Source organism: Pseudophryne corroboree, chromosome 4 (assembly GCF_028390025.1).
Source record: "Pseudophryne corroboree isolate aPseCor3 chromosome 4, aPseCor3.hap2, whole genome shotgun sequence".
In the NCBI taxonomy this organism is placed as follows: domain Eukaryota; kingdom Metazoa; phylum Chordata; class Amphibia; order Anura; family Myobatrachidae; genus Pseudophryne; species Pseudophryne corroboree.
Window position 1 is genome coordinate 391578080 of NC_086447.1, and position 72089 is coordinate 391650168.

Here is a 72089-nt window from a genome sequence, read left to right on the forward strand (position 1 = left end):
GCCTCAGAAGACACCTGAAAGGCAAAAAATAATGTCCAGAAGTCCGTATCGTGACTGCACCCCCCCCCCCCTTCAGGAGTGGCCCCAGGATACTTCTTTGGCTTCTGAGGGAACTTAGAATGGAAATTCCGAACCAATGTAGGAGCATGGACATCTGAAGCATTGGTCCAAGAGCGTTCCTCACGTCCATAGCCCTTCCAGTCGATCAGGTATTGAAGTTGACCATAACAGAAGCGTGAATTCAGAATCTTGGCAACTTCATACTCAACATCACGTTGAGTCTGGACTTTGGGAGCCGAAGGAAGTGCTGAATGGACCGATTCAGGATCAGCGGTTTCAGAAGGGAGACATGAAACGTCCTGGGAATTTTTAAGAATGGAGTAAGCTGAAGTTTGAAAGCTACTGGGTTGATGACTTGTTCAATTCGAAAAGGGCCGCTATATCGAGGAGCAAATTTCATGCTTGGAATTCTTAACCACAAATTCTTTGTAGATAGCCAAACACGATCACCCACTTTAAGGGCTGGAATTGCCCTACGTTTCCTATCTGCAAACTTCTTATATCTAAAAAATGCCTTGATTAGAGCCGCTCGAACGTTATTCCAGTTATTTGAAAACTGACGTAGTGATATCAGCTGCTGGCACTGAAGTTGTTGGAAGCTGTTGAAATTCTGGAATTTTAGGGTAAAATCCATAGTTAGTGAAGAATGGCGTAGAAGAGGATGACGAGTGGTATTGGTTGTGTAAATGTTGATTTATTTACAGGACTAAAAGCAACACTTTAAAATACATTCAATACACTTTAAAATGGAGCCGCTGCGGCCGCTGTAATCAATCCTTAGCCTACGTACTTTTTACACAGTTTGCGCACAAAGCCCTGTATAACACTAGCAGGGAAAGAGAGACACAAAACCAATTGTATTTAGGAAGTTGGGATCCGACCCGCCAACATATAATTAATAAAAGGGGTTACAACAAAGATATAATTACAATAACAGAAAAGAGGCTACAATACAATGGTACATACGTTTGGTTTCGCCAGCGCCACGCGGTCCCGGTGCTCAGGTCTATCAGGCAAGATGACCCTTCGGAGAGAGAGATTACCGACCGGCTAGGCAGCTGGCTTTTTATACAGTTGATCAAAACATAATATAATAGACACTGTGTTCTCTTCTTCCATTGGTTCGGGGGTGGGACAAATCCTGTGCACCGGGGATCATTGGTCAGCTCAAAAGGTGGGCGATGGCTAAGACTTGAGATGTGATTTCTGTTGTTTGCTTCTGAGTTCCCGCCCCATGACCAGTTAAACCCCTCACATTAATCATACATAAATCTGGTATTATTAATAACTTATTGTTGCAATATGTGACAATATCCTTATTCCCACCAGAATAATGTTTACGTGACTCTGAACAATATGATCCCACACATGATATGATTATCTATTTCCATCCTCAAGATATCCATATATATATATATATATATATATACACACACACACACACACACATATACACACATACATACATACATACACATTCCTGTTATTACAATTTGTTAGGGAACATATATATATATATATATATATAAACACACACATTACCAAGAGTTCAGACCGTGAATTACCTTAGCTATCTAAATGTCTGGTTTGTAATTTGTCAGTTATTGTAAATTGAGTTTCTCTTCAAACTGGGTTCCTGGATATTGTCTTTTTGTTTGTCCTGTCTTCAGATAAGACAATGACAATCCAGTATTTATTGTCTTCGACAGATACTGGACAACTCTAGAACAATGGGAGTAACCAAAGGTATTTGCATTCTTCATAGGATTTCAAAGCTTTGCGTAAAAAAGGCCGTCTGGTACATTGTATTAGAGTTTCTGGGAGGATAATTTATGTGTGAACCATCTTCATGCTATTAGATGGATGAGCAGACAGTGGGTGATTTATGCATTATATGGATTAAATATATAATATGTCTTTGTGGTTTTTTCATGCAAGTACAAATGCCCCTGTAATTAATCATACCACACGCTAATACACACGACCGCGTGAGCGATCATACGCAATTTGCGAATATGTGCATGCACGGCAGAATAAGTATGCGCACGGAGGCCATCTGTGTGATGTTTGTATGTGATATGTGTACTGTAATATTTTCCGACTTCGACAGTTGTTATGACAGGGAACTTGGCCCAGGGAAGAAGTTGAACCCAGTCATCTTGGGATGAGGATACATAAATTCGGTGGAAGGCCTCCAAGTCCTGATTCACCCTCTCAGTTTGACCGTTAGTTTGGGGGTGATATGCTGTAGAGAATTTTAATTTGGCTTGGAGGGCCAAACATAAACTTTGCCAAAACTTGGCTACGAACTGTACTCCTCTGTCAGAAATCTCCTCGGGGAGGCCATGTAGTCTGAAGATCTCTTGGATGAATACTTGAGCCAACCTGGAAGCTGACGGAAGACCGGTGAGGGGAATGAAATGAGCCATCTTGGTGAACCAGTCAACTACCACCCAGATGGTATTAAACTTGTTGCACATAGGAAGGTCCATAATAAAGTCCATTGACAAATGGGTCCACGGACAATGAGGAACAGCTAGAGGAACTAGTTTCCCAGCAGGTGACTGGCGAGGTACTTTGTGTTGGGCACATTTTGGACAGGAAGCAATAAACTCCGTGACATCTTTTTTTCAGGGTCGGCCACCAGTATGATCTGGAGATGAATTCAAGGGTTTTCTGGATGCCCGCATGTCTGGTAAAACGGGAAGCATGTGCCCACTGCATGAGCTTCTTCCTTAGAGCCGGTTTTACACAAATTTTCCCTGATGGAGGCATAGAGTCCATCCTTACCGAGGAGAATGCCACTGGATTGATAATAGGATGCTTGTCCGTAGACTCAGACTCATTTTCTTGCTCCCAAGAGCGGGAAAGGGCAACAGCCTTGCGATTCTGTGACCCTGGACAGAACTGGAGTTTAAAGTCGAACCTAGAAAAAAAAGTGCCCATCTGGTTTGACGGGGGTTGAGACAACGGCGAGTTGGTATCTGGCTGTTTCAACACCGGAGCTGAGGTACATCTTTGCTTTAACAGATGGAAGGCTTGCACGGCTTCTTTGGACCACTTGGTGGGATTAGCACCCTTCCTGGTAAAGGCAATGATAGGTGCCGCAATGGTGGAAAAGTCTCGAATACATTTTCTGTAATAGTTGGCGAATCCTAAAAATCTCTGAACACCCTTGAGGGTTGTAGGTATTGGCCAATCCTGGATAGCTTGTAATTTCTCAGGATCCATCGCTAGTCCGGAACCGGACACAATGTAGCCTAGAAACGGAATGGATTTGACTTCAAAGACGCATTTTTCCAACTTGCAATAAAGATGATTGGCACGAAGATGGGACAGGACTTCCTTCACCCAAAAACGATGTTCCTCCAGATCGTTGGCAAAGATAAGGATGTCATCAAGGTATACCACGACATGACGATAGAGGATATCTCTAAAGATCTTGTTCACGAAGTGTTGGAAAACAGCTGGAGCGTTACTAAATCCGAAAGGCATGACGAGGTACTCATAATGTCCATCACAGGTGTTAAATGCGGTCTTCCACTCGTCACCCTTCCGGATCCGAATGAGGTTATAGGCCCTCCTCAAATCTAATTTTGTGAAGATAGTTGCTCTGCTAACCCGGTCAAAGAGTTTGGTAATCAGAGGCAGAGGATACTGTTTTTTTACTGTGAAGTCGTTTAAACCTCTATAGTCGATGCATGGCCGCAGGCCACCGTCTTTCTTCTTAATGAAGAAGAAACCTGCACAAGCAGGAGAAGAAGAAGGTCGGATAAAACCCTTTGCCAAATTTTCTTTAATGTACTCCTCCATGGAATGAGTCTCTGGTACAGACAATGGATACGCTCGGCCTCGAAGTGGAACCTTCCCTGGGATGAGGTCGATAGGACAATCCCACTCCCTTTGTGGGGGTAGGACATCAGCAGAGGCTTTACTGAACACATCTGTATAGTCTTGATACTGAAGAGGTGGATCGTCAGAAGTCCTGGAGGATGAAGAACATACAGGAAGTACTTTGGAAAGACAGGTCTCAGAACAGAGAAACTTTTTTTTAAACCGCACTGGGTGCTAGTGATTGAGTAGTTATATTATCTTATACCAACATATAGGGGTAAATTTACTAAGGTGGGAGATTTTTAGAACTGGTGATGTTGTCCATGGCAACCAATCAGATTCTACTTACCATTTATCTAGCTGCTTCTAGCAGATAATAGATAAAATCTGATTGGTTGCCATGGGCAACATCACCAGTTATAAAAATCTCCCACCTTAGTAAATTTACCCCATAGGCTGTTACTGAATACATTTATTTTGCAGCACTTGGTTGGCGGTGCTCCCAGACAAATAGTCATCAAAGACTGATATGTACGAAGAGGTTTTTTTTTACAGAGACATAAAAAAGGAAAGGGACTATAATTGCCTTTTCTGGAGCACTCTTTGTATAATGTCTAATATTAAAAAATAATTTTTATTCCTATAGTTTAAAATATATGACTAGTTGCGACGTAAGCATATATAAACTGTAACCTAACAAATGACTATAAATTTTTATATATAGCGAAAATATAGCCAAAAACGGTTAACCAAAATTGTTACCACCGTTGGGTCTATCAATAGGCCCACAAGTATATCCAGGTACGGTTAACCGAATAATATTCCCACAATTGCATCTAATAATGAATCCACAATTGAGTCTAACAATGGACTATTTGGGGAATTATGGACGCTCTGTCCACCACCTAATATCATAAAATTCTAAGAATCAAGAGGATGATAGTGCTGCCACAGAGGAAATGCAAGGGAAAACCCGTGAAAATAGAAAAAAATCTCTCCACTCTTGCTTATAATGTAGGAGTTTGTATGTACTCCCTTTATTGTTACTTGCTTTGTAGCATAACAAATTCATGTGACACACCACCATTCAGACGTGTGGATGACACAAATAACCCTTTAAAGAGTGAATTCAAACAATACTCCAAAATTGACCCAATACTATATGTTGTCTGTTTAAATTGGCAAAATACTCAAATTGAATTCAACAAATTTGGTTATGCATCAATTGTCTAACCGAAAAATATATGACAGAAAAAATGCATATCTATGTCACATGAGTCACCATGTCACTCCACCAATCAGACGTGTGGGTGGCATAGACTGACCCATTTGGAAGCAATTTAGGCAGATATCGTTAGACTCCAACAGGATTAAATCTCTAATAAATGCTGTAATTAAAGTGTCCATTTAATATGACCTCAATCACGTCTATGTATAACAAAGGTAACCCCCTCAGGGACAAGCTCAGTCAATAATCCAGGTTTAAAGCAAAAACAAAATGAAGGATTCTGCTGTGAACCTTCTTTCTTTCAAGAGGACAATTCCTGCATATCAGTTGTACATTAACAGATAACTGAGGAGAACACCTGAATGCAAATGTGCCCACTTAATTTGAGCACATCAGCTCCATAAGTGTGGTGCCCTAGATCAGTGCATATAGCAAAATACTAAACACATATAAATGCAATTGTGCCCGTGTGGTAGCTCGTGTGTCTCTCTCATCCTGTATTCGATGTGAATACAGATACAGGACAGCAGAAGACCACCTGCTCCCATTAACTATGGTTCTTACAATTTCTCTATTTCAGTTTCTCTTATGAATACTGTGTATATAAGGAGCAATAGATGTCACTGAAGAGCACAGCATTAATGGACATAATATCTTTGTGTTTAGTATTTTGCTATATGCACTGATCAAGGGCACCACACTTATGTCATATATTTTTGCGGTTAGACAATTGATGCATTACCAAATTTGTTGAATTAAATTTGGGTATTTTGCCAATTTAAACAGACAACATATAGTATTGGGTCAATTTTGGAGTATTGTTTGAATTCACTCTTTAAAGGGTTATTTGTGTCATCCACACGTCTGAATGGTGGTGTGTCACATGAATTTGTTATGCTACAAAGCAAGTAACAATAAAGAGAATACATACAAACTCCTACAAAATAAGCAAGAGTGGAGAGATTTTTTTCTATTTTCACGGGTTTTCCCATGCATTTCCTCTGTGGCAGCACTATCATCCTCTTGATTCTTAGAATTTTATGATATTAGGTGGTGGACAGAGCGTCCATAATTCCCAAAATAGTCCATTGTTAGACTCAATTGTGGATTCATTATTAGATGCAATTGTGGGAATATTATTCGGTTAACCGTACCTGGATATACTTGTGGGCCTATTGATAGACCCAACGGTGGTGACAATTTTGGTTAACCGTTTTTGGCTATATTTTCGCTATATATAAAAATTTATAGTCATTTGTTAGGTTACAGTTTATATATGCTTACGTCGCAACTAGTCATATATTTTAAACTATAGGAATAAAAGTACATTTTTAATATCAAACACTATACAAATAGTGCCCCAGAAAAGGCAATTATAGTCCCTTTCCTTTTTTTTATGTCTCTGTAAAAAAAACCTCTTCGTACATATAGGTCTCAGAACAGGACGGACCCCACGCCAAGATATGGCTCGTCCTCCAGTCAATCAGGGGATTATGCAAATGAAGCCATGGAAGGCCCAGAACCACTGGATGGGTGGCCTTTGGAATCACCAAAAAGGAAATTAATTGTGAATGAAGAACTCCTACTTTCAGACGAACTGGTAGAGTCTTGGAAGAAATGACTGCATCAGAAATCTTGCTGCCATCCACGGCAGTCAAAGATATGGAAGACGAAAGTCTCTCGGTGGGTAGGGACCACCGTTTGACGTATCCCTCAGTCATAAAATTCCCAGCTGCCCCTGAGTCTAAAAGAGCAATAATGTTCCTAGTACGCTGAGCCACTTGGAGCAAAACTGGGAGATTACAATCACTTGAAGATGGAGAGGAATGCATTGCTTCTAGCCGACCCTCTCCTTGGTGGGCTAGGATTTGAAGTTTCCCGGACGCTTGGGACAGGCATTAATAACGTGAGATGGTGCAGCACAGTAGAGACAGAGATGCTCAGAGAGACGTCTTCTACACTCTGCCGGAGATAGCCGAGAATGACCTATCTGCATCGGTTCGTCCTTGGGCGGAGATGGCTGACGGGGATTAGCTTTGGGAAATGATGATCTTCCTCGCTCGATTGCCCTTACTCGAAACCGTAGATCAACTTTGGTACACAAAGATATAAGTTCATCCAACTTTGAGGGCAAATCCCTGGTAGCCAATTCTTCCTTGATACGCTCAGATAGGCCATGCCAGAAGGCTGCACATAAAGCATCATCGTTCCATGCCAATTCTGATGCTAAGATCTGGAACTGTATTAGATACTGTCCAATAGTTCGTGTCCCCTGGCGGATACGGAGAATCTCAGAAGAAGCTGAAGTTACACGGCCTGGCTCGTCGAAGGTACACCTGAATGTTGCCACAAAGTCCGTATATGAAGACAGCAAAGTATAAAATCCCTCCCATAACAGTGATGCCCAATTTAGCGTGGAGCCACTGAGGAGGGATATAATGTAGGCAACCTTTGTGCGATCAGTTGGAAAACTGCCTGGCTGTAACTCAAAATTAATTTCGCACTGGTTGAGGCATCCCCTGCAGGCTTTTGGGGACCCATCACATTTTTCTGGAGTCGGTAAATCAAGACATGGAGCAGAAGTGGGTATGGTGGGTGAGGTTACCACTGTAGGAACTGCCATCGGTACACCAGATGCCCCCAAACCACGGAGGGTCATTTGGATTCCATCCAGCTGAGAGGAGAGATCCTGAAGACAGCGGATAACATGACCTTATGCTGCCTCCTGATGTTCAAGTCGAGCTTCCAGTTCTTGCATTGATCTAGCCGCTTGGTCTTGGTCTCTGGCCGGATTCATTAGGTCAGTGCTTACTGTCACAACTGAGGGCTGGTGTTGGTCTGGGACAGCCTCAGTTGTAAGGGTTGGTGTAAAGGTAAATCTAGGTGGCAGAATAGGACTCCTAGACATGGATGACTTCTACCACCAATGCCCGAAGATGTGACCACGACAACAAAGATAAAATTAATGTTAGTTTATTGAACACAGTTCTGGTGGTGCACCGGCAGTAGCAGTTATGATATGAAGAATGATTAAAAACAGTACATAGTTCCACAAGAAATAGCAGTTGTAATATACCCTTAGGTGTGGTATCCGCACAAGGCTAGCTTGGGAGGTTAGGAGATGGAAAGTCCTTTTACCAACACCTAGGTGCTGTAGAGTAGATGAAAGCTGGAACTGGTTAGCAGATGTAGTACAGAGGCTGATCGTACTGCAGAGAGAGTGATACTTGTAGACTGCCGGTTTTGCCGGATAGAACGGATAATGAAGAACTGTGAATGAAGTACGGATGGACCAGTGTTAGCAGTGGGGTTGAATGACACTGGTGATGCTAGAGATCGATGAATTAGGAAAACAGATGACTGGAATACTGTAGATAGCAGGAACACCGATGGCGGAGCACCGATGACAATAGATAGCTGAACACCACTGGAAGCCCAATGCTGGAAGCTGGTGTTTTTGGAGCACTGCCAATAGCAGAAGGCAATGAGGATACTATGGAGTCAGGCAGGCACCGCAGGGTGGTGATTGGTGCAGGTCTCTGCAGAACTGGAGACTTCAGGAGCTGGAATAACTGGAACACAGTTAGAATACAGAGAGCAGAGACAGGATACACTGGTAATGACAACCAAAGCACTGACAACTTCCTGGTCTAGGGTCAGTCCCTTTATACCCTCAGCAGTGCAGGGATTGGATCAGCAATTAGGCAGAGCTCAGCGAGACTGTAGATTGGTGGAATTATCATCATGTGATCAGAACCAACATGGCTGCGCCCATACTGGTTCTTGGAGGGAAACCTGGTTTGTAATTCCATGTGGAGCTTTCACAGTAATGGCGGCAGCAGGACACAGTGAATGTTAAACTGCACAGGAACCTCCCAGACCAGACGGTGGAAGCTACAGCGGGTGTGAGACGCTGCACAGACCTGTAGTGCTTTACTGTAGTAATCGCGGCAAAGGCCGCAGCTGACAGTAGACGCCACACAGATCCGTCCAAGCGCTGAAAGCGCAGCAATGGCGGTGGAGGCTGCAACTGACAGGAGACGCTATGCAGAGCAGTCCAAGTGCTGAGAGTACAGTAATGGCGGCGGAGGCCACGATGAGCTGGAAACGCCATTTCCATTTAAGAGTTCCATGTAACAGCACCTGCAGACTGGCAGAGAGGAAATATGAAGTAAGAACATTTAACAACATGATTGAGACCCGGACCTAGAATGCTGAGCCAGCCTCAGAAGACACCTGAAAGGTAAAAAATAATGTCCAGTAGTCCGGATCGTGGAGAGCCCTTAAACACATTTTTCCCCACAGGAGAGCCCTTATACATGTTAAGCCACACAGCAGAGCCCTTATAGGAGTGTATGGAGTCCACACTGCAGTGCTAACTTGCTTGGTCAATAGTCCACAGATACAACGCCGGTGGTACTTCAAATGTGGTGCCAATCACCAGCCAATGGGATGCTAGCTCATGGACAGACAGCCAATCAGGAGTAGCTGCTCCTGATTGTTTGCTGGTCTGTGAGCTCTAATTGTCTGGTGGCTGATGCCATATTTGAAGTGCCACTGGCGATGTCTTTGTCTCCATGGTTGCCCGCCATATAAGCGGCAGCACCATACACATTGCTGCTACCCACCCCCACATCACCTCCACGTTAATCCAACCCTGAAATGGCCATCATTAGGGTGTGCCTGTGTCGCAGGTGCAGCCAATTGGGGTTTTGTGGCTGTTAGGGGAGAGAAGACAGGAGAGGGTAGCCTGTGGGGGGGAGGGGGTGTCACGGGTTTCCTGAATGGGATGAGAGGGGGATTGGGGCTTTGAAGGGGAGGGGGGTTGTGGGTGCTGCAAATTGGCAGTGGATGGAGCTGTGACAGGAGAGAAGACAGAAGAGGTCATCTTGTGGTCACGGGTGCCACAATTGGGGGGTTGGAACTGTGGGGAGAGAGAATATGAGAAGGTAACCTGTGGGGAGAAGGGGGAGGGGAGGATGCAGGTGCTGTGGATGAGGAGAGGGTTTGGAGCTGTGAGGGGAACCTGTGGTAGGAGGTTTCGCAGAGCGTTTGTTGCTGTGGGAGGGAGGAAAGAGCAGGAAATGAAAATGGGACTGGAGTGACAGGAAGCAGAGAGGGCAGCCCAAAGAAAGAAGCCACTCACTGCATGGCCATGTGTCACTCTCTGTCCTGCGCTCTATGCGCTGTTCTGTCTGGGCGGGTACTGGCTGGGGACTGGAGGAGCTGTCTTGCGAGAAGATGTCTATTCTCCCGGCTGCAGAAGCACAGAACTAATCCCAGCTGCGGCCTCTTACAGGTCCCAACCGGCTGCCTATACTTGTCAGGAATTATGGTGTCACAAGCTACTGGGGGCAGGGCCACATGCTGTATTCAGCCCCGGTGTCCAGCTGGTCTCCCAGAGAATATATATATATATATATATATATATATATATATATATAACCTGACTTTAAAGGAGAGGTATACAGGGAGTCTAAACCCAGCATTCCCAAAGACCCACATAGCTTCTGTAATGGCTCCCCAGCATCTCTGTGAGGAAGGAGGGTGAAGGAGCAGCAGCCCAGGGAAGGAAGACCTCAGTGGAATGGCGCCCTAGGCTGAGAGAGGGGCCACTGAGAAAGTGCTGCCTCCCTTTGCTGACATCCACCATCAGTTCCTTGGCCTGTATTAAAGCTCTCTCAGTGCCGGCAATGTAAGCTCCTGGTCAACGTCATCACCGCCAGTCCATCTACCGGGACTGGCGGTATAGGACTGCCGCGATCACAGGTCCCTGCCTCACCTGTCCCCCATGAGTCCAGTTTCCAGTATGGTGTGTCCTGTGTGCCCCTGCTAGTAGAAAGCTGCCGGGTTCCACTGAATCCCCTAGCCATGGTGACGTTGTGGCACCGGTGGGGGAGATGGAATAGCAGTGCTGGCATCCAAGGGACTGCCTAGCGCTGCTTGCTCATTGTAAAAGTGCTTGCTCATTGTAAAAGTTAAAAAGTTTACATAATGTTAATAACTTAAAAGCTTGAGCTGCAGCATGCAGCCCCACTCTTAAACGGTGACCAGGTCCTGCTGGCACTAAACAAATACTAAAGAGCCTGAGCTCTGAGCTGTGGGCGTGGTGTGAGGGGAGAGGGAGCGAGTGCATCTAGGGAGCTTTTATTGCCTGAATCCTAGGCTCCACCAAGCATACCCCATGGTTAACCCTGTGGTAACTATGGACCCTGAAGAAGAAATAGACTATGGGGTATATGCAATTGCGGTCTAATTGCGGCGTGATTGACCGTTTTTGGATTTGACACTATTCGACAGTCGGAACCCTCTACCCGGGACCATGAATTCGACATATTCAATTCATAACGGATTTGACACTCCCCTTGTCGAAAAACGGACCAATCGTCGAATAGTGGGCATCCTGGATTCGACTTCCCGCTGTTTGGAGTCCTATATAGGGCTTGTTTGCTGCGTGCTCAGCAGCCATTTTGTGAACCTGCAGAGAGGTGTGTGGAGGTGCAGAGCTAGCAAATTGGTTGTTTTTTGCTGTGGTATCGTTTGGACACCCAGCAGACTTTAATCCAGGAAGGGCAGAAGACCTGTTACCCCGGAGGAGAGTCGTTTTTGGAGCGATTTCTACATTTGTAGGTAAGTACCACATGTGGTCTGGCGTTGCATGTAGGTGTTTGTGTAGTGTATGGGTGTTGTTCTGAGTGCTTGGCTACTGTTTTGTATGAGGTATGAGTGCAGTATGTAATGTTTGGGTGGTGGGGGGGTGCCATGAGGTGTACATGTGGCGTTGCTTTGGGGTGTTTGGGATATGTATATGTGTACAGGTATGTGTATATAGGTCCTGTGTGGATTGCTGCTGGTCCTACTTGTATTGCTGCATGTATTTTTTGGGAGTTTTGTGTTTGGGGTAGATTTTCATGTTTTTTTTTGCATAAAATGTTTTTTGGGTCATGCTTTAGCACTGGTGTACCTCCAGCATGTGCAGGGATGCTTTTACTGGCTTTTTGGCTTGTTTTGGGTGACTTTTGGCATGTCGGTATGTGCCATGTGGTCGACATGTGCTCTCCTTTGTTTGCAAAACATGTTTTTAGGCTCCTTCTTTAGCACCGGTGAACCTCCAGCATGTGCAGGGATGCTTTTACTGGCTTTTTGGCTTGTTTTGGGTGACTTTTGGCATGTCGGTATGTGCCATGTGGTCGACATGTGCTCTCCTTTGTTTGCAAAACATGTTTTTTGGCTCCTTCTTTAGCACTGGTGAACCTCCAGCATGTGCAGGGATGCTTTTACTGGCTTTTTGGCTTGTTTTGGGTGACTTTTGGCATGTCGGTATGTGCCATGTGGTCGACATGTGCTCTCCTTTGTTTGCAAAACATGTTTTTTGGCTCCTTCTTTAGCACTGGTGTACTTCTAGCATGTGCAGGGATGCTTTTACTGGCTTTTTGGCTTGTTTTGGGTGACTTTTGGCATGTCAGTATGTGCCATGTGGTCGACATGTGCTCTCCTTTGTTTGCAAAACATTTTTGGCTCCTTCTTTAGCACTGGTGAACCTCCAGCATGTGCAGGGATGCTTTTACTGGCTTTTTGGCTTGTTTTGGGTGACTTTTGGCATGTCTGTATGTGCCATGTGGTCGACATGTGCTCTCCTTTGTTTGCAAAACATGTTTTTTGGCTCCTTCTTTAGCACTGGTGTACTTCCAGCATGTGCAGGGATGCTTTTACTGGCTTTTTGGCTTGTTTGGCTGAGTTTTTAAAAATTTTTTTTTTTTTTTTAATGTGTGTCTGGTCCTGCTTGAGCACTGGGTTCCCAGCAGCATGACATGTGTGGTTGCATGTAATTATGTGATGTGTGTTAAATTTGTAAAAATATATATTTTTTTACAACAGAGATGTCCAGGGACAAGCGGCCCCGATCATCCCCTTCCCCCCACCCCTCAGAAGAATTTTCCCTGCAAAGCAATGAGGAGTGGGAGCCGACCCAGGAGAAGGATGCGACCGAACAGGCATCCAGTGACCAGCCTCGGTTGTCAAGGGAGCAAACGGAAAAGCGAAAGAAAAAGAAAAGGCCTAGAAAGGTAAATACTGACAACACCTGCAGACACAATAGCATCCAACTCGACACACCCTAGTTTGCGCACTGCCAGGCACACCTACAGGTATCTTTGCACTCTGCCAGGGATACTGACACACTCATAGGTACATACCAATCATTAATTGCATGTTTTTTTTTCCCTAAAGGCAAGAAGCCAGCCAGAGGATCAGTCGGAGGAGGAAGCCTCTGGTAAAGAAACAGGACGGAAGAATCCGCGTGGACCCAGATACACCAAGGCGGAAAACTGTGCCCTTGTGGATGGCGTCGACAGGTCCTACGACGTTCTGTATGGACCAAGGGCACAGACCACAGCAGCTAAGACAAAGCGAAACATCTGGGATGCCATCGCGACACAAGTCACTGCAGTATCTGGAAACCGCCGGAGCACCAGAAACTGCATGAAGCGGTACAGTGATTGCCGCAGACAGACCAAGAAAAAGATGGGGATTCAGCGCCGACATGAGACAGCTACGGGAGGTGGTACGGCTCTCAATTTGAAGTGGCTACCCTGGGAAGAAGTTATAAAAAGGCGCATGAACCCTGTCATGGTCCAAGGAGTTCGCGGAGGTGTGGACTCCAGCCGTCCTGCTGGCTTTCCCGAGGAGGAAGAACCACCCAGAAGACGGAAGACGGCGGGAGACAAGCAGTCCAAAAGGAGGTGTGATGGTAAGAATACATTCAGATGAGCTGTACTAGACTTTTTTTTTTGCTAATGTGTTTGTTCTTTCCCCCAGACACGCCTGCCCAGAGGACATCACCTGCGCGCAGGACATCGCCAGCGCGCGGACCATCACCTGCGCAGCAGGCATCGGCAGCAGCGCGTGGACCATCACCTGAGCAGCAAGCATCAGCAGCGCGCAGACCATCACCTGTGCGCCAGACATTGTCAGCGTGCAGAAAGTCACCTGCGCGCCAGACGTCATCAGCGTGCAGAAAGTCACCTGCGCGCCAGACATAGTCAGCGTGCAGACCATCACCTGTGCACCAGACATCAGCACGCAGAACGTCACCTGCGCGCCAGACACTGTCGGCGACCACACCACCAGCTGAGCGCCAAACTACTTCTCCAGCGCGCAGACCATCACCATCTCGTGATCTCTCCAGGAGCTCTGGGACTGTGACACAAGAGCCTCAACAAGACACTACCCTTGTGGACCCATCACCCGAACTGTTTGAGTCAACAGGGTTAACGGACGAGACTTTACTAGGGTTTGATGACAGCCGTGCAGACATATCCAGCCATACCCTTGAAAAGTCTCCAGAATTGAGGACAAGGGAAGCTCCTGGAGCAGCGGCACCACAGGATGGAGAAGGTTTTTTGGTTTTTTTGGATGTGGGGGGGGGGGGGGGGGGGTTCAGGGGGGTAACCCCCCCACATTGTATAGTTTATTAACTTTATTGTTTTTTTTTTTCTTCTTCTTTTGCAAACAGAGGTGCCACAGACCAGCAGCGGATTTGCATCAGGGATTGGTCCCCACTTCAGGCCAGATCTCTTACAGGATGAGTCGGACGACGAGGTGGAAGTGCAGCAGCCCGCTGTTTCTACATCCCTGTGTGAGTAATTATCTATCAAATTGTGAACCTTCAAACATATGAATGAATGTGTATTCTAATTTCTAATTTTCTTTTCAGCTTCACAAATGCAATTGGTGGCAGACATACAGGAAGGGCAGGATACCTCAAATGTACAGAGGGTACACACCCTGGCAGCAGAGATGACTGCCTGCCAGGATAATTACACGCTTGTCGTTGAAACCAGACTGGACGCCATTGAGAAGACAATGGATAAGATGGCAAACGGTTTGGTTGAAATGCAAATGGCTCTTGCCGACAGCACGGCAGAAACGCAAAAGACCAGACAAGAAGATCACAGGGAGACTATGGACATCCTTCACGTTCTGGCCACATCCATGAACTGGCTGGTGGATAACGCAGCATGCCTGGCACACAGCGATGAGAACATGTCGGAGAGCCAACAACATTCGGCAGCCAGCCACCAGATCATCGCAACAACACTACAGATGATCTATGATAAGCTCCCAGAGCCAGCTCATCAACACACTGGTCAACCACCACATCTGCCACCACAAGCCACACTGAAGCCTCCTGCCCTTGCTCCACCACAATCCTGGTATGGACGGTCACAGCTGTACCAATGATATACAGGGATGTACCCCACCTACCAGATGCCTCCACCACCAACAACGGCCGCATCATCTACACCAGCACGGCCACCGAGGCCAACTCAACGCACTCCACAGCTGCCCAGGACATCGTCGCCACATCAGGAGGAAGAAGAGGATCCGGACACCCAACAACCACCATAAGCGCGGTCGTATTGTTTTATTATTTACTATGTTTTTCATGTTTCCCTTTCTCCCCCTCCCATTAGTTTTTTTTTCTTACTTTGTTTTAAATTTGTGTTGGCCTCACCCACCCCAGACCGGGTACTACCAAGGAGCTATATGTCTAGACATACATGCGCGGGCATGTATGCGTGTGGTAACTGATGAAAGCTCCTTGCGGTTACATATATGATGGGCCAAAGAGCTATTCTGATACCACTTTTTTTTCTCCAAAAAAACTCAATTTTGAATTGATGTAAATTAGGCTTTCACTGTTGTGTGAATTTACTATTCACTAGTGTTTGTTTTTTGCTTCTTCATAGGATTGTTTGAAAAATTTAAGTGGATGGCGTAGATGTGTTGTGCGTACCAAGGTGAGTAAAGCCATGTTTCATGTATATATTCCAGAAACTTTGTCCCACCTGCCCTTGGGGAACAAAACAGTCCAGCAATGGGTCATGCTGGACTGTGTGGTTCCACAAGTGCAGGCGTGTCAAAGTGCTGAACACTGACACCACTCTGCCACTTTGGACCGCCTGCCCTTGGAGAACAACACAGTCCAGCAATGGGTCAGGCTGGACTGTGTGGTTCCACAAGTGCAGGCGTGTCAAAGTGCTGAACACTGACACCACTCTGCCACTTTGGACCGCCTGCCCTTGGAGAACAACACAGCCAGCAATGGGTCATGCTGGACTGTGTGGTTCCACAAATGTTCTTGGGAAAGGAATGTGAACATGACATCATTACAGTGTCTTTACTTAATATGGAATTTCTTTTTTTTTCCCACAGATATCTACACAAGAAAAAGGAATGTAAAGATGAACAAACACTTCTTTTTTTGTTTTATTACATTTTATTTTTTAATACAAAATAAAATTCAAGTATAATTCTTCAATAAATTGTTAAAATTAGAAGTTTTGTGTGTTTTCTTTAAATTATTAGTAAATGAAATGTAAAATAGGGCATTTCAGAGATGCAGTGGTATTGAAGGTATTGTGGTAGGTTGCCCATGGTACAGCAGGGGAACTGTCCTGTCACTTTACATCCACGCTGGTTCCTGCACCTTGGGAAGGATACTCCGCAAGACCTGTGGAAGAGAATAGTATGAGGTTCCAGGTATTTGGAATAGTGTCATCCTTCTTGGAAAAGACAAGGTACAAGCAACATTTGCAAACAAGCAGGTTACATCGGCCTTTGTCCCAAATGCAACCCTCCGGCACTTGAGAAACTACACATCCCAGCATGCCCTGACACAGCGTAAGCATTGCTGTGTCAGGGCAAGATTTGATTTGTAGTTTTGCAAATGCCGGAGGGCTGCAGTTTGGACATGCCTGGGTTACTTGGACAAGAGGGATTTTTGGGCAATACATCTCACCTGAGGGGGGGTGTCTGCTACATAGCGGAGGTTCAGGTCCACATCACAAGTAGGTCGCCCATGGTACAGCAGGGGAACTGTCGTGTCCCTTCACATCCACGCTGGTTCCTGCAAATTGGGAAGGATACTCCGCAAGACCTGTGGTAGAGAATAGTATGAGGTTCCAGGTATTTGGAATAGTGTCATCCTTCTTGGAAAAGACAAGGTACAAGCAACATTTGCAAACAAACAGGTTACATCGGCCTTTGTCCCAAATGCAATCCTCCGGCACTTGAGAAACTACACATCCCAGCATGCCCTGACACAGCTTAAGCATTGCTGTGTCAGGGTATGATTGGATATGCAGTTTTGCAAATGCCGGAGGGCCGCACTTTGAACATGCCTGGGTTACTTGGACAAGAGGGAGTTTTGGGCAATACATCTCACCTGAGGGGGGGTGTCTGCTACATGGCGGAGGTTCAGGTCCATATCACAAGTAGGACGTCCATGGTAGAGTGGGGTAAACTGGTCCAATACTTGCGGCAACCCAACAGCAGGAAAAAACAGGGGGTAACAGGTCATCAACAGGACGATAACATTCCTGGGAAGGGCCGTCAACAAGACGTAAAACTCTGAAATATATAAATAAACATTTTTTGTTTAAGAATATGACAATCTCAGTTTACAGGATAATACAAATATTACAAGTATACTCACAGGCAGTGGAAAAAAAACTTTGGATCAGTGTCCATCGAGAATCATCTCCTTCGTCCATACCCACTGGATGGAGCAGAAGAACGGTTCCCACGTCGGAAAGCCCTGCAACGAAGAGTCACCGGCAAATGGTTTGCGACACATATGTTGTGTAAAATACAACATGCATTTACCATGCCGTAAACCTTCGCCGGTGAGTTCAAAAGAGCACCACCGGAAGTGTCTAAACATCTAAACCGGCTTTTAAGTACACCAAAGGCACGCTCAATTACTCCCCTCGATGCTTTGTGTGTCTCTTGGTAACGTTCTTCAGCTTCACCAACAGGATTAGACAATGGGGTCAAGAGCCAAGATTTGTTGGGATAACCCGCATCGCCTATGGGAAAAAGAAAAATGGTGGGTAATATAAAAAAAAAAAATAATAATAAAAAATAAATAAAAATACCGAACAGCCAGCAAATCGGCATTTTTCCTGTCTCGAAATTGTCAAACAGCGATGACTGGCTTAGGATGAAGGAGTAGTGAGATGATCCAGGAAATCCCACAAAAATATTGGTAAATTTCATGTTGACATCACAGACCGCCTGTATATTCATGGAATGGAAGCGTTTTCGGTTCCGAAAACATTCTTCTGAATTCCGTGGCGGCCTGATCTGCACATGGGTACAGTCAATCGCGCCCAGAACATTGGGAAATTTGTGTTCGGTGAAAAAGCCTAATTGGATCTCACGCCATCCGCTAACTGTATCTGGAAATCTGATGAACTTGATTGTCAGTTTGCGGAAAGCCCTAATGACCTGGTTATACAGCGCGACCGTGTCGACTGTGAAAACCTGCATGTTTTAGACAAAGTAGGCTGACGCCAAAAAATGTAACGTAGCCAGCAGTTTCTGGAAACCTCTGAATGCACGATTGGTCCGTGCCCGAAGTTCCAGGTTGGCCTCCAACAGATCGTACAGCGAATATATGTCGCGAGTCGATAAGCGATAATTTTGAATCACCTCGAACTCGCTGAGATCCCCCAGTTCACGCCTAGTGCGATACTGGCGTGGACGTGGAAATTAAACACGCACTACTGACTCACCCAATGCAGACATTTGCTGACTTTGATCCTGATGTTCAGCAGCCCTTTCTTCCTCCATGCTTGCAGCCAGCATGAACATCATAATCTGGTCAGAAAAAGGCTCCATTATTGTAGTCAGTACAAAAATAGGATATAAATGTGGTAAAACGCAGGGGATTGTCCTAAAAAAACGATTCCACAAGAGAGCTGACTGTAATCACTCTTCTCCCTGAAGTCTCAAAAACGGGAGTGAGGAGAGAGGAGTGGCTTTGCAGAAGTGTATCCTGGGTAAAACTGTGGAATCATGGGTACATTTCCCTCAGCAGAGTGAAGAAAAAAATATTCTTTTAAAAAATCGATTAAATAATACTTGTGGGTCATAAATAGACAAACCAAGTAGATAATCCCTTCAAATATAAATAGATATGCTATTAGCAATCCAAAAAGCACAAAAAAATACATGTTTTAAAATTTTTTAATCAGCTCACGCCAGCAAAGTGAGGCGGAATGAAATTGAAGAAATGACTGTCGAAAAGCACTGTTGTCGAATCGACATTCTTCAATTGAATATACTTTTGTCGAAAAGACACATTTTTACCATTGCAGACATGTCGAATTGAAAAAATGTCGAATTGCAAAAAGTCGAATATGAAATGGAAGGTTTTTTGTCGAAAAGCATTGTATTGCATTGTCGAATACTATTCGACAGGTTTTTTTTGTCGAAATGCCCCGTTTTTCGACATTTTCATGAATTCGACCGCAATTGCATATGGCCCTATGAAGTGAGTCACATACTAGTATAGAACAAGTGAATCGGCAAGTACTAATCAGCTGCTGCAGACAAATTTAATTTAATCTTAGACAGCTCAGTTAACTCATGTCCAACCCTGGCCTCGCTGTGTTTATGTGTCCACACTGCAGCATAACACACGCCGACACATGGCATGAGGTAAATCTCTATCTTATATACAAGTCCTATATTTATGTATTAGGGCCCCAGCCCTCCCCTTTCCTCCCTCCTCCCCTCATCTCTCCCTGGCTCTTCCTTCATCTCTGCCAGACTGCCTCCTCTCTTGCTGCCAGTGGTGGGGATCCGACATCATGATCTTGTTCCATGGTGTGAAAATCGAAGGAGGAGCCATCCTCCCAATGCTGAAGTTCTATTGTGATAGGTGGTACTGTAAGTAAATTGAGATATATTTATCACCCACTGCCTACCACACTGGCTGTCCCCATCACCTTCCTTTTCTCCCCCCATAATCCACAGCCTGTACCTTTTACCTACTGTCCATCACCCTCTGCCTCTACTCGTCACCCTCTCGCCATCACCATTCCCTCTTCCTGTCATCTTTTGCCTCTCCCTTTCACCCTCTCCTTATTACCCTTTGCCTCTCCCCATCACTCTCTAATTTACCCTGTAATCCTCTCCCTGTCTCCCTGTCACCCACAGCTTCTCCCTATTACCCACTCTCTATCACCCTTTGCCTTTGGCATCCAAATAGCACTAAACCCGACACTAATGGGTGCGTATAGCGCGATAGGGGGCATCAATTGTATGTCTCCCCCTGCGATCTCCTGTCACTTTAGATGAGAGATCGGGGGTGATAACATTTGAATTACCCCCCATAGTGTCTAATCATCTACATTCTTTATTATGCTCACCTCATATTTCTCTACCTATACCCATTAAGGACTATTAATTTTCCTGACTTTCACTAACCCCCTCCTTTTTTGTGGATACAGTCAAGTGACCTTCTAATCACTGTTTTCCAGAACTCTGGAACTTCTCTTTTTATGTCTACTATACTGTATGTGTGCATTCTTTTTGAATCATGTATTACTGTTTTAATTGCATAAATATACAGCATGTTATATTTGAGCTTATGTTGTATGCCCCAACCCAGAGAGTACTCTTTTTTCCCTCTTTCTGTTAAATGCTGTGGATATCTGGTTCATTGAATTTTAGATTAACCCTCACAAGATTAATTCTGGGACTTCAGGATTGCTAATTGTCTCACATGGGTCAATCCTATTGAAACCACTGTCTGACGTCATTCTCTGCTCATAGTAACCATTTGTATTCCATAGCTGTGTCTGTGCTCCCCATGTATTTTCTGGAATTGAAGCCTTGCTGATCTCCTAGCCTGGTCATTTTATCTTGTCTCCCTGAATTCATAGTTTGGTCATTTGCTGGACTCTTCTACCGTGTAAAGTATTAATTCCCTGTCTGCATCATTGAATGCACCGCCTGTTTCTGCCTTACCTGCTCAGTCCTGTGAATCCAATGTCACTATGTTAACATGTCAGCATTTGTGACAGTTCATGGCTTCATAATTCATTTATTTCCATTAAGTCCTGTATGCAGTTTTCTATAAATCACGTTGCCACTGTTTGGATTGCTGTGAAAAAATAACACTGGTGTATTACTTTTGGCTCAGTTCACTGTCAATCCATAATTTTAAATAGATAGACTATGTAGGATATGCTTAAGTAAAAAAATATAAATGGATACAACAGTAGTTGGAAAATGTAGGATAAATGTATAGAACTGATTATAATTTGTATAAAACCTTGATGTACAGTAGAGTAATCTTTTGATTTAAATAGGAGAGAACTAGAAGACTGCATTCTGCATGCTAGAAGCATGGTCACTAAGGATCCAGATGCCTGACAGTAATTCTTGTGCCTCCTTTATGGGTTGTGGGCTAAAATAAGCAAGCCAGTTACATAGCGATGCATAGCCCATGAGGTTCCAATGGAATCTCGTGGCTAATATAATTCCATCTTATTGGGCAACATGTAATAACGCCAGAGTTCGGCGGCTGTGTGGGATGCCTGCAGAACACTGACTTTTTTTAAAGGGGCAATCACTTAGAAGGCACAGTTTTGCATTGTAAGTGATTGCCCCTCTAAATAAATATCCGAGTTCGACGGGCATCCTGCACGGTCGCCGAACTCAGACATCATTACATCCAGCCCATGCAGTTCATTTTTCTACTTAAAATGATTCACTCTATATAAAATGTATAACCATGAGTGTTAGGTTATCACTTGCAATGCAACGCAACATAACTGCCTCTCCCCATCACCTTCTCCCTGTCATCCACTGCCTTTCCATGTCACCCTTTCCTGTCACCCACTGCCTCTTCATCTCCCACTATCTCTCTCCTGTCACCCACTGCCTTTTCATGTCATCCACTACGTTACCCACCTCATCCCCCTACCATCACGCACTGCCTTCTCCTTACACCTATCTGTCCCTGGTCAGCACCCATTAGTACATGGCTAATACAATTAAAGATTTAGACAAATTTAATATAATAAATATTTTACTTTGACAACAGATATTTCCAGTCTTATTTCTATTTCACCTTAAAGTTGTCACCAAACAGTGCCTGATTTATAGTTGGGAGCTACACCTATATCAAGATGTCCAGATGTAGCCACACTCATCCAGCCTGCGGTATGGCCGTATGGGCACACGTGCCATGAAGAGGAGTGGGTGTGCTGTAATATGCCGAGCTGCGGCCTAGTATGGAGCACATGCATTCCTATGGCATGCACAATTGTCACACATCCTAGTTGTGGGCACACTTGTCATGCTGGCTTGCCACGAATACAGCAAGCTGCAGGCTAGATGAGCATGCCTACATCTGTCATTTTAAATCTGGCATATAATGGAACATTGAGAGTGAGTACTGTCCATGATGTTGTGAAGAATGGCAAAATCTGGGATATGTTGCCACACCCCCTCTACAAAATAATTAATCAAATTATTTTGCTCAGCATGTGGTGGGTGGGGGGCTGGGATGGGAGTTTAGAGGATTGAAGCAATTAATATGATCACTCCCCCCAAAAATCATGCGATTGAGCAGCAGTCTTCTCTCTCAAGTGTTATGGTGGACCTTATGCAATCTAACCTGCCTCTTCCCCCTTCTTAGCTCAACTGGGCATATAGATAGCTCAAGGAGGCAAAGATGTGGACAACATCATCATTAATTTGGAAGCTTGGATTGGGCCTACGGTATGTGATACGCAAATATTTTTTATGACATTCATAGTAGACTTACATCTTCACTTCCATACTATGCTGATTTACAATCTAACACATCTGATCTGCCTTTCAAGTGCAAGTGGGAACAAATTAGAGATGAGCAGGTTTGGATCTATGAATGTAATCATCCTGCTGCCATTTTCACTCTGGACTTGATGAGTGAGGGAGACAGACCTCTGTCTCTCTGTGGGTGGTGGCAATGGGTGCTGTCTTGTGCACTGTTAGGGGTGCTGTCATGTCACTGTGGTGTCCTGTGCTGTTAGGGGTGCTGTCCTATTACTGTGGTGTCCTGTGCTGTTAGGGGTGCTACAGCTGTATATGGGTGTTTCTGTCCTGTCACTGTGCTGTACAGGTGCGCTGTCCTCTATGCTTTAAAAATACAGGGGTGCTGTCAAAATACAGAGGGGCTGGTTCTGTCCTGTATGCTGTAAAAAATACAGGGGTGTTGTAAAAGTACACTGGCCCAGTCTTGTATGCTGTAAAATTACAGGGGTGCTGTGAAAATAAATGTAGACTGGCTCTGTCATGTACACTGTAAAATACAGGGGTGCTGTGAAAATAAAGGTACACTGGCTCTGTCTTGTATGCTGTAAAAATACAGGGGTGATGTGAAAATGCAGGGGTGCTGGCCCTGTCCTGTATGCTGAAAAATTACAGGGGTGCTGTTGTTAAAATAAAGGTAAACTGGCCCTGTCTTGTATGCTGTAAAATTACAGGGTGTTGTTAAAATAGATGGGTGCTGCCCCTGTCCTTAATGCTGTAAAAATACAGGGGTAATGTGAAAATACAGGGGTGCTGGTTCTGTCCTGTATGCTGTAAAAAATATAGGGGTGTTGTAAAGGTACGCTGGCCTTGTCTTTTATGCTGCAAAATTACAGTGGTGCTGTGAAAATAAATGTACACTGGCCATATCTTGTATTGTGTAAAAATATAGGGGTGCTGTGAAAATACAGTGGTGCTGGCCCTGTCCTGTATGCTGTAAAAATACAGGGGTACTGTTGTTAATATAAAGGTACACTGGCCCTGTCTTGTATGCTGTATAAAGACAGGGGTGCTGTGAAAAAAGGTACACTGGCTCTGTCCTGTATGCTGTAAAAATAGAGGGGTGCTGTGAAAATAAATGTACACTGGCCCTGTCCTGTATGCTGTAAAAATACAAGGGTGCTGTGAAAATAAAGGTACACTGGCCTTGTTCTGTATGCTGTAAAAATACAGGGGCGCTGTTGTTAAAATAACGGTACACTGACTCTGTCTTGAGTGCTGTAAAATTACAGGGGTGCTGTGAAAATAAATGTACACTGGCCCTGTCTTGTATGCTGTAAAAATACAGGGATGCTGTTGTTAAAATAATGGTACACTGGTTCTGTCTTGTATGCTGTAAAAATACAGGGGTACTGTGAAAATACAGGTGTGCTGGCCCTGTCCTGTATGCTGTAAAAATACAGGGGTGCTGTTGTTAAAATAAAGGAACACTGACCCTGTCTTGTATGCTGTAAAATTACAGGGGTGCTGTGAAAATAAAGGTACATTTGCCCTGTCCTGTATGCTAAAAAAATACAATGGTGCTGTTGTTAAAATAAAGGTACACTGGCACTGTCTTGTATGCTGCAAAATTACAAGGGTGCTGGGAAAATAAAGGTACATTGGCCCTGTTCTGTATGCTGTAAAAATACTGGGATGCTGTTTTTAAAATAAAGGAACACTGACCCTGTCTTGTATGGTGCAAAAATACAGGGGAGCTGTTGTTAAAATAAAGGAACACTGGTTCTGTCTTTTATGCTGTAAAAATACAGGGGTGCTGTGAAAATAAATGTAATCTGGCCCTGTCCTGTATGCTGTAAAAATTCAGGGGTGCGGTTATTAAAATAAATGTACACTTGCCCTTTCTTGTATGCTGTAAAAATACAGGGGAGCTGTGAAAATAAAGGTGCACTGTCACTTTCCTGTATGCAAGGGGTGGGAAACCTTTGGCCCTCCAGCTGTTGTTGAATTACATATACCAGCATGCCTTGCTACAGTTTTGCTACTTTGCTATGCTAAAACTGTTGCAGAGCTTGCTGGGATGTGTAGTTCAACAACAGCTGGAGGGCCGAAGGTTCCCCATGCCTGCTGTATGCTGTATAAATACAGTGGTGCTGTGAAAATAAAGGTGCACTGGCCCTGTCCTGTATGCTGTAAAATTACAGGGGTGCTGTGAAAATAAAGGCACACTGTTCTGTGTGCTGTAATAATAAAGGGGTGCTGTTCTGTGAAATTGAGAACAAAAATTTGGAGGAAAAAATAGTGAAAGATCGGGAACCACATCCAGTTCCTAGTACTAGTGCTGAAGCTGCTGCTGCCACCAGTCATGACATTGACGATGCAATTCCATCAACGTCATCTGCTAAGGCCAATGCCTAATGTCATAGAGGGCATGTAAAATCCAAGAAGCAAAAATTAATAGCCAGAAAAAAAAGAAATTATCTGGATGAGAAACAAAATTGCAATATGACATTCATGACACGAAGTGGCAAGGAAAGGCTAAGGCCTTGGCCTATGTTCATGACTGGTGGTTCAGCTTCTCATTAAGATGGAAGTCCTCCTCCCTTTCAATAAATGTAAAAAAAATAAGCTTGTTAAAGCACTGGAGAAAACACCTGTGTATTCAGAGATATCGCAAATCCCCAAAGAGAATCCAAGTGTGTCCATGGTTGTCTAGGCCTGACATTCCCAAGACTGTATGGGGAAGAGGAGACTCCTACCACTTTTTTCATGCCCTCTGCAAGTGGTGGGAGGAGCACCACCAGTCCAGTTGATGATATTGAGATTGAGAATGTCACTGTAGAAGTACACCAGAATGAGGAGGATATTGGTGTAGCTGGCACTGAGGAGGAAGTTGAAGATGAGGATTCTGATGGTGATGTTGTTTGTTTGAATAAGACACACGTGGAGACAGTTGTTGGCCATGGGATGAAAAAGCCCATTGTCATGCCTGGGCAAAATACAAAATAAGCCACCTCTTCGGTGTGGAATTATTTTTCCACAAATCCGGACAGCAGGTGCCAAGCCATGTGCTGCCGTTGTCAATCCATAATAAGTAGGGGTAAGGACGTTAATCACCTAGGAACATCATCCCTTTTACGTCACCTGCAGCGCATTCAGCATAAGTCATTATCAAGTTCAGAAACTTTGGGTAATAGCGTAAGCAATCCACTGACACCTAAATCCCTGCTTCCTGTTGTATCCAGGCTCCTGCAATCCACACCACCAACTCCCTCAACGTCAATTTCCTCCTCAGTCATGAACGGAAGTAGTCCTGCAGGCCATGTCACTGGCATGACTGATGAGTCCTCTTCTATCTGGGATTCCTCTGGAGGATCCTTGAGTGGTACGCCTACTGCTGCTGCTGCTATTGTTGCTGCTGGGAGTCGATCGTCATCCCAGAGAGGAAGTCGGAAGACCGCCACTTATACTACTTTAACTAAGCAACTGACTGTCTAACAGACCTTTGCGAGGAAGATGAAATATGACAGCAGTAGCCCTGTTGCAAAGCGGATTACTGAGGCCATAACAACTATGCTGGTGTTAGACGTTCGTCCGGTATCCGCATTAGTGCAGTGGGATTTAGACAGTTGAAGGACATACCGTTTCTCCGGTACCAAATCCCATCTAGATTCCACTTCACTAGGCAAGCAATTCCAGGACTGTACAGGGACATTAAGAAAAGTGTCCTCAGTGTCCTCAAAAATGCAGTTTTATCCACTGTCCACTTAACCACAGACATGTGGACAAGTGGAGAAGGGAAAACTAAGGACTACATGACTGTGACAGCCCACTGGGTAGATGTATTGCATTCCGCAGCATCAACAGCAGCGGCACCAGCAGCAACATCTCACAAACACCAACTTGTTCCTAGGCAGGCTAGGCTATGTATCACCGGTTTCTGTGAAGAGGCACACCGCTAACAACCTCTTCTAGAAACTGAGTAATATCATTGCACAATAGCTTATCCCACTTAGACTCTCCTGGGGATTTGTGATATCTGACAATGTCACCAATATTGTACGTGCATTACATCTAGGCAAATTCCAGCACGTCCCATGTTTTGCACATACAATTAATTTGGTTGTGCAGATTTTTTTTTAAATGACAGGGGTGTGCAGGATATACTGTTGGTGGCCCAAAAATTGCGGGCCACTTTCGACATTCAGCAACTGCATCCGAAGACTGGAGTGCAAGCAAACACTCTTGAACCTGCCCTGCCATCACCTGAAGCAAGAGGTGGTAGCATGCTGGAATACAACCCTCTATATGCTTCAGAGGATGAAGTAGCAGCAAAAGACCAATCAAGCCTATACATCCATCTATGATATAAGCAAAGGAGAGGGAATGCACCTAACTTAAGTGCAGTGGAGAATGATTTACGTGTTGTGTAAGGTCCTCCATCCCTTTGAACTTGCCACACATAAAGTCAGTTCAGACACTGCCAGCTTGAGTCAGATCATTCCCTTCATCAGGCTTTGGCAGAAGCAGCTGAAAAAATTGAAGAAGCAGCTTAGACAAAGCAATTCAGCTAAGTACAGTATGTGGGATTTGTGGATGGAGCCCTTTATTTGCTTTGCTATGATTCAAGGGTGGTCAATCTATTGAAATCAGAACACTACATTTTGGGCACCATTCTCGATCCTAGGTTTAAAGCCTACATTGCATCTCTCTTTCCAGCAGACACACCTGGTGAGAAAATTGTCAGATCAAGGGGAACGTGACCCGTCATCAGCTTCTCCTTCATTTTCTCCTGCAATTGGGACTACGAGGAAAAGAATAATATTTCCAAGCCCACCTGCTGGCGGTGATGCAGGGCAGTCAGAAGCAAGGGTTGGCATCTGGTCTGGACTGAAGGAGCTGCCAACGATTACTGACATGTCTACTGTCACTGCATATGATGCTGTCTCCATTGAAAGAATGGTGGAGGATAATATTGGTGACAGTATCCAAGTAGGCATGTCAGACAGTCCGTATGTATACTGGCAGGAAAAAGAGGCAATTTGGAGGCCCTTGCTCAAACTGGATTTATTTTACCTAAGTTGCCCCCCCCTCTATTGTGTACTCCAAAAGAGTGTTTAGTGCAGCTGGTAACCTTGTCAGCGATCGGTGTAGGAGGTTACTTCCACAAAATGTGGAGAAGATTAAAAATTAATAAAAAATTCCTACAGGAAGACCTTTACCAGCAATTGCCTCCAGAAAGTACTCAGGGATCTGGGATGGTGGATTCCTGTGGGTACGAATTAAAACTGTGAGGATGAGGATGTAAACACTGAAAGGGGTGAGGAATCGAAGGATGAGGACGACATCTTGCCTCTGTAGAGCCACTTTGTGCAAGGAGAGATTAATTGCTTCTTTTTTTGTGGGGGCCGAAACAAACCAATCATTTCAACCATAGTCATGTGGCAGACTCCGTCGCTGAAATAATTGGTTTGTTAAAGTGGGCATGTCCTGGTTATACAACATAAAGGTGGATGGGAGGGCCCAAGGACAATTACATCTTGCACGTCTTTTTTTTCTTTGCATTATGTGTTCTTTGGGGCCTACTTTTTAAAACTGCCATCCTGTCTGCCACTGCAGTGCCACTCCTAGATGGGCCACATGTTTGTGGTGCTCACATTTGTCACTTAGCTTAGTCATCCAGCTACCTCGGTGCAACATTTTGGCCTAAAAACAATATTGTGAGGTTTGAGGTGTTCAGAATAGACAGGAAATGAATGTTATTGAGGTTAATAATACCGTAGGAACAAAAAAACAAACCCAAATTCTGTGATTTTAGCTGTTTTTATTTTTTTTCAAAAGAATCCAGATCCAAAACCAAAACACAAAACCCGAAAAGTGTTTGGCGCACATGTCTAGCGCAAATACATGATATATTTAACTCAAAATCTGGGCATATGTGAGGTACGGCAAATCACATTATTTAAATTAACTCGTGATGAAATCACATTAGGTCCATATTCACTAATACAGCATTGAAGCCCCTGTAAAACAGCAAATGTTTCCATTAGCTTTTTTACTTCTTTTTTTCTCTGTCTTCTTTCTGGTAGTTTAATTAAACTTATGTCCAGTTGAATTTAATTAATCACCCAGAAGTGCTCATATTGACAATTCAACTTCCCAGGACTTTTATTTGAATTGCTTTAAGTAGCTATATTCAATTATCTTAATTACTTATATATCGCTGAAGTCTAGATGCAAGTCAATGAAGACAGCAACTGCTTTGGAGAGCCAGGACAAGCTGTAATATCTTGGCATATGCTCGCAAGCCTATCTGAAGACTTTTCCATTGTTTTTGACACACTGTCTCAGCTATGGACTGACTAACTCTAAATCCCAATAGACAAGTCACTTTGGCAGTTAATGATTTCTTTATTTAATTCTTGTTTTCCTGTACAGTATGTGAATTTCTTGCACTTATTATTACAGATAAGTCCTCTTCACCCCCATCAGTGTTTTGGTTTTAGCTGTTATGTGTTTTGGTATTAGTTTTGAATTTAATTGAAAATGGTACATTAGGATGAGTATCATTAGTGTTCATTTACACTCATTTACGGTCAATTTTATAAATTAACACACTCAAAACTTTAATCTTCATCAGTGTTGACATGGACAATTTCATCCTCATTATCATACTGTAGGCATTATTCTTCTCATTGCTAATGTCAAGAAGATCATAATCTTCTTTCCCCAGTATTAATTTATCCCCACTTGCATACCCATTTTTTCGAAGGATGACTGTTGTTAATCATACTATTTGTAGTTCATTTTGATGAACACCAATTTCTCTACATTTTTGGTTAACAACCATCTATGTCGATCATTTACTACTGTATGTCCCTTGCTGTGTTAAACACTCTTTGAGAGTACACACAGGAGGGTGGACATCTTACGTATTCCATAGCTAGTGCGTACAAACTGCAACAAATTTCCATCTTTCCCTCCCAAAAACCCAATGGACACTCTGATGCTTATTTGTGTATTCACATTAAAGTAACCCATCATTCTACAAATGGACACTGCTGTTATGATTCCCGTACTCCTGACCAGAGGAGATCGTATGGCTGAGGTCAGAGTACTGGGAAGATATGCTGGTTGTGGGAGCAGGAAAGCCTAGTAACCCCTGGCGCCCTAACTCCGTTGTCTCGCCCGTGTTATCAGAAATCCCCTGCGAGACTATGGTTGCTTGAGCCCATGGCAGCCGCGTTCGAAGGGCGGATTATGTCTGCCCAACCCCGATGCCCCCTCAGGTCTTAATGGGAGACAAAGGGAAATCCGAGACAGGGTGATAACAAGGGGCCCTCTGACTAAGCAACCAGGCCAGGGGTTACAAGTTAACTAACTAAATCAAAAGGTATGTGCGGACTAGCCGCCAGGGAAAAGGACAACCAAAGATCCACTGATCCGTTACTCCTATCCAGCACCGCTGGATACCAGAGTGGATCAGGGAGAGCGGAATCCTCCGCAAAAGCTCCAGGACACAAATATACTAAATAATAAACAGTAAGCGGACAAGCCGCAACACACGGCTGCGCCGTGACTCACGAACACCACAGGATGTTAAAGGTGCTCAGTCAGACTCCAGGAAAAGATGACAAATCTCTGAGTACAGGACCACTGAGGACAGGAACAACCGGCTTGAGCAGGACTGGATACTTTCTGCAACTGACATAGGCAAACAGGAAGCTGCCGACACCGACTTTCAGAACTGGAGGACAGGCAGAATCCACTGGAACTCAGGGTAGGACCCGGGATCAGACACAGGGACTGACACAGGAATCCACACAGGGACTGACACAGGAATCCACACAGGGACTGACAAGAACCAGCTCAAACTTAAAGCAGACTGCAAACCAAGGAATATCATCAGCATCTGCTAACTGCAGTGAGCCAGCATATATCAGAGAGGCCTAATTAATTATCTCTTGCAGCTGGCCTGCTGCACGACTAAGCTGACAAGATGCAATCAGCAGCCAGATGAGGCTGAATACATGGGAACAAGCTGCAATTGCACAGACTCACCAGCGGCAGCAGACAAGAGTAATCCAAAACAGAGCAATGGGAAATCCTGGCATGCAAAACAACTAAATAAACATAAAATAGGAATGAACCACTACCTGTGGTTCATAACAACTGCATCACAATGAGACGTGGTAGACTTGTCACTGCCAAATATGGACATTTCATTTACGCCTTCACAGATGTTATAACAACAATCATGATGATGAGTCGATTCATCATTTGCGAATCTCTGGCAAAAAGTTTTTGTTCTTGATTTTCTTTTTAGATGATAATCTACAACTACTAATAGCAGCACTAGTGGATGCTGAAGCAGATGATATGGTGGATTCACTATGTTTTACCGGTAGACGGGATGCCGGCTGTCAATATCCCGACAGAGATATCCTGCCCGCCAGAATGCATGGAGAGTGCTAAGAGTCCCCTTGTGGGCTTGGTGGCTCACCACAGGATCTATTCCCACTCTATGGGTGTCGTGGAAAACCATGAGTGGGAATAGCCCTGTTGCCACAGGATTCCGGCTGGTGGCATTGTCGGCTGTCAGGATTCTGCTGTCGGATTGCTAACCACCAGGATCCCGACAGCTGGCAAATGAAACGCATCCCAATATGGGCCCTCATTCCGAGTTGTTCGCTCGGTATTTTTCATCGCATCGCAGTGAAAATCCGCTTAGTACGCATGCGCAATGTTCGCACTGCGACTGCGCCAAGTAACTTTACTATGATGAAAGTATTTTTACTCACGGCTTTTTCTTCGCTCCGGCGATCGTAATGTGATTGACAGGAAATGGGTGTTACTGGGCGGAAACACGGCGTTTCAGGGGCGTGTGGCTGAAAACGCTACCGTTTCCGGAAAAAACGCAGGAGTGGCCGGAGAAACGGTGGGAGTGCCTGGGCGAACGCTGGGTGTGTTTGTGACGTCAACCAGGAACGACAAGCACTGAAATGATCGCACAGGCAGAGTAAGTCTGGAGCTACTCTGAAACTGCTAACTCGTTTGTAATCGCAATATTGCGCGTACGTCGGTCGCAATTTTAAGAAGCTAAGATTCACTCCCAGTAGGCGGCGGCTTAGCGTGTGTAACTCTGCTACATTCGCCTTGCGAGCGAACAACTCGGAATGAGGGCCATGGTCCATCAACTTTCTCACAAGGATCTCTTTACCTGTCTTAAGATCTGGGTCATATGCAAAACAAAGACATGACATAGGATTTAAGCTACAGTAGGGTTGAGTATGCATACTCTCCAACATGACCCGCCCCACTAGGTACAAAATGCTCTGTTTCTGACCTTCCCTCTTAATTTATGATTGCCATCACCTGTGAAGAAACAGCTTTCTTATAATTTAACTAGTTCAACACAGGCGATGGAAATCATAAATTAAGAGGGAAGTCCAGAAACAGAGCATTTTGTACCTAGTGGGGCGGGTCATGTTGGAGGGTCTGAGTATGGTTAATATAAAGTAGTCACAATTTTTTGCACATTCTTGCATACCCTTGGGTCATTACAAAGGAAATGACGACATTGATCTAATAAGCCAACATTCTTTGCAGAATTGCTTGCTTTCACTATATCCTCCTTAAGCATCTCAAAATGCTTTTTGAGCAGTTTAATTATGGATGTCACATGACTCAGGCTTATGGTGACAGAACTCACATTATTTTTTACACTTTCAAATGGCTTTAGTAGCTTGCATAAAACTGAAAGTATCTTCCAACATGCTGCAGTAAGGTAAGATGGTCTCCCTCTCCATGCATAATATCATGCTTAAATGTGTACATATGTGTGCACATATATGCCTGGTGCGAGTAATCCACCAGGTTCCGTGCAACTCTGCTAGCATCAGGTGTTTTTTTTTATGAAGATACATCTTTGTAGCAATGCAATGCAACTAGGATGCACCAGGAAACTGTGCTGATTAAGGTGACATGCAACACTTGTATATTTGTGTGCAATGCATTTTCAGCAAAAAGACTCCTGGCACTAGTAGTGTCTCATGTGACCTGGTGTGCCAAGAGGGGATGTTTTACCGTGACTGCAGCAAAGACGTATGGGGACCTCTTACTGACTTGCTGCTGTTCTTCCAGTAGCTCAAGCATGGAATTCCACATTATTAATACTTCTTGTTTTAGTTGAAATGTCAGAGGCCACAAAGGTCACAGTCCTTTCTTTTTTGAGGAAATTCTGAACCACCAAGATTAGTGAGTGGGCAAAGCATGGAATGTGATTACATTTGCCCATTCAAAATGCATGCACATTGTTGACTCTGTTATCATATAATGTATGAGAAATCTAGTTTTAATGGGTTGAGCTATTTAAGAATGTATAACATTTATTTGTGAAGCTGGCAACACATAAAATACAGTAGCTTGCCTGTGAATGAGTTGGTGTTGTCTGCTAGCACTGCTGTGCTGACAACATGAGGATAATAATGAAGATGATAATGCTGAAACTGCTGGCACTGCTGCTAAAGGTAAAACACCTATGCATGGGCAGTCATGGTCATATACAGCGGGATGTAATGGAGTGCAAATTTGCACAAAGGTGCGAGTTTAGCGCTAAATTCACACATTTTGCAAACTCGACCAATAATGAGGTGCGGGAACATGCAAACTCACATGTTTCCTGTAGAGATGAGCGGTTTCGGTTCTCTGAGAACCAAACCCTACTGAACATCACGTATCGAGCCCGGAACCGAGTCCGGCTCGGGTTTTCCTGCCTGACCAGTCCTGGAGAGTGTAGCGAGAGGACATGTCTCTCTCCTCAATGTCTGTCAGTGTCTGTCTGTGTGGGAAAGTGTTGTGGCAACCTGCTCTGTCATATGTGTGTCATTCCAGTGCTGTGTTGTGCTGCATCAGTCCAGTCATAGCGATGGTGTCTCCTGCTGCCATATGTCCGGTGCTGCTGTATAAGTCCAGTCCATTGCAGTGGTGCTGTGTTGTACTGCACCAGTCCAGTGGTGGTGTCCCTGTGCTGCTGTATAAGTCCAGTGGTACTGCTGTATAAGTCCAGTGATACTGCCATATATGTCCAGTGATACTGCCATATATGTCCAGTGATACTACCGTATAAATCCAGTCCAGTGGTACTGCCCTATAAGTCCAGTGATACTGCTGTATATGTCCAGTGGTACTGCCATATAAATCCAGTCCAGTGGTATTGCCGTATATGTCCAGTGATACTGCAGTATATGCCCAGTGGTACTGCCATATAAATCCAGTGGTACTGCCATATAAATACAGTCAGTGGTACTGCTGTATAATTCCAGTGATACTGCCGTATATGTCCACTGGTACTGTCATATATGTCCAGTGATACTGCCATATATGTCCAGTGATATTGCCGTATAAGTCCAGTGATACTGCCATATAAGTCCAGTGATACTGCCGTATAAGTCCAGTGATACTGCCGTATAAGTCCAGTGATACTGCCGTATATGTCCAGTGGTACTGCCATATAAGTCCAGTGATACTGCCGTATAAATCCAGTCCAGTGGTACTGCCGTATAAATCCAGAGGTACTGCCGTATAAATCCAGTCCAGTGATACTGCCATATAAATCCAGTGATACTGCCGTATAAATCTAGTCCAGTGGTACTGCCGTATAAGTCCAGGCATACTGCCGTATATGTCCAGTAATACTGCCGTATATGTCCAGTGGTACAGCCGTATAAGTCCAATGACACTGAATTATAAATCCAGTCCAGTGGTATTGCCATATAAGTCCAGTCCAGTGGTACTGCCATATAAGTTCAGTGGTGCTGTCCTGTGCTGTATATTATTTACTCCAAATAAAGCGGTTATTAATATTTAATCCAAATAATTTTTACAGGGTTTGCCCTGTATGGTGTAGAGGTACGCTCTCCTGTGCTGCATATTGTTATATAACTCTAGAAAAATAATGGAGAACAAAAATTTGGAGAATAAAATAGGGAAAAATCAAGAACCACTTCCTCTACCTGCTGCTGCTGCCACTGCTGTTGTTGCTCATGTGAGTCGATCGTCATCCCAGAGGGGAGGTTGGAAGACCACTTGTACTACTTCAACTAAGCAAATGACGGTCCAACAGTCCATTGCGAGGTAAATGAAATATGTCAGCAGTCATCCAGTTGCAAAGCGGATAACTGAGGCCTTGACAGCTATGTTGGTATTATATGTACGTCCGGTATCCGCCATTAGTGCAGTAGGACTGCAGTGCCACTTCTAGATGGGCTAGGTGTTTGTGCTGCACACTTGTGTCACTTAGGTTAGTCATACAGCTACCTCATTGCACCTCTTTTAAATCATTGCATGATGTGCTGTTTGGGGCCTAGTTTTTTTTAAGTGCCATCCTGTCTGCCATTGCAGTGCCACTCTAGGATCCTCCGGAGGAATCCCGGTTAGGAGAGGACTCCTCAGTCTTGCCAGTGACATGGCCTGCAGGACTACTGACGTTCCTGACTGAGGAGGAAGTTGACATTGAGGGAGTTGGTGGTGTGGCTTGCAGGAGCTTGGGTACGAGAGGAAGAATGGATTTAGATGTCAGTTGACTGCTTACGCAGTTTCACAACTTGACACTGACTTCTGATGAATGCGCAGCAGGTGATGTATAAGGGAGGATGTTCCTAGGTGGTTAACGTCCTTACCCCTACTTATTACAGATTGACAGAGGCAACACACGGCTTGACACCTGTTGAACGTATTTGTGGAGATAGAATTCCACACCGAAGAGGTGACTTTTTTGGTATTTTGCCCAGGCATCACCATGGGCTTATTCATCCTATGGACAACAGTTGTCTCCCTTAGTGCCTGGTTTAAACAAACCACATCACCATCAGAATCCTCATCATCAACTTCCTCCTCAGCACCAGCAGCAACACCCATATCCTCATCCTGGTGTGCTTCAACAGTGACATCTTCAATTTTAACAGAAACTAAACTGTGGGTGCCCCTTCCAGCACTTGCAGAGGGCGTGCAAATGGTGGAAGGAGCCACCTCTTCCCATCCAGTGTTGGGAAGGTCAGGCATCGCAACCACCGACACACTTGGACTCTCTTTGGGGATTTGTGATATGATCTTAGAATGCACAGTTCTTTGCTGTGCTTTTGCCAGTTTAAATCTTATCATTTTTCTAGTGGGAGGATGAGGGCTTCCATCGTCATGTAAAGCTGAACCACTAGTCATGAACATAAGCCAGGGCTTTAGCCGTTTCCTGCCACTCCTTGTTGTAAATGGCATATTGACAAATTTATGTTTCTGCTCAGACCATTTAAATTTATTTTTTTGGGTCTTTTTACTGAACTTTGGCTTTTTGGATTTTACATGCCCTCTACTATCACATTGGGCATCTGCCTTGGCAGACAATGCTGATGGCATTTCATCATCTATGTCATGACTAATGGAAGCAGCTTCAGCACTAGGAGGAAGTGGTTCTTGTTCTTTATTTTATACTCCAAATTTTTGTTCTCCATTATTTTTTCTGGATTTATATAACAATATGCAGTACAGGAGAGCGTACCTCTACATCACACAGGGCAAACCCTGTGAAAATTATTTGGATTAAATATTAATAACCCCTTTATTTGGAGTAAATAATATACAGCAGAGGACAGCACCAGTGAACTTATATGGCTGCACCACTGAACTGGACTTATACGGCAGTACCACTGGAATTATATGGCAGTGTCACTGGACTTATACGGCAGTACGACTGGACTGGATTTATACAGCAGCATCACTGGATTTATACACCAGTACCACTGGAATTATATGGCAGTATCACTGGATTTATATGGCAGTATCATTGGAATTATACGGCAGTACCACTGGACTTATAAGGCAGTATCACTGGCAGGCCCGGCGCTACCCACTCAGCAAAGGGAAGCAAAGCAGGTAGGCGCCAGGCAGGAGAGGCGCTCGGCCTGCTTTGCATCCCTGTGCTGCACCTGGTACCCTGCTGCTGCCGGCTGCTGTGCCTGTCACATCATTTGACAGGCAGCGGCACCGGCAGCTTGAGCCTCCTCCTACACACACAACCCCCCTTCCCCTTCCTGCAGTGTCCATGTCCTGTCCAAAAAGGGGGCAGAGCTACACGTCACCGAGGGGCAGAGCTACACGGGTCCAGGCTTCAGTGCAGAGGAGGACAGAAGCTGCTTGTGCTACTACAAATCCAGCCAGCCAGATGGTATGTTGAGGGAGTGAGTGAGTGAGTGAGAAGGTGTGTGTGTGTTTATCTATGTGTGTGTGTATCTACAGTGTGTGTGTGTGTACCAGCACCGTAACTACGTGTGTGCCAGGTGTGCCTGGCACAGTGCAGTTGCCCTGAGGGCGCACGGCCAGCGGCTTGTAATGAGTCAAATTGACTCATTACAACCCGCCTGTTCTGTGCTGTGTGCACCCGTGCGCCGCGGCCGGAGGAGAAGAGAGAAGCAGCGCCGGACGCAGGGGAGGTGGAGGAGGGAGGGGGACTGGAGCCGCAGCAGCGCTATGTAATTGGTAGTGGCGCCACTGCAGCAGTCCCCTCTCCTTCCGCATTGGCTGCCCGGCGCTGCTGTGAATGCTGGGATGCGCTTCCCTCATCCCAACATTCACAGCGGCGGCCAGCCAATGCGGAAGGAGAGGGGACTGCTGCAGCAGCGCCTCTACCAAGGACATAGTGCTGCTGCGGCTCCAGTCCAAGGGGACACTGTCTGCCGTAATGTGCAAAATGGGGGACGCTGTCTGCCATAATGTGTAATAAGGGGGACGCTGTCTGCCGTAATGTGTAATAAGGGGGACGCTGTCTGCCGTACTGTGTGAAAGGGGGACGCTGTCTGCCGTAATGTGTAAAAATAGGGACGCTGTCTGCCGTAATGTCTAAAAAGGGGGACACTGTCTGCCGTAATGTGTAAAAAGGGGACTCTGCCTGCTGTAATGTGTAAAACGGGGGACTGTCTGCCGTAATGTGTAAAAAGGGGGATGCTGTCTGCCTTAATGTGTAAAAAGGGAATACTGTCTGCCGTAATGTGTAAAAAGGGGACGCTGCCTGCTGTAATGTGTAAAAAGGGAGACTGTCTGCCGTAATGTGTAAAAAGGTGGATGCTGTCTGCCGTAATGTGTAAAAAGGGGGACTGTCTGCCGTAATGCGTAAAAAGGGGGACGCTATCTGCCGTAATGTGTAAAAAGGGGACGCTGTCTGCCATAATGTGTAAAATTGGGGACACTGTCTATCGTAATGTGTAAAAAGGCACGCTGTCTGCCGTAAAGTGTAAAAAGGGGGACGCTGTCTGCTGTAATGTTTAAAAAGGGAACTCTGTCTGCCGTAATGTGTAAAAATGGTACGCTGCCTGCTGTAATGTGTAAAAAGGGGGACTGTTTGCCGTAATGTGTAAAAAGGGGGACGCTGTCTGCCGTAATGTGTAAAAAGGGGGACTGTCTGCCGTAATGTGTAATAAGGGGGACGCTGTCTGCCGTACTGTGTAAAAGGGGGACGCTGTCTGCCGTAATGTGTAAAAATAGGGACGCTGTCTGCCGTAATGTCTGAAAAGGGGGACACTGTCTGCCGTAATGTGTAAAAAGGGGACTCTGCCTGTTGTAATGTGTAAAACGGGGGACTGTCTGCCGTAATGTGTAAAAAGGGGGATGCTGTCTGCCTTAATGTGTAAAAAGGGAATACTGTCTGCCGTAATGTGTAAAAAGGGGACGCTGCTTGCTGTAATGTGTAAAAAGGGAGACTGTCTGCCGTAATGTGTAAAAAGGTGGATGCTGTCTGCCGTAATGTGTAAAAAGGGGGACTGTCTGCCGTAATGCATAAAAAGGGGGACGCTATCTGCCGTAATGTGTAAAAAGGCACGCTGTCTGCCGTAATGTGTAAAAAGGGGACGCTGTCTGCCGTAATGTGTAAAAAGGGGACGCTGTCTGCTGTAATGTTTAAAAAAAGGACTGTCTGCCGTAATGTGTAATAAGGGGGACGCTGTCTGCCATAATGTGTAAAAAAGGGGATGTTGTCTGCCGTATTGTGTAAAAAGGGGGACGCTGTCTGCCGTAATGTGTTAAAAGGTGGATGCTGTCTGCCGTAAGGTGTAAGAAGGGGACGCTGTCTGCCGTAATGTGCAAAAAGGGACGCTGTCTGCTATAATGTGTAAAATTGGGGATGCTGTCTGCCGTAATGTGTAAAAAGACACGCTGTCTGCCGTAATGTGTAAAAAGGGGACGCTGTCTGCTGTAATGTGTAAAAAGGGGACTGTCTGCCGTAATGTGTAAAAAGCGGGATGCTGTCTGCCGTAATGTGTAAAAAGGGGGATGCTGTCTGCCGTAATGTGTTAAAAGGATGACGCTGTCTGCTGTAATGTTTAAAAAAAGGACTGTCTGCCGTAATGTGTAATATGGGGGACGCTGTCTGCCGTAATGTGTAAAAAGGGGGATGTTGTCTGCCATATTGTGTAAAAAGGGGGACGCTGTCTGCCGTAATGTGCAAAAAGGGATGCTGTCTGCTATAATGTGTAAAATTGGGGATGCTGTCTGCCGTAATGTGTAAAAAGGGGGACGCTGTCTTCCATAATGTGTAAAAAGGGGACGCTGTTTGCTGTAATGTGTAGAAAGGGGACTGTCTGCCATAATGTGTAAAAAGGGGGATGCTGTCTGCCGTAATGTGTAAAAAGGGGACGGAGGGGTCTATTATGTGCATAAGCACCACTAGTGCTGGGGCTATTGTGTGTATCAGTAGCACTACTACAGAGGCTGTTATGTGTATAAGCGGTGCTACCACAGAGGCTATTATGCGTATAAGCGGTACTACTACTACAGGGGCTATTTGTATAATTGGTGCTACTACAGGGGGTATTATGTGTATAATCAGTGCTACTACAGGGGCTATTATGTGTATAAACAGCACTTTTATACGTGGGGTAATGTGAATAAGATTGTGCTACTGTGTGGCGTAATTTGAAAAGGGAGTACTATTGTGTGGTACCACCCCTTTCTTGTGAGACCACACCCCTTTTCGCCGCACGCTGTCCCTTTGTAAACTATGGGAGGGCGCAAATTTATAGTTTGCAGGGGGGGGGGGGCGAACACCCTAGCACCGGCTCTGACCACTGGACTAGATTTATACGGCAGTACCACTGGACTTATACGGCAGTACCACTGGACTGGATTTATACAGCAGTATCACTGGACTTATACGCCAGTACCACTAGAATTATACACAGTATCACTGGATTTATATGCCAGTACCACTGGATTTATATGGCAGTAACACTGGACATATACGGCAGTATCACTGGATTTATATGGCAGTACCACTGGACATATATACGGCAGTATCACTGGAATTATATGGCAGTACCACTGAACATATATGGCAGTTTCACTGGAATTATATGGCAGTACCATTGGACATATACGGCAGTATCACTGGATTTATATGTTAGTACCACTGGACATATACGGCAGTACTACTGGACATATACGGCAGTATCACTGGAGATATATGGCAGCACCACTGGACATGCAGGACAACACAGCACCACTGCAATGGACTGGACTTATACAGCAGCACTGGACATATGGCAGCAGAGGAGACCACCACTGTGACTGGAGTGATGCAGCACAATACACCACCACTGAACTTATGCAGCACAACACAGCACCACTGGACTGGACGTACACAGCAGCCCTAGACATATGACAGCAGAGGAGACCACCACTGTGACTGGACTGATGCAGCACAAAACACCACCACTGAACTGATGCAGCACAACACAGAACCACTGGACTGGACTTATACAGCAGCACTGGACATATGACAGCAGAGAAGACCACAACTGTGACTGGACTGATGCAGCACAGTACACCACCACTGAACTTGTGCAGCACAACACAGCACCACTGGACTGGACGTACACAGCAGCACTAGACATATGACAGCAGAGGAGACCACCACTGTGACTGGACTGATGCAGCACAAAACACCACCACTGAACTGATGCAGCACAGCACAGCACCTCTGGACTGGATGTATACCTCAGCAATGGACATATGGCAGCAGAGGACACCACCACTGTGACTGGACTGATGCAGCACAACACATTAATACTGTACTGATGCAGGACACTGAGGACGGAGACACGTCCTCTCGCTACACTCTCCAATGCCGGAGTGAAAATGGCGGCATTGCGTGGCTCCTTATATGGAATACAAACCCTGCGAGAATCCGACAGCGGGATGATGACATTTTGCCTCATTCTGGTTTCCTAGTTAGGCGGGAAAACCCGAGCCTGACTCGGATCCGGGCTCGGGTAGTAAAGTTCGGGAGGGTCTCGGTTCTCAGGGAACCGAACCCGCTCATCTCTACTAAATATATATAAATTCAGAAAACATAATACTCCAGTTTTTTACAAAAGACAGCAAAATAGGCTGAACTAAGCATCTAATCAAAATAAGATGACATCTGACTCCCTATTGACCAGATCTACAATACCAAGCCACAAACTCCACATGATTATGAATCCAAGGGAGCAAGACCCAAGACATCAGCCATTAATGCTGGTCACAAATCTACACAATCTGATTTTTTTAGACCAAGATCTGTATCCGATTTGGAAAAACATTGAGCTAGATCTCCTCCAATAGGAGCAGAGAGTCAGAGGAAACAGTGGAGGAAGGAAACAATCCCACATAATATGTAAAAAGAAATTGACTGAAAGGTCTTTATAATTTGTCACCCAAGCCCCTCACTGAAAGTGAGAATTTATATAATGCTCCTTCCAAAGGACCCAACCTCTTTGAATCATTTATTGAATTAATTATATTTACTAGGGATTTTTGCAAAAAAAAAATACTTTTTGAACAAATCCCTAAAAGAAAATGGGTTAATATTCACATGTTATTTTAGATAATGTAACTAGATGATGGTGGATATTTTAGAAGGTTTAGAAAAAGAAGGCGCTGTCTCCACAAATAAACTATATAAGTTTTCTGATGCATCTAATAGAGAGGTTTTTCAAAGAAATCTGAGTTTTATCCCAAAAATTCAAACGTGTTTCTTTTTTAATGATTTTAGAAATCTATGTGAACAATTTGACGAAAATAAGAAAGCTACAAAGAAATTGAGAGATCATTTACAATGAGAGAAGGGCTCTAAAAAGCATAATGTAAGATAACACTATTATTATAAAAGCAGCTGATAAGGGGGGAGGGACAGGTATGAAAAATAGCTAAGATTATATGACTGAGGTATACAAACATCTAAAAAAAATTCTATATAAATCTACCAGATGATCCCACTCCAAAATATTTCAGTGACCAAGTCTGTAACTAAGGAGGGGGGGGGGGGGGCATTGTGGGCGAGTAAGGGGGCACATGACCTGGGCGCCGGCTATGTGGCATGCATTGCTGAACAGTGATGGCTGAAGATGGCCGTTCCCACTCCGCTGTGCCACACATTCACACTATGCACACACACTGTGTCGGTGCTGCTTCAGCAGGCGGGACAGGAGGAGGGGAACATCCCCCGACACAACTGACCAGTGCTGTGGTGAGGACTCTCTCCATACACTACGCCCCAGCACTTGATGCTCCCAGCACTGGGGACTTGGAGGAGACACTGATGGCGTATAATAGGGAAGGTAGAGCTTTATTACAACCATGTGCTTGTGTGTGCTGGAGCAGTGCAGTGTAATACTATATGCGTGTGCTGGAGCAGTGCAGTGTAATCCTGTATGCGTGTGCTGGAGCAGTGCAGCAATTCTAGGTTTTTAGAACATAGGCATAATGTGATAAGTATCAACACTCATAGCTTGTCAGGGCATGTCAGACAGAAACAAAAAGGAGATGTGTATTCAGAGTACAGGCAATAGAACATATTAGATCCATTAAAAGAAGAGGAGACAGATTTAACCTTCTTTGCAGGAGATGAGCCTTCTGGTTTTTGCTATTAATACCCAACTGGTTTAAATGAAAATATTGAGATAATAACATGTGATATCCAGTAGCGGATCTTGCCACGAGCAAGCAGGACTTTTGCCCGGGGCGCCGCCTTCCGGAGGGCGCCGGCGCCATCCGGAGGGTGCCGCACCATGGCAAGATCCGCCACTGTGCCCCCGCTGTGCCCCCCGCTTTGAAGGGAACCAGACGCGTAGCATCTAGTTTCCCTTCATGGAGAGAACCTTTGTGGTGCGGTGATCTCATGACGTCATTGCACACCTCTCAGCAAAGGTCCTCTCCATGAAGGGAAACTAGATGCTACGGTCTAGTTTCCCTTCATGGAGAGGACCTTTGCTGTGCGTTACGCGATGACGTCATCGCGCACAGCACAGCATAGTGGTACAGACACTAGGGGTCATAATTGACCTATAGTGTCTATGCTGTTCTATGGGAGAGACGTAATAACGTCTCTCCCATAGATCGAGGAGAGGAGAAGAGCGGCGCGGCGCCGGTGGAGGAGGTCTGCAGCGGTATGGATCAGGAACGGGGATAGTAAGTATATATATATATTTTTTTCTTTCAGCGGCGCTACAGGGGGCACAAATGGGGGCGTAACTGACCACGCCCCCATTTGAAGCCACGCCCCTATACTTTGCCCAGGGCGCCACAAGGCCAAGAACCAGCCCTGGTGATATCCATATATACTGTAGTTAATATATGAGAATTCCAATCTGGTATTACAGTGTTTTAGCAAAGAAATTATTACGTTACCATGAATTATTTGGTCTAAATGTGAGCGGTGCTTACTTAACTAGATACAGCTTTTGAGATGTCATATCCACCTGATCAACTTGCTGTTTAATCAGAAGAAAACACGACAGTATTAATGTGGTTGTGGGGCTTCATTTTTATTATCTGATTCACCTTAGAGTAATAAATGGACTATAAATGAAAGCAAAATCCATGTAAGGCGGGATTTGATCCATGGATCTTGCGTTGATGAAGACATAGCTCTAGCCAGTGGGCCATATAAGTTACTATGCAAATTAACTGCTATAGACATATTTAGTTTAATATAAGATGATATCTTCTTTAGTAGAGCAGTGAGACTGGTAATACTAACAATCTTCCTAATTGATTTTATATTGGGGATTTGTTAGTTATATCTTCTTTACCCTGAGTATTTGGTACATCTTGATTATAAGGTTAATGGAGACACACAGTACTTTCTTATGATGTGTAAATAAAGTAATAACAAATGAATGGAACTTCACCTGGGTGAGGTTTGAGCCATGAACCCTGTGATAATGGAGATGTGGTCTTGATCTGATGATCCACAGAGACTGGTCTAGATCAGAGATCAGCTTGTTGGCAGAGTGTTATAACAGAGATAACAGCTTGTAGTATATAGAAGATGTTCTGCAGCAGCAGGAACTCACATTATACATGTGAAACAGTACAGTGGTAACACAGCATCTTAGTACACACAGGATCCGGCTTGTCTCTTCCAGGAAGAACTCTCTGTGCACTAAGCACCTCCTCCTGCACTGAGCGAACACTAGGAGGGAAAACACTAGAGCAGGGAAGCTGTCTCTAGTGCTGGGAATGGAGACAGACAACAGAGTGATATACTGTCTAACACCCTCCCTCGCTCAAGGCTGTCTCTGGTTATATACATTTGCATAACACTTTACCAAAACATTTCTCATTAAAGTTTTCCTGTAACCGAAAGCACATTAATAAAGCATGGTAAGCAAACAGTAAAACAAATGAACATTCCTCAAAAGTATTCCAGTCCACATTTTGTCATGAACATATTCAGAAAGTGTGATGACAGTCCCTTTGTCAACATATCAGCAGCATTGCTCTCGCTTGCTATGTAATTCACATTGACAGACTTGTTTTCCACTAACTCACGGATAAATTGATGTCTAATGGCAATGTGTTTGGACCGTCCCATAATGCTTGGTGCTGGAAGACAAATCAATTGCTCCCTTGTTATCACACACAATGCTGATAGTCTCACTGTGGTAAAGAAGGCTAAGTTCACATAAAGCCTCCATTATCCATAAAGCTTCTTTTGCAGTTCCTGTAAGTGCCATGTATTCTGCCTCAGTGGTGGATAGGACAACAGTGGGTTGCTTTCTGCTCGCCCAGCTGATGGCTGCGCCTGCAAAAATGAACAAGTATCCCGTATAGGAACGACGGTCATCCTCATCTGTTCCCCAATTGGCATCACAGAAAACTTCCAAAATCGTACCTTTTGACTTTGTAAACACCAACTGTAATGAACTTGAACATTTAAAGTACCTTAAGATTCTTTTGACTGCAATCCAGTGTTGCCTTCCAGGGTTAATTTCAAACTGGCTTGCCCTGCTCACTGCATGTGTGATGTCGGGGCGATTCCCATTACTTGCATACATTGAGCTTACCAATAGCATTTTGATAAGGAATCTCTCTCACTTCTTCTATCTCCTCCTGGCTGGTTGGTGACATGGCCTTTACCATCTTTATGCTTCTGTCAATAGGAGTGCTCACTGGTTTTGCATCAGACATTCCATATTTGCGAAGTATTGCTTCAATATATGTCTGTTGATCAATTGTAACAGTCCCATCTTTCAGGTTGTGTACAATCCTCATGTCTAACAAATGATTTGCAGGGCCTAAATCCTTTTTCTTGAATCTTTGCTTAAGTTGCTGTTTTAAATCAGTAATGTGCTCTTCTTGATCTGCTAGCAATAGATCATCCACATACACAGCTATGATGAACTGCCTTTCTTCTACAGTTTTGTGATAGAAGCAGTGATCAGTCTCTGACCTAACAAAGTTCATCTCTAGCAGCACAGCATCCAGCTTTACATACCAACAACAACCACTTTGCTTTAGGCCGTACAAAGATTTTTTTAAGAGGCAAACTTTTCCCTCTTGGAACATACTCTCATCATAATGTTCAGGTGTTTCCATATAAACCTCCTCAATAACCTCTCCAGTTAGGAATGCAGAATCAAAGTCTAACTGGTATAACAATAAATCATGAAGTGTAGCAAGGGCAATAACTGACCTCAAGGTGCTGTACCTTGCAACAGGCGAACAGATCTCTCCATAGTTGATCATGGATTTTTGTGTGTATCCTTTAGCAACAAGGCAGGCTTTATAATGAGCAATAGTCCCGTCTGCATTCAGTTTTCTGCAAAAGACCCACTTGTTGATTGTCTTACGGTTATTCGGCCTGTCAACTACAGTACTGTTATCATCCAGAGCTGACAACTCTGTATCTATTGCTGACCTCCATTATTTCCCGTCACTACTTGATTTTGCTTCCTGTATATTTTGGGGTTCACAGTAAGCTATATTTGCATATTCCTCACTGTATATTTTGGATGGAACACCTTTATTTCTTCTCATGGATCTTCTGTATCCTGATTGGGTATCCGTATTAACACTTTCAGGTTCAGACACACTTTCCACTGCCTGTACATCCAGCGATACATATTGTTGCTGTGATTCTTGTTCCACTGTTCCAGTGATTGGTGCTGTCTCATGGAACACCACATCTCTAGACTTTAGAAGACTTTGATTGTAATGTCCCAAAGCCTGTATCATGTGCTTTCTTCACAGTATCCTAGCAGAATACATTCCAGTGACTTTGGATCTAATTTCCATCTTTGATCCTTAGGTATATGTGCATAAGCTTTATAGCCGAAGACACAGAGATGATTTACAGCTGGCTTTTTCTTGGACCACGCCTACAGTGGCGTTTTACCTTTTACGGCTACTGTAGATGCACGGTTTTTAAGATATACTGCAGAAGACAATGCTTCCGCCCAAAAGTTTTTCTCAAGGCCTATGTCACTCAACATAGTCTGTGCTCTCTCAATAATTGTACAATTTGAATGCTCACTCACACCATTTTGTTCTGGCATGTTAGCAATTGTTAGTTGATGCTGTATGCCATATTTTTTCAGGAACTGTGCTAAAACTCTGTTGTCATACTCTCCGCCATTGTCGGATCTCAAGACTTTTAGTTTCAGACACATCTGAGTCTCCACCAGGTTCTTGTATTCCACAATTTTATTGACAACTTCACTTTTAGCTTTCATGAAATATACATGTGTCATCCTTGTGGCATCATCAATACATGTTATAAAATACCTGTAGCCACTCATTGATTCCATCTCCATCGGACCACATACATCAGTATGCACTAGGGCTAGTGGTATTTATGCTTTACTAGTAGACTTAGGAAATGGGGTGCAAGTCTGCTTTCCTTTTATACAACTCTCACACACAGGTCTCTCAGTATTACTCACAGTGATTCCAGTTGTCAGTCCATAGAGTAGTTTCTGGATGTTGTCATATCCCAGATGACCCAGGTGCCTGCGCCACAGCTCCATCAACTGGTGTCGAAGTCAAAAAATATTGCAGTACACACACCACGTACAAACTACACACAGATGGCCTCCGTGCGCGTACTTGTTCTGCCGTGCGTGCACATATTTGCAATTATGGTCGCTCCCGCGGTCCTGCGTATTAGCGCGTGGTATGGGTAATTACGGTAGAGTTTGTGATGGCATGGGAAAGCCATAAAAACACATTACATATTTAATCCAAATAGTGAATAATGTACACATAGGTTCCCTGCACCACACCAGCAAGTTACAATAGTTTAAATGGTATCAGAACAAAGGGATTCACCTTTACAGGATAGGAGGGGACAGAATTAGATTATAAGGTGGTGTTTGGTATCCAGCTGTAGGGTATTTTAAGGGAAATATTCCGGTGTTAGTTTGCTGAAGATTGCAGGCTCCTGCGAATAGTTATGTGCAGGAACAGAACATAAATATTAACTGTATTTACTGTACATTTGTTATGCGGCGGGAACCCAGAGGAGACCACCTGCAAGTGCACCTGGAACAGACATCGCCCACCTATTCAAACCAACCTATGACCTCTCCTGTACTATAAATGACCATCCCTGTGTCCAATGGGGGGCAAAGCAACAGGGGGCACAGCTACAGGGGGCAAAGCTACTTGGTGCAAATCTGGGGGCATAACTGTGGCCATGCCCCTCCCCTATGAAGCCATTCCCCATGTTTTTTGCCTAACTGTTTTGCCTGGGGGGGAGAAGAGGGGGGGGGAGTTGAAACTTTCGCACTGGGCGCCACAAAGTGTGGAACCAGCCCTGCACGTACAGTATGCTCCCACAGTGCCAGATAAACGTACGGTATGCCCTCACAGTGCCAGATACACATACTGTATGCCCCCACAGTGCCAGATACACATACTGTACAGTATGCCCCCAAAGTGCCAGACACACATACTGTACAGTATTCCCCCATGTTTATTTTACTATTAAAGGCAGCATTTTAAGGTACAGTAGATTCACATTTAGAGGTGGCAGCTACTGTATCCCCTACAGTATACTGTACAGAATGCTGTGTTCCTGGACTTCCCTCTTAATGCTAGCCATCACCTTTGGTGAAACACCTTCATATTCAAATAACTACAGTACACTGTGGTGTATTAGTCTGCAATGGTCAAAATGCGGCTTTTCGACAAAAGTATATTCAATTGAAGAATGTCGATTCGACAACAGTGCTTTTCGACAGCAATTTCGTCAATTTCATTCCGCCTCACTTTGCTGGCGGGATCTAATAAAAAAAAAATTTATAATGTTTTTTTTTTTGCTTTTTGGATTGCTAATAGCATATCTATTTATATTTGAAGGGATTATCTACTTGGTTTGTCTTTTTATGACTCACAAGTATTATTTATTTGATTTTTTTTAAAGAATATATATTTTTTCACTCTGCTGAGGGAAATGTACCCATGATTTCAGTTTTACCCAGGATACACTTCTGCAAAGCCACTCCAGTATTGGACCAGTTTACCCCACTCTACCATGGACGTCCTACTTGTGATGTGGACCTGAACCACCGCCATGTTAGTCACTCTTTCAGGTGAGATGTATTGGCCAAAACTCCATCTTGTCTGAGTAACCTGTGTATATGCGCAGTGTTGCTGGGACCTTTTGTTCTTTCCCAGGGTGTAGGAAACGCTCTCAAATTAACTCCTCATTCTCTTCCACAGGTCTTGCGGAGTATCCTTCCCAAGGTGCAGAAACCAGCGTGGGTGAAGTGACAGGACAGTTCCCCTGCTGTACCATGGTCGACCTACATGTGATGTGGACCTGAACCTCCGCCATGTAGCTGACAACCCCCCTCAGGTGAGATGTATTGCCCAAAACTCCCTCTTGTCCAAGTAACCCCGGCATGTCCAAAGTGCAGCCCTCCGCCATTTGCAAAACTGCACATCCAATCCTGCCCTGATGCACCAATGCTTACGCAGTGTCAGGGCATGCTTGGATGTGTAGTTTCTCAAGTGCCGGAGGGTTGCATTTGGGACCAAGGCCGATGTAACCTGCTTGTACCTTGTCTTTGGATGACACAATACTATTCTCTTCCACAGGTCTTGCGGAGTATCCTTCCCAAAGTGCAGGAACCAGCGTGGATGAAGTGACAGGACAGTTCCCTTGCTGTACCATGGTCGACCTACATGTGATGTGGACCTGAACCTCCGCCATGTAGCTGACAACCCCCCTCAGGTGAGATGTATTTCCCAAAACTCCCTCTTGTCCAAGAAACCCCGGCATGTCCAAAGTGCAGCCCTCCGCCATTTGCAAAACTGCACATCCAATCATGCCCTGATGCACCAATGCTTACACAGTGTCAGGGCATGCTTGGATGTGTAGTTTCTCAAGTGCCGGAGGGTTGCATTTGGGACAAAGGCCGATGTAACCTGCTTGTACCTTGTCTTTGGATGACACAATACTATTCTCTTCCACAGGTCTTGCGGAGTATCCTTCCGAAGGTGCAGGAACCAGCATGGATGAAGTGACAGGACAGTTCCCTTGCTGTACCATGGTCGACCTACATGTGATGTGGACCTGAACCTCCGCCATGTAGCTGACAACCCCCCTCAGGTGAGATGTATTGCCCAAAACTCCCTCTTGTCCAAGTAACCCCGGCATGTCCAAAGTGCAGCCCTCCGCCATTTGCAAAACTGCACATCCAATCATGCCCTGATGCACCAATGCTTACGCAGTGTCAGGGCATGCTTGGATGTGTAGTTTCTCAAGTGCCGGAGGGTTGCATTTGGGACAAAGGCCGATGTAACCTGCTTGTACCTTGTCTTTGGATGACACAATACTATTCTCTTCCACAGGTCTTGCGGAGTATCCTTCCCAAGGTGCAGGAAACAGCATGGATGAAAAGGGACACGACAGTTCCCCTGCTGTACCATGGGCGACCTAACACAATACCACTGCATCTCTGAAATTTTACATTTTATTTACTAATTATTTAAAGAAAAACATTCAACTTCTCATTTTAAAAATGTATTGAAGAAATATAATTGTATTTAATTTTGGATTAAAAAATAAAATGTAATTAAACAAAAAGCAGTGTTTGTTCTTCTTTACATTCTTTTCTTGTGTAGATACTAGAGATGAGCGGGTTCGGTTCCTCGGAATCCGAACCCGCCCGAACTTCAGCTTTTTTTACACGGATCCGAGCGACTCAGATCTTCCCGCCTTGCTCGGTTAACCCGAGCGCGCCCGAACGTCATCATGACGCTGTCGGATTCTCGCGAGGCTCGGATTCTATCGCGAGACTCGGATTCTATATAAGGAGCCGCGCGTCGCCGCCATTTTCACACGTGCATTGAGATTGATAGGGAGAGGACGTGGCTGGCGTCCTCTCCATTTAGATTAGAAGAGAGAGAGTGAGATTGAGACAGAGACACTTGATTTACTGGAGCTTAGGAGTACTAGAGAATAGAGATAGAGAGTGCAGAGTTTACTAGTGACTGACCACTGACCAGTGACCACCACTGCAGTTTTATTTAATATAATCCGTTCTCTGCCTGAAAAAAACGATACACAGTGACTCAGTCACATACCATATCTGTGCTCAGCCCAGTGTGCTGCATCATCTATGTATAATATCTGACTGTGCTCACACAGCTTAATTGTGGGGGAGACTGGGGGGCAGTTATAGGTTATAGCAGGAGCCAGGAGTACATACATATTATTAAAATTAAACAGTGCACACTTTTGCTGCAGGAGTGCCACTGCCAGTGTGACTGACCAGTGACCTGACCACACTGACAACCAGTATAGTATACTATATTGTGATTGCCTGAAAAAGTTAAACACTCGTCGTGTGACTTGTGTGGTGTTTTTTTATTCTATAAAAAACTCATTCTGCTGACAGACAGTGTCCAGCAGGTCCGTCATTATATAATATATACCTGTCCGGCTGCAGTAGTGATATATATATATTTTTTATATCATTATTTATCATCCAGTCGCAGCAGACACAGTACGGTAGCTCACGGCTGTAGCTACCTCTGTGTCGGCACTCGGCAGTCCATCCATAATTGTATACCACCTCCCCGTGGTTTTTTTTTCTTTCTTCTTTATACATACTACATCTCATTATCATCCAGTCTATATTAGCAGCAGACACAGTACAGTACGGTAGTCCACGGCTGTAGCTACCTCTGTGTCGGCACTTGGTAGTCCATCCATAATTGTATACCACCTACCCGTGGTTTTATTTTTCTTCTTTATACATACTACATCTCATTATCAACCAGTCTATATTAGCAGCAGACACAGTACAGTACGGTAGTCCACGGCTGTAGCTACCTCTGTGTCGGCACTCGGCAGTCCGTCCATAATTGTATACCACCTACCCGTGGTTTTTTTTTCTTTCTTCTTTATACATACTACATCTCATTATCATCCAGTCTATATTAGCAGCAGACACAGTACAGTACGGTAGTCCACGGCTGTAGCTACCTCTGTGTCGGCACTTGGCAGTCCGTCCATAATTGTATACCACCTATCCGTGGTTTTTTTTTCTTTCTTCTTTATACATACTACATCTCATTATCATCCAGTCTATATTAGCAGCAGACACAGTACAGTACGGTAGTCCACGGCTGTAGCTACCTCTGTGTCGGCACTCGGCAGTCCATCCATAATTGTATACCACCTACCCGTGGTTTTTTTTTCTTCTTTATACATACTACATCTCATTATCATCCAGTCTATATTAGCAGTAGACACAGTACAGTACGGTAGTCCACGGCTGTAGCTACCTCTGTGTCGGCACTCGGCAGTCCATCCATAATTGTATACTAGTATCCATCCATCTCCATTGTTTACCTGAGGTGCCTTTTAGTTGTGCCTATTAAAATATGGAGAACAAAAATGTTGAGGTTCCAAAATTAGGGAAAGATCAAGATCCACTTCCACCTCGTGCTGAAGCTGCTGCCACTAGTCATGGCCGAGACGATGAAATGCCAGCAACGTCGTCTGCCAAGGCCGATGCCCAATGTCATAGTACAGAGCATGTCAAATCCAAAACACCAAATATCAGTAAAAAAAGGACTCCAAAACCTAAAATAAAATTGTCGGAGGAGAAGCGTAAACTTGCCAATATGCCATTTACCACACGGAGTGGCAAGGAACGGCTGAGGCCCTGGCCTATGTTCATGGCTAGTGGTTCAGCTTCACATGAGGATGGAAGCACTCAGCCTCTCGCTAGAAAACTGAAAAGACTCAAGCTGGCAAAAGCACCGCAAAGAACTGTGTGTTCTTCGAAATCCCAAATCCACAAGGAGAGTCCAATTGTGTCGGTTGCGATGCCTGACCTTCCCAACACTGGACGTGAAGAGCATGCGCCTTCCACCATTTGCACGCCCCCTGCAAGTGCTGGAAGGAGCACCCGCAGTCCAGTTCCTGATAGTCAGATTGAAGATGTCAGTGTTGAAGTACACCAGGATGAGGAGGATATGGGTGTTGCTGGCGCTGGGGAGGAAATTGACAAGGAGGATTCTGATGGTGAGGTGGTTTGTTTAAGTCAGGCACCCGGGGAGACACCTGTTGTCCGTGGGAGGAATATGGCCGTTGACATGCCTGGTGAAAATACCAAAAAAATCAGCTCTTCGGTGTGGAAGTATTTCACCAGAAATGCGGACAACATTTGTCAAGCCGTGTGTTCCCTTTGTCAAGCTGTAATAAGTAGGGGTAAGGACGTTAACCACCTCGGAACATCCTCCCTTATACGTCACCTGCAGCGCATTCATAATAAGTCAGTGACAAGTTCAAAAACTTTGGCCGACAGCGGAAGCAGTCCACTGACCAGTAAATCCCTTCCTCTTGTAACCAAGCTCACGCAAACCACCCCACCAACTCCCTCAGTGTCAATTTCCTCCTTCCCCAGGAATGCCAATAGTCCTGCAGGCCATGTCACTGGCAATTCTGACGAGTCCTCTCCTGCCTGGGATTCCTCCGATGCATCCTTGCGTGTAACGCCTACTGCTGCTGGTGCTGCTGTTGTTGCTGCTGGGAGTCGATGGTCATCCCAGAGGGGAAGTCGTAAGCCCACTTGTACTACTTCCAGTAAGCAATTGACTGTCCAACAGTCCTTTGCGAGGAAGATGAAATATCACAGCAGTCATCCTGCTGCAAAGCGGATAACTGAGGCCTTGACAACTATGTTGGTGTTAGACGTGCGTCCGGTATCCGCCGTTAGTTCACAGGGAACTAGACAATTTATTGAGGCAGTGTGCCCCCGTTACCAAATACCATCTAGGTTCCACTTCTCTAGGCAGGCGATACCGAGAATGTACACGGACGTCAGAAAAAGACTCACCAGTGTCCTAAAAAATGCAGTTGTACCCAATGTCCACTTAACCACGGACATGTGGACAAGTGGAGCAGGGCAGGGTCAGGACTATATGACTGTGACAGCCCACTGGGTAGATGTATGGACTCCCGCCGCAAGAACAGCAGCGGCGGCACCAGTAGCAGCATCTCGCAAACGCCAACTCTTTCCTAGGCAGGCTACGCTTTGTATCACCGCTTTCCAGAATACGCACACAGCTGAAAACCTCTTACAGCAACTGAGGAAGATCATCGCGGAATGGCTTACCCCAATTGGACTCTCCTGTGGATTTGTGGCATTGGACAACGCCAGCAATATTGTGTGTGCATTAAATATGGGCAAATTCCAGCACGTCCCATGTTTTGCACATACCTTGAATTTGGTGGTGCAGAATTTTTTAAAAAACGACAGGGGCGTGCAAGAGATGCTGTCGGTGGCCAGAAGAATTGCGGGACACTTTCGGCGTACAGGCACCACGTACAGAAGACTGGAGCACCACCAAAAACTACTGAACCTGCCCTGCCATCATCTGAAGCAAGAAGTGGTAACGAGGTGGAATTCAACCCTCTATATGCTTCAGAGGTTGGAGGAGCAGCAAAAGGCCATTCAAGCCTATACAATTGAGCACGATATAGGAGGTGGAATGCACCTGTCTCAAGTGCAGTGGAGAATGATTTCAACGTTGTGCAAGGTTCTGATGCCCTTTGAACTTGCCACACGTGAAGTCAGTTCAGACACTGCCAGCCTGAGTCAGGTCATTCCCCTCATCAGGCTTTTGCAGAAGAAGCTGGAGACATTGAAGGAGGAGCTAACACGGAGCGATTCCGCTAGGCATGTGGGACTTGTGGATGGAGCCCTTAATTCGCTTAACAAGGATTCACGGGTGGTCAATCTGTTGAAATCAGAGCACTACATTTTGGCCACCGTGCTCGATCCTAGATTTAAAACCTACCTTGGATCTCTCTTTCCGGCAGACACAAGTCTTCTGGGGTTGAAAGACCTGCTGGTGAGAAAATTGTCAAGTCAAGCGGAACGCGACCTGTCAACATCTCCTCCTTCACATTCTCCCGCAACTGGGGGTGCGAGGAAAAGGCTCAGAATTCCGATCCCACCCGCTGGCGGTGATGCAGGACAGTCTGGAGCGACTGCTGATGCTGACATCTGGTCCGGACTGAAGGACCTGACAACGATTACGGACATGTCGTCTACTGTCACTGCATATGATTCTCTCAACATTGAAAGAATGGTGGAGGATTATATGAGTGACCGCATCCAAGTAGGCACGTCACACAGTCCGTACTTATACTGGCAGGAAAAAGAGGCAATTTGGAGGCCCTTGCACAAACTGGCTTTATTCTACCTAAGTTGCCCTCCCACAAGTGTGTACTCCGAAAGAGTGTTTAGTGCCGCCGCTCACCTTGTCAGCAATCGGCGTACGAGGTTACATCCAGAAAATGTGGAGAAGATGATGTTCATTAAAATGAATTATAATCAATTCCTCCGCGGAGACATTGACCAGCAGCAATTGCCTCCACAAAGTACACAGGGAGCTGAGATGGTGGATTCCAGTGGGGACGAATTGATAATCTGTGAGGAGGGGGATGTACACGGTGATATATCGGAGGATGATGATGAGGTGGACATCTTGCCTCTGTAGAGCCAGTTTGTGCAAGGAGAGATTAATTGCTTCTTTTTTGGGGGGGGTCCAAACCAACCCGTCATATCAGTCACAGTCGTGTGGCAGACCCTGTCACTGAAATGATGGGTTGGTTAAAGTGTGCATGTCCTGTTTTGTTTATACAACATAAGGGTGGGTGGGAGGGCCCAAGGACAATTCCATCTTGCACCTCTTTTTTCTTTTATTTTTCTTTGCGTCATGTGCTGTTTGGGGAGGGTTTTTTGGAAGGGACATCCTGCGTGACACTGCAGTGCCACTCCTAGATGGGCCCGGTGTTTGTGTCGGCCACTAGGGTCGCTTATCTTACTCACACAGTCAGCTACCTCATTGCGCCTCTTTTTTTCTTTGCGTCATGTGCTGTTTGGGGAGGGTTTTTTGGAAGGGACATCCTGCGTGACACTGCAGTGCCACTCCTAGATGGGCCCGGTGTTTGTGTCGGCCACTAGGTTCGCTTATCTTACTCACACAGTCAGCTACTTCATTGCGCCTCTTTTTTTCTTTGCGTCATGTGCTGTTTGGGGAGGGTTTTTTGGAAGGGACATCCTGCGTGACACTGCAGTGCCACTCCTAGATGGGCCCGGTGTTTGTGTCGGCCACTAGGGTCGCTTATCTTACTCACACAGTCAGCTACCTCATTGCGCCTCTTTTTTTCTTTGCGTCATGTGCTGTTTGGGGAGGGTTTTTTGGAAGGGACATCCTGCGTGACACTGCAGTGCCACTCCTAGATGGGCCCGGTGTTTGTGTCGGCCACTAGGGTCGCTTATCTTACTCACACAGTCAGCTACCTCATTGCGCCTCTTTTTTTCTTTGCGTCATGTGCTGTTTGGGGAGGGTTTTTTGGAAGGGACATCCTGCGTGACACTGCAGTGCCACTCCTAGATGGGCCCGGTGTTTGTGTCGGCCACTAGGTTCGCTTATCTTACTCACACAGTCAGCTACCTCATTGCGCCTCTTTTTTTCTTTGCGTCATGTGCTGTTTGGGGAGGGTTTTTTGGAAGGGACATCCTGCGTGACACTGCAGTGCCACTCCTAGATGGGCCCGGTGTTTGTGTCGGCCACTAGGGTCGCTTATCTTACTCACACAGTCAGCTACCTCATTGCGCCTCTTTTTTTCTTTGCGTCATGTGCTGTTTGGGGAGGGTTTTTTGGAAGGGACATCCTGCGTGACACTGCAGTGCCACTCCTAGATGGGCCCGGTGTTTGTGTCTGCCACTAGGGTCGCTTATCTTACTCACACAGTCAGCTACCTCATTGCGCCTCTTTTTTTCTTTGCGTCATGTGCTGTTTGGGGAGGGTTTTTTGGAAGGGACATCCTGCGTGACACTGCAGTGCCACTCCTAGATGGGCCCGGTGTTTGTGTCGGCCACTAGGGTCGCTTATCTTACTCACACAGTCAGCTACCTCATTGCGCCTCTTTTTTTCTTTGCGTCATGTGCTGTTTGGGGAGGGTTTTTTGGAAGGGACATCCTGCGTGACACTGCAGTGCCACTCCTAGATGGGCCCGGTGTTTGTGTCGGCCACTAGGGTCGCTTATCTTACTCACACAGTCAGCTACCTCATTGCGCCTCTTTTTTTCTTTGCGTCATGTGCTGTTTGGGGAGGGTTTTTTGGAAGGGACATCCTGCGTGACACTGCAGTGCCACTCCTAGATGGGCCCGGTGTTTGTGTCGGCCACTAGGGTCGCTTATCTTACTCACACAGTCAGCTACCTCATTGCGCCTCTTTTTTTCTTTGCGTCATGTGCTGTTTGGGGAGGGTTTTTTGGAAGGGACATCCTGCGTGACACTGCAGTGCCACTCCTAGATGGGCCCGGTGTTTGTATCGGCCACTAGGGTCGCTTATCTTACTCACACAGTCAGCTACCTCATTGCGCCTCTTTTTTTCTTTGCGTCATGTGCTGTTTGGGGAGGGTTTTTTGGAAGGGACATCCTGCGTGACACTGCAGTGCCACTCCTAGATGGGCCCGGTGTTTGTGTCGGCCACTAGGGTCGCTTATCTTACTCACACAGTCAGCTACCTCATTGCGCCTCTTTTTTTCTTTGCGTCATGTGCTGTTTGGGGAGGGTTTTTTGGAAGGGACATCCTGCGTGACACTGCAGTGCCACTCCTAGATGGGCCCGGTGTTTGTATCGGCCACTAGGGTCGCTTATCTTACTCACACAGTCAGCTACCTCATTGCGCCTCTTTTTTTCTTTGCGTCATGTGCTGTTTGGGGAGGGTTTTTTGGAAGGGACATCCTGCGTGACACTGCAGTGCCACTCCTAGATGGGCCCGGTGTTTGTGTCGGCCACTAGGGTCGCTTATCTTACTCACACAGCGACCTCGGTGCAAATTTTAGGACTAAAAATAATATTGTGAGGTGTGAGGTATTCAGAATAGACTGAAAATGAGTGGAAATTATGGTTTTTGAGGTTAATAATACTTTGGGATCAAAATGACCCCCAAATTCTATGATTTAAGCTGTTTTTTAGGGTTTTTTGAAAAAAACACCCGAATCCAAAACACACCCGAATCCGACAAAAAAAATTCGGTGAGGTTTTGCCAAAACGCGGTCGAACCCAAAACATGGCCGCGGAACCGAACCCAAAACCAAAACACAAAACCCGAAAAATTTCCGGCGCTCATCTCTAGTAGATACTGTATCTGAAATAAAAAATACATTAAGTAAAGACACTAATGATTCCTTTCATGTTCATTCCTTTCCAAAGAACATTTGTGGAACCACACAGTCCAGCATGACCCAACGCTGGACTGTGTTGTTCCCAGGTTCAGACGTTGCAAAGTGGCAGAGTCAAGAAAGCGGTCAGCACTTTGACACGGCTGCACTTGTGGAACCACACAGTCCAGCATGACCCAATGCAGGACTGTATTGTTCCAAGGGCAGGCGTTCCAAAGTTTCTTGAATATATATTGTACATTGAAACATGGCTTTACTCACCTTGGTACGCACAACACGAACTACGCCGTACACTTCAATTTTCCACCCAATCCTATGAAGAAGCCAAAAATAAACAGTAGTGAATAGTAAATTCACTCAACAGTGAAAGCCTAATTTACACCAATACAAAAAGGAGTTTGTTTTTAAAAAAAGTGGTGTCGGAATAGCTCTTTGGCCCATCATATATGTAACCACAAGGAGCTTTCATCACTGACCACACGCGCCCGCATACATGCCCGCGCATGTATGCCTAAACATAAAGCTCCTTGGTAGTACCCGGTCACGGGTGGGGGAGCCCAACACAAATAAAAAACAATAGTAAGAAAAATAACAAACTAATGGGAGGGGGAGAAAGGGAAACATGAAAAACATAATAAAAAACAATAGTAAGAAAAATAACAAACTAATGGGAGGGGGAGAAAGGGAAACATGAAAAACATAATAGGGTAAATAAAACAATATGACCGGGCCTAGGGTGGTTTTCCGTCCGGATCCTGTTCTTCCTCCTGGTGTGGCGTCGATGCCCTGGGTGGCTGAGGGGTGCGTTGAGGTTTCCTCAGTGGCCGTGCTGGTGTAGACGTGGTGGCCGGTGGTGGAGGCATCTGGTAGGTGGGGTACATCCCTGGATATCCTTGGTACAGTTGTGACCGTCCATACCAGGATTGTGGTGGAGCAAGGGCAGGAGGCGTCCATGTGGCTTGTGGTGGTTCACCAGCGTGTTGTTGAGCTGGCTCTGGGAGCTTGTCATAGATCATCTGTAGCGTAGTTGCGATGATCTGCTGGCTGGCTGCCGAGTGTTGTTGGCTCTCCGACATGTTGTCAATGCTATGTGCCAGGCACGATGTGTTATCCACCAGCCGGTTGATGGATGTGGCCAGAATGTGAAGGATGTCCATAGACTCCCTGTGATCTTCTCTTCTGGTCTTTTGCATTTCTGCCGTGCTGTCGGAAAGAGCCTTTTGCATGTCAACCAAACCGTTTGCCATCTTCTCCATTGTCTTCTCAATGGCGTCCAGTCTGGTTCCAACGACACTCGTGTAAGTATCCTGGTGGGAAGTTATCTCGGCTGCCAGGGTGTGTACCCTCTGTACATTTGAGGGATCCTGCCCTTGCTGTACTTCTGCCACCAATTGCATTTGTGAAGCTGAAAAGAAAAATTAGAAATTAGTATACACATTCATACATTTGTTTGAAGGCTCACAATTTGATAATTACTCACACAGGGATGTAGAAACAGCAGGCTGCTGCACTTCCACCTCATCGTCGTCCGACTCATCACGCAAGAGATCCGGCCTGAAGTAGGGATCAATCCCGACGCAAGTCCGCTGCTGGTCTGTGGCACCTCTGTTTGCAAAAGAAGAAAAAAAAAATAAGTTAATAAACTATACAAAAATGGTGACCCCCCCACAACCAAAAACCCCCCACCAAAAATAAAAACCTGCTCCATCTGATGATGCCGCTGTTCCAGGAGCTTCACTTGTCCTCAATTCGGGAGACTTTTCAAGGGTCCGGCTGGATACTTCTGCACGGCTGTCTTCAAACCCTAGAAAAGTCTTGTCCGTTAACCCTGTTGACTCAAACAGTGCGGGTGATGGGTCCACAAGGGTAGTGTCTTGAGGCTCTTCGGTCATAGTCCCAGAGCTCCTGGAGAGATGAGCTGGTGATGGCCTGCGTGCAGGAGCTGTAGTTTGGCGCCCAGCTGGTGGTGTGGTCGCCGACGGTGCCTGGCATGCAGGTGACGTTCTGCACGCTGTCTGGCGCGCAGGTGACTTTCTGCGCACTGACGATGTCTGGCGCGCAGGTGACTTTCTGCGCGCTGATGACGTCTGGCACGCAGGTGAAGATCTGCGTGCTGCTGATGCTTGCTGCGCAGGTGATGGTCCACGCGCTGCTGCCGATGCCTGCTGCGCAGGTGATGGTCTGCGCGCTGGTGATGTCCTGCGCGTAGGTGATGTCCTCTGGGCAGGCGTGTCTGTGGGAAAGAACCAACACATTAGCAAATAAAAAAAAAATAAAGATTTAGTACAGCTCATCTGAATGTATTCTTACCATCAGGCCTCCTTTTGGACTGCTTATCTCCCGCCGTCTTCCGTCTTCTGGGCGGTTCTTCCTCCTCAGGAAAGCCAGCAGGACGGCTGGAGTCCACACCTCCGCGAACTCCTTGGACCATGACAGGGTTCATGCGCCTTTTAATAACATCCTCCCAGGGTAGCAACTTCAGATTGAGAGCCGGACCACCTCCCGTAGCTTTCTCATGTCGGCGCTGCATCCCCATCTTCTTCTTGGTCTGTCTGCGGCAATCACTGTACCGCTTCATGCAGTTTCTGGTGCTCCGGCGGTTTCCAGATACTGCAGTGACTTGTGTCGCGATGGCATCCCAGATGTTTCGCTTGGTCTTAGCTGCTGTGGTCTGTGCCCTTGATCCATACAGAACGTCGTAGGACCTGTCGACGCCATCCACTAGGGCACAGTTTTCCCCTCAGTGTATCTGGGCCCACGCGGCTTCTGTCCTGCCTCTTCACCAGAGGCTTCCTCCTCCGACTGATCCTCTTGCCTTTAGGGATAAAAAAAACATGCAATTAATATGATTGGTATGTCCCTGGCAGTGCGCAAAGATACCTGTAGGTGTGCATGGCAGTACGCAAACTAGGGTGTGTCAAGTTGGATGCTATTGTGTCTGCAGGTGTTGTCAGTATTTACCTTTCTAGGCCTTTTCTTTTGCTTCCTCCTTTGGTCCCTTGACGACCGCGGCTGGTCACTGGATGCCTGGTCGGTCGTATCCTCCTCCTGGGTCGGCTCCCACTCCTCATTGCTGTGCAGGGAAAATTCTTCTGAGGGGTGGGGGGAAGGGGGGGATCGGGGCCGCTTGTCCCTGGACATCTCTGTTGTAAAAATAAAAAAAAATGTAAAAAATGTAACACACATTACATAATTACATGCAACCACACGTCATGCTGCTGGGACCCCAGTGCTCTTGCAGGACCAAACACACATAAAAAAAATTTGAAAATTTGAAGAAAAAAAACCTCAGCCAAACAAGCCAAAAAGTACCTCCAGCATGTGCAGGGACGCACCAGTGCTAAATTAGAAGCCAAAAAAACACATTTTGGAAACAAACAAGACCACATGTCGGCCACATGTGAGTTACCGACATACTCAAAACCACCCCAAACAAGCCAAAAAGTACCTCCAGCATGTGCAGGGATGCACCAGTGCTAAATTAGAAGCCAAAAAACACTTTTTGGAAACAAACAAAACCACATGTCGGCCACATGTGAGTTACCGACATACTCAAAACCACCCCAAACAAGCCAAAAAGCATCCCTGCACATGCTGGAGGTACACCAATGCAAAAGCATGACCCAAAATACATTTATGGCAACAAAAAAAACACGTGAAAAACCACCCAAACATGAAAAAAAAAACATTTAGAAACCACCCAAACATTACATACTGCAATCATACCTCATCCAAAACAGTAGCCAAGCACTCAGAACACCACCCATACACTACACAAACACTTACATGCAACGCCAGACCACATGTGGTACTTACCTACAAATGCAGAAATCCCTCCAAAACCAACTCCCCTCCGGGGTAACAGGTATCCTGTCCATCCTGGATTAAAGCCTGCTGGGTGTCCAAACGATACCACAGCAAACAAAACCACTTTGATTGCTCTGCAACACCTCCTCTCCACACTGCAGGGTCACAAAATGGCTGCTGAGCACGCAGCAAACAAGCCCTATAAAGGATTCGGGAAGTCGAATCCAGGACGCCCACTACTCGACGATTGGTCCGTTATTCGACAAGGGGAGTGTCGAATCCGTTATGTATTGAATACTGTATGTCGAATTCATGGTCCGGGGTGGAGGGTTTCGACTGTAGAGTACTGTCGAATCCTAAAACGGTCGAAAAAAAGGCGCAATTCGTCCGGAATTGCCCATTTGAAACAGACACATATGTGATCCTGCAATTTGTACACACTGTAACGACAATATCTATAGCTAGTGTGATTGGGCGGCAGTGTGGCTGAAGACCATCTGGTAGTCATACTGTGCATTCATGAGATACTGTAGGTACCCAGTTGCACTTTGCATTCAATATTTCTGCCCATTTGAAACAAGAGAGACACAAAGCTAGTCCGAAATAGGATTGCTGCTTATGCTAATGTTATCCATCATTTTGTACCCAACGTAACGACTAGATGAATACCGTGAACAGGGCTGCAGCATGGCCTTGTATTTAGTAGAAGCGGACTTTTTGTATATAACGAGAAGTAGAAACTTAAAACACAACTTTATTGTATTAAAAAAGAAAAAAAAATTAAAATAAAATAATAAATGGGTGCCAAACTCTGTATCGAACCCGGGTCTTCAAGCATTGCAGGCTGCCGCTGTTCTAGTTAGGCCACAGCCGACCATGGTCGAGGTGGGCCCTCCGGGTTTATATGTTATGTGTTGTATCTTGGTGCTTTAGAAAAAAAAAAAAAGGTAACTGCTTACGCTAATGTGATCCTGCAATTTGTACACACAGTAACGACAATATCTATAGCTAGCGTGATTGGGCGGCAGTGTGGCTGGAGACCATCTGGTAGTGACTAAAACACAAAGCTAGTCCGAAATAATTCCCATATTATAAGGGAAGTGATTAATGGTTCGTCATTGTCACAATAAATGTCAGCCAATCAGCAGGCGGCGCTATGAAGGGTCCGTTGGCTATTTGAGGCATGCGCTGTAGAGTTTAGGAAAAGCGACATCTGGTGGACAGAAAGTAGAATGAACGTTACAATTATAACGTGACGTCACATTTACAACGCAACTTATAACGGGAGTTATAGCGCAAGGAGTTGGCGCGAGTTGCATGGTTCCCGCTATGCGGTACACAGCAACGATATATCAGGACACATCTGTATACTGCGCACAACTGAAATGCACCACAGGTATGGATGGATAGTATACTTGACGACACAGAGGTAGGTAGAGCAGTGGCCTACTGTACCGTACTGCTGTATAGTATATACTGGTGGTCAGCAAACTGTGCAAAACTGAAATGCACCACAGGTATGGATGGATAGTATACTTGACGACACAGAGGTAGGTAGAGCAGTGGACTACTGTACCGTACTGCTATATAGTATATACTGGTGGACAGCAAACTGTGCAAAACTGAAATGCACCACAGGTATGGATGGATAGTATACTTGACGACACAGAGGTAGGTAGAGCAGTGGCCTACTGTACCGTACTGCTGTATAGTATATACTGGTGGTCAGCAAACTGTGCAAAACTGAAATGCACCACAGGTATGGATGGATAGTATACTTGACGACACAGAGGTAGGTAGAGCAGTGGACTACTGTACCGTACTGCTATATAGTATATACTGGTGGTCAGCAAACTGTGCAAAACTGAAATGCACCACAGGTATGGATGGATAGTTTACTTGACGACACAGAGGTAGGTAGAGCAGTGGCCTACTGTACCGTACTGCTATATAGTATATACTGGTGGACAGCAAACTGTGCAAAACTGAAATGCACCACAGGTATGGATGGATAGTATACTTGACGACACAGAGGTAGGTAGAGCAGTGGCCTACTGTACCGTACTGCTATATAGTATATACTGGTGGACAGCAAACTGTGCAAAACTGAAATGCACCACAGGTATGGATGGATAGTATACTTGACGACACAGAGGTAGGTAGAGCAGTGGCCTACTGTACCGTACTGCTATATAGTATATACTGGTGGTCAGCAAACTGTGCAAAACTGAAATGCACCACAGGTATGGATGGATAGTATACTTGACGACACAGAGGTAGGTAGAGCAGTGGCCTTCTGTACCGTACTGCTATATAGTATATACTGGTGGTCAGCAAACTGTGCAAAACTGAAATGCACCACAGGTATGGATGGATAGTATACTTGACGACACAGAGGTAGGTAGAGCAGTGGCCTTCTGTACCGTACTGCTATATAGTATATACTGGTGGTCAGCAAACTGTGCAAAACTGAAATGCACCACAGGTATGGATGGATAGTATACTTGACAACACAGAGGTAGGTAGAGCAGTGGACTACTATACCGTACTGCTATATATATAGTTATACTGGTGGTCAGCAAAATTCTGCACTGTCCTCCTACTATATACTACAATGAATGAAGCACAGATATGGAGCGTTTTTCAGGCAGAGAACGTATAATACTGGTGGTCACTGGTCAGCAAAACTCTGCACTGTCCTCCTACTATATAATACTGCTGGTCCCCAGTCCCCACAATAAAGCAATTAGCACACTGTGCACAGATATTTGCAGCACACTGAGCACAGTCAGATATGGAGCGTTTTTCAGGCAGAGAACGTAGATATTTGCACTTGCAGCACACTGAGCACAGATATTTGCAGCACACTGAGCACAGATATTTGCAGCACAATTTGCAGCCCACTGAACATAGAAACTGAGAGGACGCCAGCCACGTCCTCTCACGATCATCTCCAATGCACGAGTGAAAAATGGCGGCGACGTGCGGCTCCTTATATAGAATACGAATCTCGCGAGAATCTGACCGCGGGATGATGACATTCGGGCGCGCTCGGGTTAACCGAGCAAGGCGGGAGGATCCGAGTTGCTCGGACCCGTGAAAAAAAAGATGAAGTTCGGGCGGGTTCGGATCCCGAGGATCCGAACCCGCTCATCACTATCCTTAACATGTTTCTCCGTGAAAATCAAACCACGGTTTCATCAGAAGGTTTCTGATGAAACCGTGGTTTGATTTTCACGGAGAAACATGTTAAGGACATCTCTCGCTGCTGTTTTTCCCTGTGATCTACATAAGCACAGCACCACAGTCCGGACTCCAGCACACGGCAAACTGCCTGAATTCTGCAGCTACGAACGGCGCCCTCGCTCCCCGGTGAACTGAATAGAACACCGCCGCTCCCACCAACCACAACGGATTCTGCATGCTGACAGCCAGCCTCACATGAGACTCTAAGGAATAAGTTGTGAGCACAAAATTGTTTTGCGGTCCGGGGAGGTAGTAGCATAGCGCCCATCGTTTATACAGCTGAACATTCACCATCTAGTGAACACCATTCACATTCCCTAAAACAAATTGGGACTTTATAATTTGCTTTGGAGGGAACCAGCCACACTGGTCTTTTGGATGTGGACATCTGTGCAATCTACAATTGGGATACAGTATATGGCAGCTTGTAAATAATATCAGCAGTGGGAATAATTCTTTTATGAAAACATGCATTGCATTTTTTATGCTTTTATTTTATGTGATTGAATAAAATGTTTATATAGTAATGATCGGTATCTAGCGCTCTCTTGTGATATTGCCTGTTTCACAATTACTTTTTTTTCCTGACAAATACCTCTCTCCTCTCCAATCTATACTCAATGCTGCTACCCGATTCATTTTCCTCACTGAACGAACTACGTCCACCTCTCCTCTCTTACAAGACCTTCACTGGCTCCCCTTTCCTTTCAGAATTCATTTCAAGCTTCTCACACTCACTTACAAAGCCCTCACCCACTCCTCTGCCATCTATGACCTTATCTCCCTTTACACTCCGACCCGTCCTCTTCGATCCACCTCTCCTGCCTACTGATTACTTCCTCCCACTCCTACATCCAAGGTTTTTCATGTGCTGGTCCATTTCTCTGGAATTCCCTACCTCTCCCCCTCAGTCTCTCCACCTCTCTAAAACACTTCAAACGGGCTCTAAAGACCCACTTCTTCACCAAACCCAGCCAAATCTCATCCTAACCCTCTGTTCCACGCTTTCTATGTACCCCGTCTGTGTCACCCCCGTCTGTCTACCCCTCCCCTTTAGAATGTAAGCTCTCATGAGTAGGGCCCTCTTCCCTCATGTGCTTATCCCTTTTTCTTACTTTAATAATCTCCAACTGCACCAACTCGAGCAGTCTTCTGCCACCTGATGCTTATTCCAGTGTCATCTGCTGATGTAGCTATCTTTATTTACCCTGTACTTGTCCTATATTAACATCAACTGAAAGTTGCCGTTTTCCTATCTTGATTATTTGTGTACTCTGTAATTGGGTGCTGCAGAACCCTTGTGGCGCCATATAAATAAACGATAATAATAAATAATAATAATAATAATAATCCCGCCATTTGGTCCTCTCTTGTGAATATTGACGAGAAAAACTTGTCTAATTTCTCCGCTATGTCACTTTCATCTTTGATTAGGACACCCAACTTGCCTTTTAAAGGGCCTATACTCTCTTTAATCTTTTGCTGTTGATGTATTTAAAAACCTTTTTGGGGGTTGATTTACTTTCCTTTGCTATTAGCTTTTCAGTTTCTTTTTTAGATGCTCTAATTTCTTTTTTGCATATTTTGTTACAATCCTTATAGTACTTAAATGACTCTGTCTTCCCGTCCAATTTATACTTTTTGAATGCTTGCTTCTTTTGGCCATTAGTTCCTTAATCTTTTTGTTAAGCCACATTGGTTTGGAAATATTACTCCTTCATTTGCTGCCCATGGAAATTAACTTACGAGTATAACTAGCGAGCAACATTTTTAATACATTTCTCTGTGGTATTCTTGCCTTAAAACAAAATATCCCAGTCAATGTCCCTTAAAGCTTCCCTCATCATGGCAAAGTTGGCTTTGCTAAAGTTTAGAGTCTTAGTTGAGACTATATAGGGCTGTTTGTGAAAACTGATATTGAATGTGATCATATTGTGGTCGCTGTTTCCCATGGACTTCCCCATTATAATATTTGATATCAGTTCCCCATTGTATGTTAGTGCCAGGTGTACGATTGCATTGTACCTAGTTGGTTCCTTGATTAATTTAAGTAAGTAATGATCATTTTGTGTGTTTAAAAACCTATTATCCCTAACAGTATCACATGAATCATTTGTCCAATTAATCTCTGGATAGTTAAATTCCCCCAACACTATTATGTCTCCTAATCTGGCAGCATTTTCGATTTACTTCAGGAACAATTCCTCATCAGACACATTAATATCAGGCGGCTTGTAGCATATTCCTATTAGAAGCTTTTTACAGTAGTTCCCTTTTCCCTTGCATGCAATTTCTACCCATAAAGTCTCCACAGTATTTAAAGTCCCATCACGAATGTCATCCTTCATATCAGGTTTTAAAAAAGGCTTTACATAAAGACTCCCCCCTCCCCCCTATTTATTTATTTTGTTTCTCTTGAACAGTAATACAGTAATACCTATAATATCATACAGTTTGTTTGCTGCAAGGACTTCTAGTTCCCACTTTTGCCCTGTAAGGCTTCTAGCGTTTAGATACAAACAATTAAGATAAGTATTCCCTCTTATGCTAGGAACATCATTTTCTATATGCGTTACTGGTGATTCGTAATCAGCGTTAATTTGTGTTTTGGTAATACCCTTGGTAATACCCTTGTTAATACCCTTGCCGGCTTTTCTTTCCCTCCCCCCTTCTCCACCCTCATTCAGCTCACTACCTCCATCCCTCCTATTCTCATTTCTTGACCCGTAGTTTCTAGCTTATCCCTCCCCTCAGGCACCTAGTTTAAAATCTCCTCCATAATTCTAACCATCCTCCCCCCCACAGCACTGCTGCTCCCTCCTCATTCAGGTGCAATCCATCGCAACAGAAAAAGATGGCACCTGACTGAGAAGTCCTCCCAGTGTTCCAGTAACACAAAACCCTCTTTCCTACACCAGTCTCTAAGCCACACATTTACCTTCCTAATCTCCCTCTGCCTCCCTGGGCTAGCGCGTGGCACAGGTAATATTTTGGAGAATATTACCCTAAATGTCCTTGCCTTTAGTTTCTGGCCTAAGTCCCTATAATCTTTCTTAAGGACATCCTACCTCTAACTTAGTCATTGGTGCCAATGTGCACCAAGACCACTGGGATATTCCCGGCCCCTCCCAACAATCTTTCTACCTGGTCCAATATGTGTCTTACCCGAGCACCCGGGAGACAACAGACTGTATGGTGATCACGGTCCCAGTAGCAGATTGCCCTGTCTGTCTTTCTGATAATAGAATCCCCTACCACCACAATCTGACTAGGTACCTCACTTTCTTTTATCCCAACTGTACCGGAGGGATCGCTCCTCCGGTTGCTAGAGGTAACAGTCTACTCCAGCTCCATCATTTCTTCACTGCCATCCACAGAATCTTCATCCAATCAGGCAAATTTATTGGAGTTTGGCAGTTCAGAGATGTCCCGACTCTCCCTCTTTTTTTTCCTTCTAACTGTGGCCCAGCTGGCTACCTGGTTGTCCTCGTCCTCCTCTACCAGTGTCACTCCCTGCAACTCCTCCACTGTTTGATCTAAGCTTTGCTTGAGATTGTGAATATCTCTCAGTCTTGTAACGGTTTGCTCTAAATCAGTTACCAAGGCTTTCAGGGCAGCCGTTCGCACACACCTCATGCAGATGTATTCACATTGGGACGGTTGCTCCAGGTGCGCATACATCTTGCACGACATGCACTGAGTGAGATACTCAATCACAGCCCCACCCATTTTGTTTGTAAATTCTAAAACCCTGTTACCTTCAGAATAACAATACAAACTATGCAAAACAAGGTTTCTTCACAGTAAGGACAATATGTATTTGGAATTCCCTGTCTGAGAGAGTGGTAATAACGGACTTGGTCATTACTTTTAAGAATGGGATAGATAAATTCCTAACGGATAAGGATATACAGGGTTATTGTTATGCACACCAGTGCCAGCAGGAAAGTACTGGTGTCAGAACTGTTATGCACTCCAGTGTCTGCAGGAATGTACTGGTGTTTGAACTGTTATGCAAAACAGATGGACTCACAGACAAACTGGGGGATATGACATAACGTACACAGAAGGTGATAGGGTAACAAAATACACACAAAGTGAACAGAGAAGCCCAGAGGCTAAGGAACTGGGTATCTCCCTTGTATTAGAACTGCTAAGATGGAAAAAGCAAGATGTTGTGTTTTAATACGTAGAGTACCCGAAATGCTGTTGCTAAGGGCAACAGCAAAACCCTAAAGGGTTACCAACGGGTGTGGCAGTAAACTCCTTGGTCAGAGATGGAATGATAGACACAAGGAGAATCTCCACAATCCTAATTCTCACTTGCAGTGCACAGGTTTTAGCTTACTGCCACTAAACTGACCCCTGACACCTAGCACAGTGAGACAGGATTAGACAGGCAAGTCTTAGAATACAGCCGCAAACTTGCTAAGTTCACAGAGTAGTAACAGAACCCCAGCAAGCTAAACGACTGACTCCAGTCTTACTGCTAGGTCTGGATTGGCAGAGTGTAATACCAAATTCCCAGGCCTATTTGCAGTAAGCAACAAACAAATACAAAGCTACACAGTACTGGCTAACGTTCATGAACTGACTAACCAACAAAGATTCAGCAGCATCTGCTTACCCTGAAAAGAGGCCTTATAAAGCAGGTGCTGTCCACGCCCCACTCAGACCTCACAGACTGTGAGCACAAAAACCAGCACCGGATCCCCTGCCGTGCACAGAGCCTATAACCACTGCACAGCAAAAGACCCGAACCGGAGTATCAGCTGCGCTCAGGTTACTCCACTAGCACTTGTCTCCCGGTTGCCATGACGACGTGGCAGCACAGGGCAGGAGACCCTAACAGTACCCCCCCTCTGACGAGGGGTCAAAGAACCCCTACCACCGGGTTTATCGGGGAACTGCGAGAAGAAAGAGCGTATCAGTCTGGGGGCATGAAGATCACAACTGCGCACCCACGACCGCTCCTCCGGGCCATACCCCTTCCAGTGCACCAAAAATGACAGCCGACCCCGAACCACCTTGGAGTCAAGAATCCTTTCAACAACAAACTCCCTCTGGCCACGTATCAGAAGAGGGGAAGGTCTTCCACTGGTAGAAGGATTACTAATCGCCCGTTTTAAAAGGGAACAATGAAATGTTTTATTGATACCCAAAGAACGGGGCAGATCTAACTGAAATGCCACCGGATTGATAACCCTGGTGATCTTATAAGGGCCGATGAACCGGGGCCCTAACTTATGAGATGGCTGTCTCAACTTCAAATTCTTGGTAGACAACCAGACGAAGTCTCCTAATTTGAAGCTGCAGGGTCTTTTCCGCTTATCAAAAACCCTTTTGGTCACTAATGACACAGACACAAGGGCTTTCTTCACTTTCCGCCAAATACCTCTAAGGACCGAAACCACAGAGGAACCACCAGGCGTGGAGTCCAGGGGGTCAAAAGAATTGGCCTTAGGATGATGCCCATACACACAAAGGAAGGGAGAGATCCCTGTAGCAGAGTGAGCCGCGTTGTTATAGGCAAACTCCGCCATGGACAGATGAGCAACCCAGTCAGTCTGACACTTGGAGACATAACACCTGAGGAACTGCTCCAAGGACTGGTTCACCCTTTCAGTCTGCCCATTAGACTGCGGATGGTAGCCTGACGACAAGCTGACAGAAATCTGGAGATCGGAACAAAATACCCTCCAGAATTTGGCCACAAACTGGGATCCGCGGTCAGAGACCACATCAAGTGGCAACCCGTGGAGACGCACAACATGCAGCATAAATAATTCAGACAGGCGTCTGGCTGATGGCAGCCCAACCAGTGGAACGAAGTGCGCCATCTTCGAAAACCTGTCAACGACAACCCAGATGGCTGTCATCCCCGAGGATTTGGGCAAGTCCACCACAAAATCCATTGAAATGTGGGTCCATGGCTTAGATGGGATAGAGAGTGGATGTAATGGGCCAACAGGAACCCCTCTAGGAGTCTTATTTCGGGCACAGATGTCACATGCCCGAACCCACTGATCCACATCCTTAGCCACCGAGGGCCACCACACCGCCCTAGATAGCAACTCCCGAGTTCTGGCAATACCCGGGTGACCTGCCGACTTCTTGGCATGGAATTCCAGGAACACTCGCTGTCTTAACCTAGGAGGCACAAACAAAAGACCTACCGGAAGGTCTGGAGGAGCCTGCTCCTGTGTTCTAAGGACTAATGATAAGAGGTCCTGGGTAATGCCCACTTTAATACATGATGGGGAAACAATGGGCAACGGCTCCTCGGTGGTCTCCTGGATTGGAGCAAAACTCCGCGAGAGCGCATCAGCCTTGATGTTTTTTGACCCAGGGCGATATGTTATCAAAAAATTAAAGCGAGCAAAAAACAAAGCCCATCGTGCCTGCCTGGCATTGAGACGCTTCGCTGACTCTAAATATGCCAGATTCTTATGGTCAGTGAGAATTGAGACCACAAACTTAGCCCCCTCAAGCCAGTGTCTCCACTCCTCGAGTGCATCCTTAATAGCCAACAATTCCCGGTTACCCACGTCATAATTCATCTCGGCAGGCGAAAATTTACGGGAAAAGTAAGCACAGGGATGAAGGCGATTATCAGACACTCCCATCTGAGAAAGCACTGCCCCAATACCCATCTCAGAGGCATCCACCTCCACCACAAAAGGACGCTCTGGATCTGGGTGTCGCAGCACCTTGGCCGAAACAAATGCCCTTTTGAGACGGGCAAAAGCCGCTTTAGCCTCACAAGACCAGTGAGCAACATCCGCCCCTTTCTTAGTGAGTGCCACCAAGGGCGCCACTATAGACGAAAATCCAGCGATAAATCGTCTATAAAAATTCGCAAAGCCCAGGAAACGCTGAAGCGCCTTCAAACTAGTGGGCTGCACCCAATCCAGGACTGCCTGTACCTTGGAACCCTCCATTTGGAAACCTTCTGGGGAGATAATATATCCTAGAAATGCGATTTGCTGAACTTCAAATTCGCACTTCTCCAGCTTCGCCCCAAGCCGGTGGTCTCTGAGTTTCTGGAGGACTAAGCGTACATGCTTCCGATGTTCCTCCAGGGAATGGGAGAAGATTAGGATGTCATCTAAGTATACAACTAAGAATCTATCCAAATATTCCCTGAGCACATCATTCATGAAATCCTGGAAGACTGCCGGGGCATTACAGAGCCCAAAAGGCATCACCAAATATTCATAATGCCCTGAGTGGGTATTAAAGGCAGTCTTCCATTCATCCCCCTCTCTTATTCGGATTAGATTGTACGCA